We start from the raw sequence: 71,104 nt of genomic DNA, 5'->3' as shown, positions 1-71,104 counted from the left end.
TCCTAGAACATCAGATTTGGTCTTCGATGTCGCTTGAGGTTCGATGACAGATCTCCATCGCGCCTTCTTGGTGAGCTCGCCATCCACGTCACAAAAGAAACTCTAAGTTAGTCAAAATGTTTTTCTGTATTGTGTTACAAATGAACTTTTCATGCATAAGCTTATGCATATTTTTTGTTAGTTAAAATGACAGCAAGATAATGTAATCTTATTGTGGTTTTTGATTGCTCAGGTAAGATGACATGGCAAATAGGTGCTGCAGCTTATATCAAGTGTAGCTCAAAGGCCAAGATGACAACTTAGAAGAATATAAGATCCATTTGACCAAGATGACTTAGAACACTACTCCAAGATGACAGCTGAATGTGGAGAACAAGTACAAATTGTGGAAGATACAACAACCATAGGTTAATGCTTTGGATATGGTATTTTGTAATTATAGGTTATAATGTTATAAATATGGTATTTTGTATGGATATAGTAGGAATCAAGATTGGTAAACAATGTAATTACAATTGAATCTTCAAGTTTTATGAAAGAAATAATTTTTTAGGATATCTAAAATGAAATTAGTACATCATTTTTACAGATAATAAACGGCGATTTTTTGGAACAAAACCGTCTTTTTTAGATTTAATAGACATCTTTGGATATAATAAACGACGGTTTTTTCAGAAAAAGTGTCATCTTTACATTTAAATAGACGACGGTTTTTTCAGAAAAAGTGTCGTCTTTACATTTAAATAGACGACGGTTTTTTCAGAAAAAGTGTTGTCTTTACATGAAATAAACGACGGTTTTTTTAGAAAAAGTGTCGTCTTTACATTTAAATAGACGACGGTTTTTTCAGAAAAAGTGTCGTCTTTACATTAAATAGACGACGGTTTTTTCAGAAAAAGTGTCGTCTTTATATTTAATAGACGACGGTTCTATAAAAAAAAGTGTCGTCTTTACATTCAATAACGACGGTTTTTTCAGAAAAAGTGTCGTCTTTACATGTAATAGACGACGGTTCTTTTAAAAACCGTCGTTTTTACATATAATAGACGACGGTGAATTACCGTCGTAGTTTGACTTTCAAAAAGACGACTGTCGATTTAACGACGGTTTGAAAAAGAAAAAGACGACGGCATTTCCCCGTTGTCTATTTCAATTTTTGTAGTAGTGCGAGTTAGCATCCGGTGCTTTGACATCTTTAAATGTTCAAGCTCCATGGTCCGGCCGCTTTTGGGGCCGCACCCAGTGCTCCACAGACTCCTCAGGAAAGTTCAGTTGCGCCACGGGCGATCAGTGGCGGAGCCAATGCATGCCCAGGGTGGGCACTGGCCCCCTCTCAAATATTGTTATACATACAATTTTATATTAGTATATTGTACAAATATTATAAAATTCCTCACAAATTCTTTAATGGCCACTATTTTCTTTGTTTCTCTTTCATTTTCATGTCTAAATTTCTTTTGAATTGCATGTATTTTGTTATCATAAAAGAGTGATAGATTGTTCATACAAAAAGTAAAGAAAAAAAAATTAGAGAAAAGTGATAAAATTAGGGATTTCTTAAAAACTAGGTTGATTTGTCATAAAAGAGAGTGTTTGAATTTTTAAGGGTGCCCCCTCTTACTTAAATTCCTGGCTCCGCCATTGCGGGCGATTGTGGCTCTGGCAAGATCACATGCAACGATTCTGGTGCAATTCCACCAGCATTACTGGTGGAATTGACCCTAGCAATCAATGGAGGACAAGATTTCTATGATGTAAGCCTTGTTGATGGCTTCAACTTGCCCATTATGCTAGCCCCCCAAGGGGGCTCTGGGGACTGCAACTCCACAAGTTGTGCAGGCAATGTCAATACTGTTTGTCCTCCTGAGTTGTCAGTGAAAGGATCAGATGGGAGTGTGATTGGTTGCAAAAGTGTATGCATGGCTTTAAATCAGCCCCAATATTGTTGCACTGGTGCTTATGGTTCCCCAGATACATGCCCTCCTACTAACTATTCAAAGATCTTCAAGAACCAGTGTCCTCTCAGGCTTATAGTTATGCTTATGATGACAAAACTAGCACTTTCACATGCTTTGGTGGCCCTAATTATGCAATTACTTTCTGCCCTTGATAAGGGCTTTTACATGTATTTAAGGATAGAATAATATTTTGTCATGACTCTTATATAAAATAATCGCATGATATATGTATGATTGATGTCTTAAAGCTATTAATTTTTAATCTTACTTATTGTCAATTTTAATTACATTCATTTTTTATAAACGGGAGAGGCAGGGGGATAAGAACGCTTCACAAAGCAATAAAAATAGCATTTAAATTAACTGAACACGGATCATTGAACCTCTTCTTCGGACACTAGAAAATCATCACTTGGTCCGTCAAAGTTTAACATATCTTCAACGTCACAGTTTTGTGTACGGAGTTAACGACAATGGTAAAGTGACATGAAGTAAACTAATGGGGTATTAGTTAGATTGGCCATGCATCATCGATCCAACTCACATTGCTACTGGCATCACTTAAGCAAATGGCCTCGCAAATCAAGGTTGAAATTATCGAGAGGCAAACCGTTAAACCCCCCTCCCCAACACCTCATCACCTTAGAAATTATAAGCTTTCTCATCACGATGAGATGGCTCCTGCAATCTACATCCCACTCCTTCTCTTCTATCCCAATGCTGCTGATGCTAATACTAACAATGTCATTGCCACCAACGAAAGATGTCAGCATCTAATGCAATCTTTAACTACAACTCTCACCCACTTCTACCCTTTAGCAGGAAGAATCAAAGGTCACGCCGTAATTGAATGTAACGATGATGGAGCTGAATTTGTGAAAGCCGGAGTCACGTGCTCCTTATCAGAGATTTTGGAACACCCAGATGCCGAGATGTTAAGACGATTCCTTGCTATTGATCAATCCGACTCCAGAGAATCAGCCACAAGCCCATTGCTTCTTGTTCAAATCAACTTGTTTGAGTGCGGTGGAATGGCAATTGGGTTTAGCATTTCGCATAAGTTTGCTGATACCTCAACACTGAGCTTATTCATCAATTGTTGGACTGCAACCTGCCATAATCAGTCAAATAAGTTAATGGTTCCAAAATTTGGTGCAGCGTCTCTGTTTTCACCACTAAATTTGTCTAACTTAGAGCCACCGGCATTCCCACCCGCGGAAGGCGCTAAAGAAAAATGCATGACAAGGAGGTTTGTGCTTGATGCCACAAAAATTGCTGCTCTCCAGTCAAAAGTAGCCAGCTCAGCTGTGCCAAAACCAACAAGAGTACAAGCAGTATCAGCACTCATTTGGAAATGCAAAATTCAAGCATCATCCATATCATCATCATCAAACATGTTGGGGACTAGTCTAATAAGGCCATCAGTCGTCTCTCAGCCTACGAACATGCGTAAAAACACAGTGCCGCCATTGGCAGAAAACAAGGTAGGGAATCTAGTGGATTTTTCAACAGCACACTACTCTCACTCTGGAGAGAGTACTAGTGGCATAGATTTGGAAGACTTGGTAGCAAAAATCGGGGAAGCGCTTGAAGAGATGAAAGAGCATTGTGCTATGAAAGTAGTATTCGATACTGGCGAAGCATGGAAAAAAAAGAAAGAGTACATAAACCTGGTAAAAAATGATGACATAGACAAATATGTGTGCACAAGTTGGTGTCGATTTCCATTTTATGAAGCCAATTTCGGATGGGGAAAGCCATCATGGGTGAGTTTTGTTCCTGTTCCAGTTGACAATATAACTAATTTGATGGACAAAAGAGATGGCAATGGAATAGAAGCGTGGGTGAATCTGAGACAAAAAAAGATGGCCTTATTTGAAAGCAACGAGGAGCTGCTTGCATATGCTTCTCTCAATCCTAAGGTCACCTACTGAGTACTGATAACAGAGCTAGCCAGCCATTAGTGCTGTTCTCTGCCCTGGACTTCAATTTGTTTTATCAATAAAATTTTAGGCTAGCTTATTTTCTAGCTCAATAAAACAGTTGTACTGTTGGAAACTTCGAATAAAGTAAATGTCAGAGTTGACCAAGTTTGAATGATTAGTTATGTTTAGCATTAATGGAATGTATTGTGAAATCTATGACAATACCAGAAGTTCAAATTTCTACTCTACAATCTCATGTAGCCAGTTCAGGTCTTCCCAATTCCTACAAGCGTGGATGCTGAGCACTCATAATAAATTATTAGTAACTAATATGAATGGTAAACACTAATGCTACGGACACCAAATTTGAATCTAAAATAATGCGTCCACTGATTTCACACCACCACCATCGTATAAAACCACCCGAACACCGCCATGCTGCACCACCACAGCTGAAAATATTCCCGCTGAATGCTCCACGATTGAAAACGAGTCGTAGTTTCATGTGCTTTTGGTAGGATATTCATGCCTTTATTTTTTGACCTAAGAAACAACACCCTGGTTTTCTCTAAAACCCATACCACAATGACATGAATCATACCAAAGGACATGAAACTATGAATCGTTCAGAAGAAATAAAAATAAAGTAATGATATTAAAAATGTGAGATTGATGGTGATGTTCAAATCGTCAGGTTCCAATATGTCGATCTTGAACACCAAGAAGAACTTCTTGTTTTGATCGCTTCCAATTTACAATCAATAGTTTGAGAAGAATGAAGAATTGGAAATCTTAGAATTAGGGAGATTAAGTTGTTGGGGGGATGGACTATTATAAATGCTACTCTTACCACATTTGTATACCACATTTCCATACCACCTTATGTGGCAGATGAAGTAAACAACCACATCAATTAATTGAAAAGAAAATAAAAGTGTCAATAAATCATACAAGAAAAGAAAATATTAAATTAATTTTAATTGATGTAGCTGTCCACCTCATTTGCCACATAAGGTGGTATGAGAATATGGTATACAAATGTGGTAAGAGTAGCATTATTCGTAGTTTATATATTAGAATATTAAATTTCCAACATGGATTGCTACAACTACCTCCCACAGAAGTAGGTAGTTGTTCAATGTAAAATGATGGCCTCTTCAATGTGGTTGTAAGGCAGCCCATGCATGATATTGTTTTCCACCGTTACAGAATTTACGATCAAGTTATGGCCACATAATTCATCAAGGTTTAAATCTTTGAGAGGCAGACAGCACCGGGGCTTGTGCCTACATAGTATTAGTTATATTCAATTCACTGCAGAACCATCGATCCAACTCACATTCTACTTGCATCACTTGAGCAAAATGGCATCACAAATCAAGGTTGAAATTTTGGCGAGGCAAACAGTTAGACCCTCCTCCCCACCTCTTCATCACCTTAGAAACTATGAGCTCTCTCATTATGATCAGAGCGATCTTCAAATCTACGTCCCACTCCTTCTCGTCTATCCAAATGCTGATGCTACTACTAACAATGAAAGATTTCAGCATCTACTGCAATCCTTAAGTAAAACACTCACTCACTTCTACCCTTTAGCAGGAAGAATCAAAGGTGATGCTGTGATTGAATGTAACGATGATGGAGCTGAATTTGTGAGAGCCCGAGTCAAGTGCTCCTTATCGGAGATTTTGGAGCACCCACAGATGCCAAGGTTTTAAGACGATTCCTTGCTATTGAACCCGAGTCCAGAGAATCTGCCACAGGCACAATGCTTCGTGTTCAAATCAACTTGTTTGAGTGTGGTGGAATGGGAATTGGGTTTAGTATTTCTAGTAAGTTTGCTGATACCTCAACACTGAGCACATTCATCAATTGTTGGAGTGCAACAACCCATGATGAGTCAAATAAGTTAATGTTTCCCAAATTTGGTGTGGCGTCTCTGCTTTCACCACTAAATTTGTCAAATTCAGAGACATCACCATTCCAACCCGATGATGCCGTTAAAGAAAAATGCATGACAAGGAGGTTTGTGTTTGATGCCTCAGAGATTGCTGCTCTCCAGTCGAAAGTAGCCAGCTCAGTTGTGCCCAAACCAACAAGAGTAGAAGCAGTTGCAGCACTCATTTGGAGATGCCAAATTGAAGCATCATCCAGATCATCATCGAACATGTTGGGGACTAGTCTAATAAGGCCATCCGTTTTCTCTCACCCACGTAAAAACGCAGTGCCGCCCTTGCCAGAAAACTTGGTTGGGAATCTAGTGGATTTTTCAATAGCACACTACTCTCACTCTGGAGAGAGTACTAGTGTGATAGATTTGAAAGACTTGGTTGCAAAAATCAAGGGAGCGCTCGAAGAAATAAAAGTGCGTTGTGATACAAAAGTAGTATTCGATTCTAACAAACAATGGCAAAAAATGAACGAGTACATGAACATGGTGAAAAATGATGACATAGTCAAGTTGGTGTCGATTTCCATTTTATGAAGCCGATTCGGATGGGGAAAGCCATCATGGGTGAGCTTCGTTCCTGTTGAAGCTAACAATGTAACTGTTTTGATGGACAAAAGAGATGGCAATGGAATAGAAGCATGGGTGAATCTGAGCCAAGAAAACACGGCCTTATTTGAAAGCAACGAGGAGCTGCTTGCATATGCTTCTCTCAATCCAAGGGTCACCTACTGAGTACTGCTAAGCTAGTCATTAGTGCTGTTCTCTGTCATGGCATTCAATTTGTATTATCGATAAAATGGTCGGCTAGCTTTTTATATAGCTAGCTTAATTTTCTAGCTCAATTGTACCGTTGAAAACTTGGAATAAAGTAAATGTCAGAGTGGACCAAGTTTGAAAGATTAATTTATTATGTATTAGCATTAATGGAATCAATTGTGAGATATTCTATGATTGTACCAAGGAATTATTAAACAGTAGCTCAAATTTCTACTTTACAATCTAACGGAGCCAGTTCACTTGTTCCCAATCCTTACAGAGTGGATGCGATTTCAGCACTCAAATGTATTAGTAACATTATGAATGCTAAAAGTAACATTATGAATGGTAAAACAGTAATGCTAAATTTGTGTTGGCGTAAGTCAAAGTCAACGTTACTATTAGGAATAGAATTTGTTCCTATTAGGAATACAATTTTTATTTATTTAATGTAATTATCTAATTTGAGCAGAATTAAGAGATTTTGTATAAATTTCTCATTCGTACCCACTCTGGTATGCAGGGGCGGATGCACAGAGGGACAAATGGGGACAGTTGATCCCATGGCAGCTGGGAATTGCAGTGGGGGAGGAATGGTATGACCCCATGGCTGGCTGGTGTGTGACCCCATGGCGCACACCAAGTGCTCGATGAAATGCCTAGCAGAGGAAGAAGAAGAAGTTTGCGCAGGCAGCGCCTGCCTTGCGCGCGCGCGTGCTTCTGTTTTTTTTTAAAGCCGCCTGGCCAAAACGACGCCGTTTTGGTCCAGGCGTGTTAATTTTTTTTTTTTTAACCTGGCTTCAAAACGACGTCGTTTTGAGCCAGGTTTTTTTTTTTTTTTTCCACAAAAAACAAAGAACCCCATCCCATCTCTACCCGATTCTTCTTCCTCCCAGCAGCATCAGTTCTTCCCAAAACCTAATTTTTTTTTCTTCAAAATTCCCTCTCCTCTAAAAACCTAACTAATCCCCAACCTCCACCCTGCCGCCGTCGCCAACCACGTCAAGAAAAAATTAATGTTGTTGATTCAATATATTAATTAATTAATTCAATATAGATTAGTCTTTATGATTTCCCTCTCTAATGTATTTAATTAATTGATTCAATATATTAATGTTGTTGTGTGGGTTTATAATTGATGGATTTAATTAATTTATGTGTAGAAAAAATTATCATGGAATGATTTTTTAAGAGAAAAGTGCCTATGAATAGTGAGTCTAATCCGGGTAGTTCTAGTGCAAGTGCCTATGGTAGTTCTGGTTCTAGTGGACAATTATAACTTGTATTTTTTAGTGTTATTTTCTTCTTGACAAAATTTCGAGACTTTACACTATGACCCCATGGCGACACAATCCTGCGTCCGCCATTGCTGGTATGTAGTATATATATCCCTCTTTGAGAGAAAAATAAACATATATGTTTAAATCCTAATTACTTTTGAGTTGGTATCAGAGCGGGTTCCGATCCGTCTCCACAACATCAAAATCCTAATCCTAAAAAATACCTATTTCCGCTGCACCTAGCCTATACACCTAAACCTGTCTGCCTATACACCTAAGCATGCGTCGTCTCATATCTCTTACTGTTGTCGTCGCCACACCTAATATTCTGCCGCCATCACCATCTATCACCATGCCGGATGTCACTGAATCTTCTTCTTCTACCTCTATTGCGACGGTTCATATTGAATTGTCCACTAATCTAACCATGGGATTCAAATTGAATGGATCCAACTATGAGACATGGGCTTCGATGATCTAACTCCATGCTACTACACAAGGCAAATTGGGTTACTTGATTGGCGACATTGATGCCCCTGATTCCCAAGACCCACTATTTGGGAAGTGGAAAATTGCTGATGCTATTGTAAAAAGTTGAATGCTGCGAACTATGGAACCCAGTTTGTTGAATATGTTTCATACTCTATCAATTGCTAAGGAAATTTGGGATGATGTTAATGAGATGTTTTATGATGGCTCTGACATATCCCAGCTCTATGAACTACGGTGCCAGGCTACCCGTATCAAGCAAGAGAGTCGTCCTGTCTCTACCTATTTTGCTGAACTTTAGACAATCTGGCTTGAATTGGACAAGAGACGTCATTTTCGGACGAAGTGTGCTGATGATATGAAGACTTTTCAACCTGCTGTTATGGCAGATTGTATGTATGATTTTATGGTCCGTCGTGAGGCTCAATGCCAAATTACTATGCTTGGATCCGGCACCAAGATTGGGGAACCTGCTGTTGTGTTTGCTTCCAAAAACAATGCTCTGGTCTCTCAACCTACAGGGTCTGGCTCTTCTGTCATTTCACCTTGTCACCTGACTTTTGCAGAAAAAGACAAACTGAAGTGTGATCGTTGCCTATGATACACGCGATACAGATTGGATTATTGATTTATGAGCTATTGACCATATGACGTATAATTCTGCTTTATTCTCTACTACTTTCCCTCCTCATCGTGATCATGTTTTGACTGCTAATAATGTTGCTGCTCCTGTCACGGGGGCGGGTTCTATACTCTTGACACCTACTTTATCATTGGACAAAGTGTTACTGGTTCCATATTTGTCTAGTAATTTATTTTCTGTGTCGCAAGTTACTGAGCAATTAAACTGCATTTTACTAATGTATCCGTCTTTTGTCTTACTACAGGATATCCAGACTCGAGAGATCTTTGATCGTGGTACTAAAAATGGGGGGCTTCATTATGTGGATGACGTGGAAACTAGTCAGGTCCTTCATGATGGTAGAGCCCAAACTTCTCAAATTCGCCGAATTTGGTTGCTACATTGCCGATTTGGTCATGCCTCCTTTGGATATTTACGTCATTTGTTTCCTGCATTATTTAGTGGTGTCAACGAGTTTGCTTTCGAATGTCAGACTTGTATTTTAGCTAAGAGTCATCAAATATCCTACCCTCCGAGTTGTAATAAACAGCTTATGCCATTTGATTTAGTTCATTCTAATGTTTAAGGACCTTCCCCTGTTTCTACAACCTTGGGAGTTTGCTGGTTTGTGTTATTTGTGGATGATTGCACTCATATGATGTGGTTATATGAGATGAGATATAAAAGTGATGTGGTCAACATCTTTCAGTGTTTCTATCAAATGATTTAGACTCAATTTATGCTCCATATCAAGATTTTTCGATTTGATAACAGTGGAGAATTTGTTAATTCGGCATTATCCCATTTTTTTCACACTAAGTGTGTACTCCATGAGACTACTTGCCCTTGAACACCACAATAGAATAGGGTCGCTGAATGTAAAAATGGGCAGATCCTTGTTGCTGCTCGTGCTCTACTGCTTGGTGCGTCAGTTCCAAAGCGGTTCTAGATGGATGTTATTACCTATGTAGTCTATCTCTTGAATCATTTACCTTCACGAGTTCTGGATTTCCGAATTCCTATGCAGGTACTGACCCATCATATCTCTGTCTCTTCTATGCTGACTCTGTCTCCAGAGGTGTTTGGTTGTGTCGTCTATGTTCACCTCCATCATAATTAAAGAAGTAAGCTGGACCTTTGTGCTCTCCGCTATGTCTTTCTAGGTTTCTCTCCTCATCAAAAAGGTTATCAGTGCTATCATCCTGCTACCCGATGTTTATAAGTTTCTATGGATGTTACCTTCATTGAGGATGATATGTTCTTCTCTCATACAACCTGAGCATGTCCTTCAAGGGGAGGCTAGAAGTGAAGGACATAGCTGGCTAGATTTACAAGGGGGAGTGGTATTGGATGGTTTGATATAAAGGGGAGAACTGGCCGAACCTGCTGAACCGGCCGAACCTGATGCACCGGCTGAACCTCTTACACCAGCTGAACCTACTGTTTTAACTAATGTCGCTGCTGTAACTGAACTGATTGCCCCCATGAAGCTTATGTAATAGTACCCGATCAAGCTCCCCTAGATATTCCTAAGGTAAGTAATTCTATTCATAGTGCTGATAATTTTTATGTTCTACCGCCTAGACGGAATTGTGGGGTTCCACCTGATCGTTACTCATCAAAAGGCAAATCAAGATATGCTATTGCCCATTATGTGTCTGATCACAGGTTATCTCCTCAGTGTAAAGAGTTTGTGACCAGAATGGATGGTATTAAAATTCCAACTCGTGTTGATGAGGCATTTAATGATCCACAGTGGGCTGAAGCCATGAATATTGAAATGGAGGCGTTGCAAAAAAATAATACATGGGACATTGTTGATCTATCAAAGGGAACAAAACTTGTAGGATGCAGATGGGTGTTTATAGTTAAATATAATGCAAATGGTACTGTGGAGAGGTATAAGGCAAGATTGGTAGCTAAAACATTCACTCAGACGCATGGAGTGATTATCATGATACTTTTGCACCTGTGGCTAAGATGAATACTATCAGAGTTTTGCTGTCCTTAGTAGTATACTTGGATTGGACCCTGAGGTAATTTGATGTAAAAAATGCATTCTTACATGGTGAACTAGAAGAAGAAGTGTACATGAGTCTTCCACCAAGGTATAGCGTTACTTGTGACACAAGGAACATGTGCATATTAAAAACGACGTTGTATGGGTTAAAATAGTCCCCTCGGGCATGGTTTGGTAGATTTACTGAAGCTATGAAAAAGTTTGGTTACCAACAGGCCAATACTAATCATACTATATTTATTAAACATAGGGCTGGTAAGGTAACTTGTTGATTATTTATGTTGATGATATGATTGTAACTGGTGATGATACTGTAGAACTTGAGGAACTGCAGAAACTTTTAGCGTCTGAGTTTGAGATGAAAGATTTGGGCAGTCTGAAATATTTTCTAGGAGTGGAAGTCACTCGATCTAAACATGGCTTATTTCTTTCACAAAGGAAGTATATCATAAACCTGCTAGCAGATACTGGAATGCTTGACTGTAAACCAACTGATACACCTATTGTTGAGAATCATAAACTTGGGGGTTTGTGGATCAAGTCCCAACTAACAAAGAAAGATACCAAAGGTTGGTTGGGAGATTGATCTATTTATCACTGACACGCCCTGATATTGCATATGCGGCAAGTGTTGCTAGCCAATTTATGCATTCACCTAGTGAGGATCATATGGCTGCTATGATACGTATTCTGAGGTACTTAAAGTCTGCTCCTAGGAGATGTATATTATTTAAGAAAAATGGCCACTTGGATCTAGAAGGTTACACTGACGCAGATTATGCAGAGAATATTATACATAGACGTTCTACATCAGGTTACTTCACCTTTCTTGGCGGTAACCTAGGTATGTGGCATAGTAAGAAGCTAAATATTGTGTCTTGGTCCTCTGCAGAATCTGAGTACAGAGGGATTGCCCAAGGGGTTTGTGAAATACGGTGGTTGAGGTGATTACTTGCTGAAATTGGGTTTAGACCGGATGTTGCTACAAAGCTCCAATATGATAGTCTGTTTGCATTTGAAATTGCTAACAATCCAGTGCACACATGATCGAACTAAGCATGTAGAAGTTGATCGACATTTCATTAAGGAGAAGCTGGAGCATAAGTTAATTTCTATACCTTTTGTACCTTCTTCGGAGCAGCTTGCAGATATGTTGACCCATGCAGTGTCAAAGCGTCGATTTGAAGACTGTAACATCCCACATCGACCAATGGAGAGGGGGTGATGTGCCTTATATGTACATGCCCACCTCCATCTAGCACGAGGCCTTTTGGGAGCTCACTGGCTTCGGATTCCATGGGAACTCCGAAATTAAGCGAGTTTAGGCTAGAGCAATCCCAGGATGGGTGACCCACTGGGAAGTTGCTCGTGAGTTTCCAGAAACAAAACCATGAGGGTAGGGGCCCAAAGTGGACAATATCGTGCTACGGCAGAGCCGATCTGGGATGTGACAGAATGGGAGCCACTCTACCATGTGGTGCGAGTGTGCCGACGAGGACCTCGGGCCCCTAAAGGTGGTGGATTGTAACATCCCACATCGACCAACGGAGAAGGGGTTATGTGCCTTACATGTACATGCCCACCTCCATCTAGCACAAGGCTTTTTGGGAGCTCATTGGCTTCAAATTTAGGGTCACTAATCTTACACCACCACCAGTGTCACGACCCGACTCCCCTAGCACGATATTGTCCGCTTTGGGCCCCCTTCTCTGCCCTCACGGTTTTGTTTTTGGGAGTTCACGAGAAACTTCCCAGTGGGTCACCCATCCTGGGATTGCTCTAGCCCCCAACTCGCTTAACTTCGGAGTTCCTAAGAATCCGAAGCCAGTGAGCTCCCAAAAGGCCTCGTGCTAGGAAGAGAAGTGCTCACACATTTAAAGCACTTCACCTTTCCCTCCCCGAGCAATGTGGGATTGCTCACCGTTCTTGTTTCCCCAAGACACGGGTCTTACAACCATCATATAATACCACCCTTTATCCTTTTAAGAGCACCACCATCCCACACCACCACGGCTGAAAATATTCTCGCTGAATGTTCTACTACTGAAAATGATTCACAGTTTCATATCCTTTTGGTATAATTCATTGGGTTAATTACAGTTCAGTACCCTATGGTTACACCCTTAAGGCATGTTAGTCCATATCTTTTCAATTTTAACAATCACATACTCCCGTCTTTTAAATTTGTTACAATGTGGTTTCGCCGTTAAGGTTTCTGTTAGTTCTCTCTGTTAGTTGTCTACATGGCACTGTGGGTCCCATATTTTTCAAAATTTTTAGTTTTAAATTGATTAAAATATGAATAAAATATTAAAAACCAAAAAAAAAATAAAAATCTCTCTCTCTCTCTCTCTGTGTGCAAACTATACCACACACCAACCTACAACCACATCCCCACGAACCCAGACCCGATTTCTTCCCCCCAACCAAAACAGATCTCTTTTATGATATCCCAAACCAAAACAATTGAAATCGCAATTCTGAGGAAGCTCAAGAATTGAGAACCCAGATTCATCCCAACTCAGAGCCCCAAGCCATCGCCCCACGCCACAGCCCAGATTCTCTCTCTCTTTCTCTCTCTCTTCTCCCCAACAACCCAGACCACCCCCAGCCTCAGTGGCAACCCACGCCCCACTCCCACCCCAAGCCAAGCAAATGAAATTTCCCCAAACAAATCAATAGAAATAGAAATTGGGTGTCTATTGTTTCTCTAGAACTTTTCCTAAGAAAATTGCAGAACTAAAAAAATAAAAAAAGGTCATTCTCTTTCTCCTTTCTCTCTAGCGAACCCATCACATAACCCACTCATACTGCCATCGTCCCCGTCCGAGGCTTCTTTGCGATTCGTGACGGAATTTAAAGAACAGCCACATGACGGTGCCATGCTAATACGCTGGCGCTTGTTGGAAGCGCTGGGCCTCAGCCGCTGCGACCTGAGAAAGGAATTCGTCGTCTTCGATCTCGATGACCAAGCTCTTCGCTTCCGTCTTCATCTCTCTTAGTCTCTCTGGGTTGTGCTGGAAAAGAATGGGGGACAAAGCCATGTCGTCGGAACAGTTGGCGAGGCGGAGGGAGAGTGGACCGGAAAAAATGGTGGTCGTGGTGGAGAGCCAATTAATGGCGTTAGGGTGGGGAGTGGGGAGAGGGTTTCCCAGAACGAAGAGAGGAAATGAAAGGGGGCAGCAAGAGAGAGAGAGAGAGAAGAGAGAGATCTATTTTTTTTAAATTTTTTTATTTTCAATATTTTAATTAATTTAAAATTTATAAAAATTAAAAAATATGGGACTCACAATGCCACGTAGGCAACTAACAGAGAGATCTGACGGAAACTCTAACGGCGGAACCACATTGTAACAAATTTAAAAGACCGGGGTATGTGATTGTTAAAATTGAAAAGATAGGAACTAACATGCCTTAAGAGTGTAACCATAGAGTACTAAACTGTAATTAACCCAAATTCATACCTTTATTTTTTGACTCAAGAAACGACACTTTGGTTTTCTCCGAAACCCATACCACAAATCGTACCAAAAGGACATGAAACTATGACTCGTTTAGGAGTAGCTCCTCCTGACATGGTATTATGGTGTGAGAGATCAGTGGGGTTAGGGTTGGGTTGGGTAAACCCTCAATTATTTTATTTTATTTTCTTAAAAAAGGGTTAATGACTTCTGAATTGATAAAAACCGCTTCCACACGTGTAGGGAACAACTGAACTGGCTACACTAGAGTGTAGAGTACAACCATAGATCTCACAATTGATTCCATTAATGCTAATACATAATCAATCATTCAAACTTGTTCAACTCTTAGATCGAACATTCACTTGACTCCAAGTTTCCAACAATTCTACTGTTTTATTGAGCTAGAAAATAAGCAAGCTATCAAAAGCTAGCCTACCATTTTATTGATATCACAACCATGGCAGAGGAGGACTGTCCTAATGGCCAGCTCTCTTATCAGTGCTCAGTTGGTGACCCTAGGGTTCAGAGAAGCATATGCAAGCAGCTCCTTGTTGCTTTCAAATAAGGCCATGTTCTCTTGGCTCAGAGTCACCCAAGCTTCTATTCCATTGCCATCTCTTTTGTCCGTCAAAACAGTTACATTTTCCAGTGCAACAGCAACGTAGCTCACCCATGATGGCTTTCCCCACCCGAAATCGGCTTCATAAAATGGAAACCTACACCAACTTGAGCAGATAAACTTGTCTATGCCATCATTTTTCAACAGGTTTATGTACCATTTCATTTTTTCCCCTGCTTCGTTAGAATCAAATACTACTACAGCAGCATAACGTTCTTTTGTTTCTTCAAGTCCTCCCCTTATTTTTGCCACCAAGCCTTTCAAATCTATCACAGTGGTATTCTCTCCAGAGTGAGAATAGTTTGTTGTCAAATAATCTACTAGATTCCCAACCAAGTTTTCTGGCAAGGGTGGCACTGTCTTTTTACGGATGTTCACAGTGTGAGAGAAGACTGATGGCCTTATTAGACTAGTCCCCAGCATGTTTGATGATGATCTGGCTGATGCTTCAATTTTGCATTTCCAAATGAGTGCTGAAGCTGCTTCTACTCTTGTTGGTTTGGGCACAACTGAGCTGGTTACCTTAGATTGGAGAGCAGCAATCTTTGAGGCATCAAACACAAACCTCCTTGTCATGAGCTTTTCCTTTTTGACTTCCACGGATGGCAGTGGCTCTGAGTTAGAGAAATTTAGTGGTGAAAACAGAGCAGCAGCACCAAATTTGGGAAGCATTAACATATTTGACTGATCATGGGCAGTTGCAGTCCAACAATTGATGAATGTGTTTAATGTTGCGGCATCACCAAACTTATGAGAAATGCTAAACCCAATTGCCATTCCACCACACTCAAACAAGTTGACTTGAACAAGAAGCAACGTGCCGGTGCCCGCTTCTCTGGACTCGGGTTCAACTGGTAGGAATCGTCTTAACATCTCGGCATCTGGGTGTTCAAAAATCTCCGATAAGGAACACTTGACTCGGGCTTCCACAAACTCAGCTCCATCATCGTTACATTCAATCACGGCGCCACCTTTGATTCTTCCTGCCAAAGGGTAGAAGTGAGTGAGAGTTTTAGCTAAGGATTGCATTAGATGCTGACATCTTTCATTGGTGGCCATGACATTGTTGCTAGTAGCATCAGCAGCATTGGGATAGAAGAGAAGGATTGGGATGTAGGTTTGAACGGCCATCTGATCCAAAATAGAGAGCTTATAATTTCTAAGGTGATGAGGAGTTGGGGAGGATGGTTTAACTGTTTGCCTCTGGATGATTTCAACCTTGATTTCTGTGGCCATTTTGCTCAACCTTGATTTCAAGTGATGCAAGCACAAACTGTGAATTGGAACAATGGGGCTGGTCTACCTTATAATGGATCGGGTTCTACATTGAATTGAATATAACTAGAACTACTTTGTAGGCAAAAGCCCCACTACTGGCTGCCTCTTAAAGATTTCAACCTTGATGCTCTGTGGCCGTATCTTGATAGTAGATTCTGTAAAGTGTGGAAAATAATGTCATGAATATTAGACCGCGGCATGGCCTGCCTTGAACATTGAAGAACTACATTGAAGAACTACCTACTTTTGTGGAATTTTGTAGTTTATTATTCAATTGTACTGGGATACAATTAAGTCAACTGGACAGTTGAGTTAATTTCTGGAGCAATTAGGCGGCTTTGCTATATAGGTAGCAGTCCCTAGCAATTGCTTGGCTATTATGGCTAATCACTACCGAAAATCCATATGCCAGCAGTTTTCTTTTAATCTCTTGAGAGGGCGGGATTCGAATATGATACCTTTTTTTGACATTGTGAAAAGGAAACTCTTGGGCTAATAGCTAGTTGGCCATTATAATTAATTGTATGTAGATACGTTTTATGCGCAATAAGATTAGGACATTGCTTGCCTCATTCATGTAAATTAATCACAGTTTGACACATGCAAAATAATTCATTAAAAACACACACACACACAAAAATAAAATTTGCATACATGTCAAACAAGAATACAAGTTCTACTTACATGGGCATGATGCAAGTATTTTCCATAACAGTATTTATAGTACGAATTAGTCAAATTGTGATTATTTACCTAACATTGCCATACTGTGGAGGACGAAGTGGAAACCTTTATACATTATTTACCTAACATTACCAACCTCTTTAAAATTTTGAGAATAGAGTTGGTCACCACCATTAATCAAAATATCTATGGATCCTATGTCAAATAATTAAGCCAATCAATTTGGGAATTATTTGATTCTTACCCTAATTAGGGATTTGATTTTAATCAAATTCCTAATTAAATCAATCTCTCCAAATCGGGGAAGAATATTTCCTTTCCATCTGTGGAATTATTCTTCCTAAACTCTAGCCTCCGAGGCTCCTATAAATACATGGATATGCACAAGGGTTGAGGTACGTCTAAACTTCTATCTAAAACTCTATAGAAATTCTCTCTCACAAACCCTAGCCGCCATACTATTTCTCTCTCTCACACAAGGCTCCGGCCACCACACACGGCTCCAGCCACCCGGTTCTCACCCTAGAGAAATCTCCATCTTTTTGTTAGCAATTGTTTTTCTACAAACACTCGAACTAACTTAGGCATTGGAGGGCCTTTGGCCAACACCCCCCATGTGTGGTCTTTTACTCCGTATTGTTTTGCAGGGAGAAAGAGAAGCGAAGAGGAAGACGGAATCTTTAGACGAATATTCTTTGGGGACGAAAATCGCTCCCACAAATTGGTGCTTTCATTGAGAGCCCGAAATAATACTCAAAGCTTGCTCCAAATCCATTTTCCACACTTTGTTTCAAACAACCATGGTTGATACAAGACGTACGAAGAGTAACACCACCACAACGGGCCCGTTGGGCCCGTCTCATGGTTTCGTGGTGGAAACCTCACTGCAATCCCATGGGATAGCGACTGCCAACGTTTTGCAGTAGCCTCCCATGGTTGCCAGTGCATTCTAGCAGCTCCCCGACGAGTTCCAGCAACCTCCCATGGCTGCCAATGCGATGCAACTGCCTCCCAAAGCTTCACAGCTAACAGCAGTCGTTGCACAACCACCAAACTACACAGTTGGAGCTTCACAGTTGCCAATAACCGTTGCCTAGCCTCTAACAGTAGCTGCACAGCCGCATTCATCAGCCGCCGCTGCTTTACCACGATCTCCTGCCACCGGAACACAGCAGCAGCCACACCACGCAGCTGCCGGATTTGCTGCACGAAGTATGCTCGAAGATGTGATCGATGCCAACACTACAAGCCAATCCCTAGCCTGCCAGCTGAGGAATATCATTCGTAGAACAGTCCATGGCCATTCATGCAGTGGGATATTGACTTGGTGGGACCTATGCCGGCGACACCTGCCAAGAAGGAGATGATGATCGCCACCACTGATTACTTCACCAAATGGATCGAGGTCGAGGCTTTATCCTCTACCAAGGAAGCTGACGTTGAACGGTTTATCTGGAAGAACATTATCTGCCAATTTAGTTGCCCGCAGTCGATAGTCATTGACAATGGTACACAATTTGTTGGCAGGCAGATCACCGCATTTTTTGCAAAGTATGACATCAAACAATACCTATCAACTCCCAAATACCCTCAAGGTAATGGCCATGCAGAGGCATCCAACAAGATCGTGCTGGACTGCCTGAAGAAAAGACTGGAAGGCACAGAAGGAAAATGGATCGATGAGTTTCCAGGAGTCCTATGGGCCCATCGCACAACCAAAAGGAGATCGACCGGCGAGACACCATTTTCCCTGGCCTATGGGACATAAGCAATCATCCCCCCACACATCATAGTCCCATCCATGAGCATTGAGATGGGAAGTCTTGACCAGAACTTCAAGCAGATGAAAGTCAACCTTGATCTACTTGAAGAAGAACGAGAGAATGCCATTGTTCGAGTTGCAGCTGACACCTTACTATAATCTTACTACAACAAGAAGGCCGTTGTTCGAGTTGCAGCATGCCAGCAGTAGCTGGCATCTTACTACAATAAGAAGGCCATTGTTCGAGTTGCAGCTTAGCAGCTCGGCTCCAAGCAGGCGACGAGCCTCCCTGACCTCCATTAAAGATAAGCTATTTCTTGAGTACAAACTCAATGAAGTCTTTTTCGAGCTCTATGTCCCCGACATACGCATGTAGACAACAAGCCTTACCTCCATTGTATGCAAGCTACTTCTCGAGTATAAACTCAATGGAGTCTTTTTCGAGCGCTATGTCCCCGATATATGCACACAGGCAACAAGCCTTACCATCATTGTAGGCAAGCTACTTCCCGAGTACAAACTCAATAGAGCCTTTTTTGAGCGCTATGTCCTCGACATATGCACGCAGGCGACAAGCCTTACCTTCATTCTAGGCAAGCTACTATGTCCCTGATATACGCACGTAGGTGACAAACCTTACCTTCATTGTAAGCATGCTACTTCCCAAATACAAACTCAATGAAGTCTTTCGAGCGCTATGTCCCCGACATACGCACTCGGGTGACAAGCCTTACCTCCATTGTAGACGAGCTACTTCCCGAGTACAAACTCAACGGAGTCTTTTTTGAGCGCTATGTCCTCGACATACGCACTCAGGCGATAAGCCTTACCTCCATTGTAGACAAGCTACTTCCCGAGTACAAACTCAACGGAGTCTTTTTTGAGTGCTATGTCCCCGACATACACACGCAAGCGACATGCCTTACCTCCATTGTAGGCAAGCTACTTCCCGAGTACAAACTCAATGGAGTCTCCGTTGAATGGTATATCTCCGGACATACACTCACAAGATACAATGCGAATTGAAGTTTGAAAAACAACTAAAAATTCCATAGCAAAGTAGAAAAGCAGCCAAGTTCAACAAGAAATAAGGTGTTCGACTGAAGACCACTTATTGAAAAAAAATTACAAGGTTAAAAAATAGCAAAAAGGGACTACATTTACTAGGGGAGTTCGGCAGATGACCCTTAGCCGATCACACCCTCAGCTACCTCCTGATCAATCGCGCTGACAATAGCATCATTCTGGTCAACAAGCACCATCTGCTCGGCCGCCTTAGTTGCCTGCTCCTCCGCATCTGCCCTAACCTCATCAGCTGCACCACCTTTGGCATTATCTTCCTCCATTGCAGCTTTGTTAGCTACTTGCTTTTCAACTGCTTCTATATCCACAACATTGATCTGCTCACTTTGAGTAGGGGCAGGTAAAGATAAAGCAGCTCACCATCTTCATGTTCGAGAGGGCAACAAGGAGGAGCACCGTTCCTGCAATACAAGTATCCCAGGTTGTACGCATTAGTAGCAATCTCAGGGTTGGACGCCTCCGTGGCTCAAACATGAGTGTCAAACTTGACCAGCAGAGCTACGACCAACTCCCGAATCGGCAGTTTGCGCAACTGAAGGACTCTTTGCTCGAGCAGATGACTCTTTAGCTCTCTTGGCCGCAACTTGCAACATTGAGTAAGCTTTGTGCTTGACTATTCGTGGCTCTGCAGACGAGTCGTAACTGCTGGATAGAGGTACAGTCCTCTTAGTTTGATCCCTGTCTGCCGCGCAAATCTCACGGCCTGGAGTTCGGGGCCGAGGGGATATGCGTTGACACGCGGCTTCCTGCTTTTGAGTGTGGTGCGGTTGTGCGCGGGCGTGCCAGCACGGTTTACCGTGCGTCGAGATATTGATGAGTGTAGGATGGATAAGTGGTGCGCCTGTTTGAACTCTTCTTCTAATCAAATGATTGTAGCCGAGAGAGGAACTAGTCTCGGCTGTTAGGTTCACGGCCTGAACTACAAGGTCGTTGAGTGATGGTGTTGGTGGTGGGTTTTGGGGGGTGCTCCGGCGCGTTGCTCAGGGAGCGACGGTCGTATGATATATGGGGTGAGTGAACGAACAACAGAGATGGTGCTCCGGCGCCTTGAAAATCAAGGGTCGTATGATATATTGATGAATGAATTTTCCTTACAGTCTAACACTACTCCTAGGAAAGCAAGTAAAGATATTGAAAGTGCTTTACAGGAAAAAATAAGTTGCTCCGTGGGAGGCTTTGGTTTGGTGTTTGAACCCTTTGAATGTAGCTTGAGCCTTGTATTTATAGGAAGAGTTCCTGGAGGAGTAATCGAGGCTGAAAATCTGCATGGTGGAGCCTGATTAGAGCAAGTGGGTAGTCCAATCGACATTTGGGATCGTGAAGTATGGTGGTGTGACCCCATAAATCCTGGTGAATCTCGGCCGCCGCCCCGATCATGGACTCTGCACTTCTGGCCGTGGAGACGCATTTATGGCCTTGATAGCTGGTGACCTAATATCTCAAGCTGCCAGAATTCTTGTGAGAATGTCTACGTCTAATCACTCTGATCCTCATCACCAAATCCTGACTTCAATCACTTCCCACCTTCCCTCGTGCATTAAATGCTTATTCGTGGTCAGTGGGTTTGCTGCAATAAACGGAGGCACTACTTCATTAAATGAAGCCTGGGACCCTGTTGTCACGTGATGATTCGCCTTTAATGCCTTTGGCCGTGATTTTGCTCGGCCTCGGCCTCGGCCTGCACTCGAGGCCGAGATGATCATGCCTTAGCATTTTTCTTTTGCCTTCAGGAAGGCAAAGCACCCTGTTGAAACGCTACGTTTCAGTTTTACGAGCAAGTGCCAAGGCCGAGAAAAGGGGCTCCTTCGGCCAGCTCATGACCGTGATTTATTAGGCACAAACAATCCCCAGATCAGCGCAGGCGACTCAAACCCTGCTTCTCAGCAGCCTCCTTAGGCCATCTGCAATCATAGGGCTAAATTTAGTCCAAGGCTAAAAATTTAGCCCTTCAAAATATTAATTTTTTAAAGAATAGTGCAGGGCTAAATTTTTTCATCTCCAGCCATGCAGGGCTATATTTTAGGGTCATTCCTATTTTATTATTTTGAGAAAAAAATATGGTACAACACTCATACATTCCACAACTATATATTGTTTAATTTAATTAAACTACTATTTAGAGACAATATTCCATATATGACACATATACGTTGATAAGAACAAGATTTTTATAATTTTTTTTAAACAACACTTGAAAACATTTAAAAAGGTAACCACATTGAAAAAAAAAAGGATGGGTTTCAATGGTCTGACCTCCAACGGTCATGACCAATAATTTTTTTATACATTTTTCTTAAACAACACGATTTGAAACATTTAAAAAGGCTTTATATATATATATATATAGAAATTCTCTTATGCGGACATCCGAACGTTATTTTCAAGCGGACGCTGTGTATTTTGTATTACCCCTCTCTGTTTTCCTACCTGTTTACAATAGGATCCGCACGATAATAATGTGCGGACATCCGGATAAGAGAATAACTGTATATATATATCTAGCTGTGATGACGTCAGCGTGCTTTATTGTTGGTTGTTGAAAAGCGCATGCATGGGGCCCACAAAAAATTTAGCCTATGCTAAAGCTGGGCTACATATGGCCCGGTTGGAGGGCTAAAGGGCCAAATGTGGCCCTCCAAATTAGGCCAAAATTTTGTTTAGCCCATGGTTGGAGATGGCCTTATAGGGTAGATCACGAGTTTTGGGCAATTCAGGTGGAGACTTGAGCATAATATCCTCGACCTCCTGCATGCTATTGACATTCTTGTTGTTCGCGTTGACGACGCGCTTAATCCCGGCATATGAAGAAGGAGCAACTCCCATGGGGATCTTCTAAGCACACGAGACCCCCCTTGTGGAAGACTTGCTCATGGCAGAAGGAGGAAGTTCGGCCGAGGACTCCTCCTGCCCAGCTAGCAGATCATCTAGGTCCAAGCCATACAGCTTTCATCTTCCAACATCTTCGGCAGGGGGCAGACCACCAACCTCATTCTGATGTTTGCTCAACAACCAGCACCATTCATGGAACCTGATAGGGATGTTCAGAGCTTGTTGAACCTTGGTCATGTCCGGGCCGAGATCGAGCTTCTTGCAGATGTCCTTTTTTGCAAGCAGAAGATGGAAGTCAGTCAGATACACAGCAAAGTTTCATAAAGGCTATAGCAGATCAAAGAGGTACAACTTACCATCACAGTAGGTGAGAGGAACGAGCGGACTGTCGCCGACCTCCCCTTCCCATCTGCCGATGACTTCTAGCACGTTCGAATGCCACACATGATCGCCTTGACTTAGACTGTCGCCGACCTCCCCTTCCCACCCGCTTCGGCAGTAGGCCCGCGCTCCTCCAGCCCAGTTACAGTTCGACAATCCAAGTCAAAGACAAATTGGCAAGTCAAAGACCTCCTCTACTCAGGAGCCCAAGTCACATAAGGAAGCCCAGTTACAGCTGGACAACCCAACAATTAATTCACATCTCCTCCATGCCACCACGTGCCATGCAGAAGCTGGGGGGAATTTGTGGAAGCAAAATATCTATGGATCCTATGTCAAATAATTAAGCCAATCAATTTGGGAATTATTTGATTCTTACCATAATTGGGGATTTGATTAATCAAATCCCTAATTAAATCAATCTCTTCAAATTGGGGAAGAATAATTCCTTTCCATTTGTGGAATTATTCTTCCGAAAACCTAGCCTCCGAGGCTCCTATAAATACATGGCTACGCACAAGGGTTGAGGTACGTCTAAACTTCTATATGAAACTCTACAGAAATTCTCTCTCACAAACCCTAGCCGCCATACTCTTTCTCACTTTCACACAAGGCTCCGACCACCACACACGGATCCGGCCACTCGGTTCTCACCCTAGAGAAATCTTCATCCTTTTGTTAGCTATTGTTTTCCTACAAACACCCGACCTAACTTAGGCATCGGAGAGCCTTTGGCCTACACCCCCCGGGTGTGATCTTGTACTCCGTATTGTATTGCAGGGAGAGGAAGACGGAATCTTTAGATGAATATTCTTTGGGGACGAAAATCGCTCCCACAATGAGCATCACGCTAGCATTGGATGAGTGTGATTTAATCTATCCACTCCTGAAATCCTAAAAGTAAAACTCATCTAATGACACATGGGTGTTGTAGTGAAACCACCGATTAATCTCAAATATATTCTCTAAATTTTTTTGTCTTCTGTTCCGGTTATACTGAGGTCAATTGATCACTAATATTCTTTGGATGTGAAAGATCCAAAGCATCTAAAACGATCATAAAGGATCACATTTTTAAACCACATTACAAAGACAAGATCATCCTATGCACCAAGATAACAATTAAGCTCTCATCAAAACTCAAAACCCAAAACACTACCATTTTATTCAAACACAGACAATAGCAGAGGTGGCTCTATGTCACCAGGTGACACTTGGATTTGCAGAAGCATATGCAAGCAGCTCCGAGTTGCTCTCAAACAAGGCCATGCATTCTTTGCTCATAGTCAACCATGTTTCAATTCCATTGCTATATCTTTTTTCCATAAAAACAATTACATTCTTAATCGGAAAACTAGCGAAGCTCACCCAAGCTTTCCCCATCCAAAATCAGTTTCATAGAAAGCAAACCTACACTAGCTTGTGCAGTTATAGTCGTCTAGGTCTTCATTATCTATCAGGTCTCTGTAGTAGTCTTTTAGCTCTTGACATGTCTCCTTAGAATCAAATCCTACTTTTGCAGCATATTTTTCTTTCACTTGTTCACTCCCTTTCCTGATTTTAGCAGCCAAGTCTTTTAGATCTATCAAACTCTCTTCAGCCCTTGATGTAAAGTAACCCACAACATTCCCAGCCAAGTTTTCTGGCAAGAGCGAAGTGACCCCTTTACGCGAGTTTACAGTGTGACGGAGCACATATGGCCTTAGAGACATACCCAAGTTTGATCTCGATGTTTCCATTGCACATTTCCAACTGAGTGCTGAAACTGCTTCCACACGTGTAGGTTTGGGAACAACTGAACTGGCCACATTAGATTGTAGAGTAGAAATTTTTGACGCATCAAACACATACCTCCTTGTTATGCACTTTTGTGCTTTGACGAATTTCTTGCTTGGTGCTGGCTGTGATGAGTTAGAGAAATCTAGTGGTGGAAAGAGAGATGCAGAGCCAAATTCTAGAAGCACTAGTACCTGATCGCTGTTGCGGGACTGAAGGACTGTTGTGGCCAAACATTTGTTGAATGTGCATACTGTGGAGCCATCAGCAATCTTATGTGAAATTCGGAACCCAATTGCAGTTCCACCACACTCAAACATGTTGACTTGCACAAGCAACAATGGGCCTGCGCCTGCAGCAGCTGCTAACTTGGATTCAGTTTCAGTTGGAAGTAATTGGTTTAACATTTGGATATCTGGGGGTTGCAAAACCTCTGATAAGGAACAGTTGACTCGGGGTTTGACAAATTCAGCTCCGTCATCGTTGCATTCCATCGTGGCATTGCCTTCAGTTAATCTCCCTGCTAAAGGGTAGAAATGAGTGAGAGCTTTGGCTAATGTATGAATGAGATGCTGACATCTTTCATTCATGGCCATGGCTTGGTCATGATGGCTAGTATTGACCTTACTAATAGTAACAGTGGTAATATTGGGATACAAGGGAAGGAGTGGGATGTGAGCTACAAGAGCCATCTGATCCAAAACAGAGGGCTTAAAATTTCTAAATTGATGAGGAGTTGGGGAGGATGGTTTTAACTGTTTGCCACTCAATGATTTCAACCTCGATCTTTGTGGCCATCTTGCTCTAGCTACCTGATGCCTTCTAGAATAATATTATGAATTGATCATAGAGCCTATCCAGCTTTATAAGGATAAAGGATTATACATTGGTAAGAGCTTCTAAGCAAAGCCCTGCCCACTTGAGTCTTGAGGTTTGAAATCATCAATAGGATATACAAGTCAACTAGACAGTTTATGCCATTATTCAATTACCAGTTTATATTTCTATAACTATCGATTTCACAATATCCTCCACAAATTGTGGTCATCCATTGGATTAAAAAATTTAGAAGCAGATTAGATCTTTTGATACTAGCCAACGCTCACCCATGATGGGTTTCCCCATCCAAAATCGACTTCAAAGAACGGAAACCTGCACCAACTTGTGCAGGCATAACTGTCTGTGCAATAATTTATCATATCTCTGTACTCTTCCATCTCTTGTCATGCCTTGTTAGAATCAAATAGAACTATTTTGCCATAATTTTCATTCATTTCCTCAGTCCCTTTCCTCAATTTAGCAACCAAGTCCTTTAGATCTATCGCGCTTTCTTCAGCTTTTGATATGGAAAATCCCACAACTTTTCCAGCCAAGTTTTTTGGCTATGTGGAAAAACCCTTTTGCGCAAGTTCACAGCTTGACGGAACAGAGATGATCTTAAAAGACTAGACCCTGTTGATGCTTGCATTGCACATTTCCAAATGAGTGCTGAAACTGCTTCTACTCATGTTGGTTTGGGTACAATTGGACTGGCTTAGATTGGAGAGCGCCAATCTTTGAGGCATCAAACACATACCTTCCTGTCGTGCACTTTTCTTTGACGGCTTCCTTGGCTGGTGGCTGTGATGAGTTAGAGAAATCTAGTGGTGGAAAAAGAGATGAAGCACCAAATTCTGGGAGCAATATTACCCGATCACTGTCAGTACTGGACTGAAGGGCTGTTGTGGCCCAACAATGGATGAATGTGCATATTGCGGATGCATCAGCAACCTTATGTGAAATGCACAACCCAATTGCCATTCCACCACTCTCAAACAAGTTGACTTGTAAAAGAAGCAATCTGCCTGTGCCTGCTTCTTTGGACTCAAGTTCAATTGGAAGTAATCGTCTTAAAATCTCGGCATCTGGTTGTTGCAAAATCTCTGATAAGTAACAGTTGACTTGCGCTTTGACAAATACAGCTCCATTGTCATTACATTCGCTTTGACACATACAACCCCTACTTTTCTTCTAAGAGCACTTCCACCCCTCCCCTGTTTGTCATGGCAAGAGGCCTAGGCTCCAAAACAATCCCTACAAAGGAAAAGTTGCCATGGCAAGAACTGGGCCCACGAAACTAGGCAAGCTCGAAGGCAAGATTTGCCTGGGCTGCTGCCTGTGCAAGCTGACGTTAGCAGCCAATTTAAATACCAAATTTTAATAAAATAAAATAAAATAATTCACATTTTTTTTCTATAAATACCTAGCCATGTTCTTCACTTCCCACACCAAAATCCATACAAATTCCTCTCCTCATATCTCATGTAAATAGTGGTTGCCCTTGGGTTACTATGACAAAAAATTGCTAGGGAAATCACTATTCACATGAATAGTATTTGCCCTTACCTTTGCCATGGCACAATGGGGTGGAAGTGCTCTAACCCAACAAATAATAGCAATGAGGTCAAAGCTTCTAGAATATCATTATCTGAAGCCCTAACTCACTTCTACCTTTTGCAGGAGAATTCCAATATAATGTTTCAATATGTTGCATTAAGAGCATGGCTTCAGAGGTAAAGGTTGAAATCATTCAGGCGGAAAAAATTAGACCATCCTCTCCAACCTCTCTGTTTTAACATTTTCAAGAACATTTTAATATTGGGTGTGTACTAGGCCTGGAAATAAAGCCCAGGCCCGATGGGCTAGCCTGAACCCGGCCCCATTTTTTGATGTGTGGGCTTACCCGGCCCGAAGTAATGGACGGGCTTAGCCCGGCCCGAAGGCTTAAATGTAGGGCTTGGGCTTCATTTCTAAGCCCTTTAAAAGCCCGGCCCGACCCGATTATAATTAATTAATTAATTTAATTATAATTATATTATATGATAGTATATTTTTATATTTCTATCCGCTAGACAAGTTTGTTTTGAACAACTTTTTTTGTTTTTGGTGAGAAGTTTGGAACAACATTGTCTGCCAACTTGTCTTAAAAGTACCAACTTTGTTTTGAACAAAAGTTGGTAAAGCAACTTTTCTTTGTTGAAAGTCGGAAGTTGAAAGAAATAAAGGCATCCAATCCAAGGCAGACAACGGGTAGTGGGAGGCCATAAAGAAGTGGAAATGAGTTGAATAAAGCATAAAATAATGGCCCATTTCATAGGGCTAAATAGGCCCGAATCGTTGGCCCGATCATAAGCCCGAAAATGTTAGGCCCATGGGTAGGGCCTGGGCTTTGTATATTTGACATAGGGCTGGCCCGGCCCGGCCCGATCACTCCTTAGGGCTGAAAAAGCCCGTTACTAATTAGGGCTTGGGCTCACACCTCTTAGGGCCGGGCTGGCCCCGCCCGGCCCATTTTCCAGGCCTAGTGTGTACTATTCTGCTGCATGATGATCTGGAAGGGGTCTCTAGAAGCCGGCACGGCGGCATGGGAGGACGCATCTCAATTTTGAATGGCATTACTTTTCTAATTGGGGTTTGAATGATGGAAGGATATAATAAATAAAAATGATAAACATGAATTCAACTCAAGGACTTGAAGAACTTTAAACACTAAAGTAGTCTTGGTCATTGACTCATTCCAATTGAAAAGGAAAGAATTGTGTGATGGGTTAGTGCAATTGGCTCCAACAAGACAGCACATGATCATGTCTTTCCAAGTCTTGCTAATTAGCATATAAATCAAAGAGATAAGCCCAGTTGAATACATAAACAAATATAAATGAACTGAACAAAGTTTGACTTTTGTTCAACAGGAGTTTTTGTTGTATGGTGAATCTGTGCCTTTATATGGGGTGATTGTGTTATGAAGCTTTAACTGCGGACAACGATCATGGCTCCAGAGGTAAAGGTTGAAGTAACTCACAAGGAAACAATTAAACCATCAGCTGCAACTCCTCACCGCCTTAAAACTATCAACCTGTCTGTTTTTGATCAGCTTGTTCCTCAAATTTATATCCCTTTACTTCTCTTCTATCCCGGCAATAACAGTGGCCAGGTCAAAAATATTGATCATCACCATTCTTTGGTTGCTGAAAGATCCAAGCTTCTAAAGAAATCGTTACGTGGAGCCCTCACTCACTTCTATCCTTTCGCAGGGGAATTCCAATATAATGTTTCAATCAGTAGCAATGACCATGGGGCTGCATTTTTTGATGCCCAAGTCAACTGTACCATATCAAATATTCTGGACAAACCAGATCTTGGGATGCTATGGAAATTGCTTCCATCTGGTCATACAAGCTATCTTCTACAAGTCCAGGCCAACTTCTTTGAGTGTGGTGGATTAGCAATCGGAGTCAACATTTCACATAAGGTCGCGGATGCTTCTACTATGAGCAAATTCATTAACAGCTGGGCTGCAATAGCACTTGGCTCAGCCAGTACTACTGATCATGTGGTGCCTCCTGCAGAATATGGTGTTGCAGCTTCTCTTTTCCCACCACTAGATTTCCTAAACAGACCTCCGACGCCTAGTGGCAACGCAAACTCTGGTATCAAAGAAAAGTGTATGACAAGGAGATTTTTGTTCGACGCCTCAAGGATTGCTGCTCTCAAGTCCAAAGCTGCCACTACCACTGTGCCAAATCCTACGCGCATTGAAGTCGTTTCGGCACTCATTTGGAAGTGTGCAGCGGAAGCATCAAGATCAAACTTGGGGTCAGTAAGGCCCTCCGCGTGGTGTCAAACGGTGAACATGAGAAACGTTCTTGTGAGCCCCTTGGCAGGTAAAGACTTACTAGGGAATGTTGTCGGGTTGGTTGCAGCAAAGACAGCAGACATTAGTGAAGCAGATGATCATGATCTTCGGAGCTTGGTTACTATATTGAGGAAGGGAATTGAGGAATTTAAAGAAAACTACAGAAATGGAGTTAGTGGGGAGAGTTTATGCCAACTTTTCATGGAGATTGTGAACCTCATCAAAAGGAATGATATAGATGTAAACTATAATGACTGCACATAAGTAGAACACATATCTTTGGTATGTCACAGAAACTGTCGAAATATCAAGAATATACACAAGAGCTCTTCTCCTCAATCCGATCCCTCATACACTCATTCTAGATGGGGTGAATTCTTTTGTGTGGGTTGGCTTGATCGGTTGAGCAGGGGCACTTGTGTTTTATATGCATCTGCCTGGGAGTCTCTCCCATCAAGAAAAACTCTCAAGCAGTCCTTATTGCATTAGGAAATAAAAACCCTAGTCCATATTAATTAGGAATCCCTGTGGCCCATGTATTTAACTTAAACACTCATACAAAGGCTACGGGCCGAGTAGTAATTGAGTCCTTGATCAATATTGAGCCCAAGACAACCCTATGATGATTAGAAGACCACTTAAGTAGGTAATTAGATTAATCCAACATCTTACATTCTCCCACTTGGTCAAATAATCATCAAGGCTTCAAAGTTGATCACTGTATGGCCATGTAGAACTCAACATCACTCTATTCCTAAATCAAGCCACTGTCAAAAATGTAAACTTACATGGAACTGTCGGAACACATTGAATTTATAACATCCAAGATTCTTACAACCACACATATAAGCTTGCAAAATCACATAAGGCTTCCATCAAGACTAGGACACAGAATGATCAGGACAAAACTTAATTTGTGTTTACAAAGGTCACTTTCATTCATAAGCCCTTCCTTAAGAGATTACTAAAATCTCTCCTTAATGACACTGGCATGAATTCATGTCTTATGCAGTGACTGTAGCTAGCTATACTGCATGACGACATGTTACTGGATTCATTTGTCAAAGAAAGGTAAACATAAAACTGAAGTCACGTAATCTAATAAAAGAACCGAACCAAACAGCAATAGACGAAATAATTGAACTGTCTCCAAGAAATCTAATGAAATTGAGTGGAATAAAACTTAGCTCCCACTAATTCTACATATCAAAACTTAACGGCATAACCATAATTGTAACAAGTATGAAACAACCTTATTCAATGAATCAATGAACCACTGGAAAAATTTCTTTCTTTTACCTTCTCCCTTACAAGCATGAACCAAAATCCAAATGCTTATTAGCAATCAAAAAATTCAATTGAAAAGGCAAAAGTCATTGATTAACTACTGAAGATTTGAACAAAACTGCATGAAATAATAAGAACATATAACATACGTAAACCAAACTTTGTTCTTATTAGCCTTAAAATCCTTAATGCAAAACTAGATTGTTAAGCGATTAATAAGAAATATCCAAATTACTGAATACATCCTCAAAGAAGATCATTAAACGCTCCCACTCATCAAAACATATATTTTGCATGTTACAAAAATGGATCAATACCATATAAAATGAATTAATACCATATAAAATGAATTAATACATTATAAAACTTTATCGCAATCCAATCCTTAGAGTTAGAACTCAAATTTAATTTATTCAATACTTTCTCAAACAACACTTTATATTTAAGTTGCACGTAGATGAGAAAAACCAAAAACTGTAATGGAAGCATTCAACTTTATTCCACTTGCATCTTAAACACCGATTCAATTTTCTTTAAGCAATACGAAACAGTCAGTCATCCAAACAGTTCCAAGTATGCTTATTAGTACTCAGAAAACTTCAATGCGTCAAAACCCAGAAAAGAATTCCAAGTATGCTCCAAAACCTATATGAGCTTTATGAAAATACAAGATAATAAGGTATTGAGTGTGAAGCCCAAAACTTTACATCACTTCTCCCACTTGGGCAAACACTCACTACTTTACTACTTCAAAATATATAGTGCACCAATAACCTTATGATTAGAAACACTGTGACAAAAAAGTATAAAAGAACTTTCAAGGCGTGCTCCTAATGTACTTCACAGTATAAGCCTAAATGCACAAAAACTGTCAAGAAATTTCCAGCAATGATATGTGATTACTTGAGAATTTACCATAATTAATTTATAAGTCGGATTAGCATCAAATTTAATGCAAACAAACTAGAGTCATTAATCTTCAAACAGAAAAATTAATGAGTCGTTTTAAAGCTAATTAAAAAGACTGAAATTGACCTACAAGGTTACTCAGAAAATCTGTCAGCACATACTTTTCCTGAACACAGATCACTAATAAAATTCTCACAAATAATCTATACATCCAATAATCACGAAACTTTGCAGAATTCACGAAGACACGTATATGCTCAACATATCAAAAATTCAGTTCATTTGAAGATCTTTAAGTGAGTCATTCAACAATCTTTATTCATAATGCAGAAACTGTCAGGAAAATTCCTGTGCATCTGTTTCAACTTTATAAATTCACCAAAAAAATTCAATTCTCAATATATTTTCATGAATTCAGCGTCTAAAGAAATCTTAGAAAATGATCCTTATCGCCTAATTTTATCACAAATTAATTCGTACTACAACATTATGTAAATAGACATCATAGCAGCATAGTTCAAAACTGAAAAATTAGTTAACTATAGAATTATGAAAGCTATCAATATGCTCCTCAAAATTTAATTATCCTTATGTGCATTCTAAACATCATAAAACAGTAAGTTCCATGTAGGTGCAAACGAAACAATTAAACTCATATCACAAAACCAAAATATATAAAATATCACTTTATTAAGTTTGAAAAACACCTTTGAGCAATCCATAGATCGTATCTTGAGTATTTTATATATGGCAATGTGCCACTTTGATTCAAAACAAGTAAGTTAGTGATCCTTAATCAAAAGTGCAATTTTATCCATGCACCTCATTCATTAAGAAATAGCAATACAACAGCAGAATATCCTTATTTCTAATGCAAGATCTAAACTTCATATAGCATGACATTTTCCTCATATTAAAACAAAAAGTTTATCCAAATAATTCGCCATGCAAAACCCAAGTTTTTCTTTAGGTTATCATTCAAAATTATCCTTTCTTGGGTGAAAAGATCATATTTCTTAATATCAAGCATGAATACTATATAACATGACATATAATTAGACGTCGATAAACTGAGAATTGAAAACTATAATGGCAATAAAATAGTGATATTCCTTAAATGCAAGTGATATAACCACAATTAATACTTGTAAATATATATTCACAAGGCAAGTTTGTCTTTATCCAATACTGAAAGCATAAAAAATAACACCAATCATGCCTCAAAAACACTTGCAGCAGTACACCATACCATTTAAAACAAGCCAACTTTATTTTATTTCATTCTATATGACGAACACAACCTTACAGATCAATCCAACTTTACGTGATTCAATCCAATTAAATATGTATCAATCCTTTTGCACGTATGAATCAATCCAGCTGTATGATATAAAACAGTCACTTGATTGCATATGAAAAATAGCCAAGTATCAAACATGTCCATACATAACCAAATAAGAAAACACAAATTTTCGATCAATCAAGTCACAAATACCAAAATTGCATACATTCTATGAATATGCATAAACCTTGATGTGAACTAATAGTGATCAGAAACTGTAGTGTAACTTGAGAGAATATTTGATATGAGAAATTAATGCAATCAATTTTTCATACTCATATCTCCTTTATGTGATCAACCAAAAATCTATTTCTTTGTCATACCAATGATACCATTAACTTTCATGACTATTCAAGATCACCAATATCAAATTATCATCAACAACTTAAACATGTTACAATCCGTATAACAAGAACAAAATTTGTATGCCAATGGAGTTAAGGTTCATTGTGACATAACTGAAATCTTCCAAAATATATCATACAATCAATCTGTCCCCATATCCTCAATCAAACATAATTAATTCACACCTTTGGGTAGAGAATTAAACATGTTTTCAACACTAGGACATGAACATACACGAATTTCCTGAACAAAGAAACTCCCACGTCTTTGGACTGAAGAAATTCCTTGCTAATTCATGCAGTTCATCTCCCATGCTGTTCCATTATAAGTGTACTCATGTTAAACCACTCACATCTTTGGACAGAGAGTTTTTAACACGCCTTCACCTACAATGCCAATTATGATCAATTCCTTAAATCCAGAAAACTATTAATGATTGAGTTGCTTTGGCTCACTCAACCATTGCTAGAATATCTGTAGACTATGATCATAAAACTTCCAAATATGATAAAGTTAAAACTTTATACTTCTATCACATTTAATAACCAATCTTATTAGAATCAAAGGTTCTTTAATCAACTAGGTTGCTTTCGCTCTTTAAATTGAAACAAGAACTCTTGAAACTTTGATCTCAACCCTTCAAGCATGAAGGAGAAAAGCTTTATATCGAAACATGCTTAACAAAGTATGTTAGTGTAACAAAAGATTAGAAAACAATACATGCTTATGTAGCTTTCAGTTTTAGGTTTTAGCTTTCTGGTTTGGTGCTTTAAAACTTTATGCATATATGTACTATCATGCTTACTTGAAAACCTAGAAAACAGCTTGATTAAAACTACCCAACATAAGCAGCGTTACTAAAAGGCCTTTGGAAAAAAAATGTAATTATTCTATCTCTCTCTAGCTAGATTGCAAGCCAAGCACAAGTACTCTTGATTACGATTCCATGTTTTTCGACATCAACCTTCTTGAAAACATGTCAACTTGAATGAGATCTAATGCATTTAGCTTAGTGCCGGAATAAAATTACTTGTATTAATTCATAAGAAAATGAGCATGCATCCAATGTGTCAATTCTTTTAATAAGATCTGATATGCCATATATGAAATTATGCATGCCAACTATATCCATGATTGATTGACTCTCCCAAAACAAGGTGCAAGCAGCCTTTATGCTAATTTGTCCCCTTATGTTTCGTTTCCTAATTTCTAGGGATATTTGGCCAAAAAGTTTAGGATCTAATAATCTTTAGAGCTGAACCAAAATAAACAATATAGGTGACTTTACCTTTTAAAGGGTCTGAATGCAGTGTTAAGCTTCATGATGTGTTGCCTATTATTCAGAACTTGAATTTCTGGATCAAACTCAATAACTCCCATGAAACCGATAACTGAATCAATGGTTTCTGCTCAACGTCTGCCGAACGCGACTTCCTCTTCCTAGGCTTGCGGCTTTTGGATATTGGGTCTGAGAGCAAGCGTCTTTTCTTTGGGAGAGGAAGCGACTTCCTCTGCCGAACGTTTGAATTACCATTATCGATTATGTCTAGTGATTTTGGGAGAGGAATGAGAATCAGAAGCTGGGGTTTTAGAGGGAGGCAGTGGAGACGGGTCCTCATAATCTAAGACTAGAGTTTCTAGAGTTCCAATGGCTTTGGAAGAAAAGATGGGAGAAAAACTTTTGGTTCTAAGACATGCAGCCTAGGCTCTGATACCACATGTAAACTATAATGACTGCACATAAGTAGAACACATATCTTTGGTATGTCACAGAAACTGTCGAAATATCAAGAATATACACAAGAGCTCTTCTCCTCAATCCGATCCCTCATACACTCATTCTAGATGGGGTGAATTCTTTTGTGTGGGTTGGCTTGATCGGTTGAGCAGGGGCACTTGTGTTTTATATGCATCTGCCTGGGAGTCTCTCCCATCAAGAAAAACTCTCAAGCAGTCCTTATTGCATTAGGAAATAAAAACCCTAGTCCATATTAATTAGGAATCCCTGTGGCCCATGTATTTAACTTAAACACTCATACAAAGGCTACGGGCCGAGTAGTAATTGAGTCCTTGATCAATATTGAGCCCAAGACAACCCTATGATGATTAGAAGACCACTTAAGTAGGTAATTAGATTAATCCAACGTCTTACAATAGACAGCTATAGTTGCACCAGTTGGTGCAGGTTTCCGTTCTACGGATCCAATTTTGGATGGGGAAAGCCATCATGGGTTTTCACCTCTACTGTAGATTCCAAGAATATAATTATATTGATGGATACAAAAGATGGTGATGGCTTAGAAGCGTCCTTAACTTTAAAGGAAGAAGACATGACCAAATTTGAAAACAATAAGGAGTTGCTTGAATATGCATCTTTGAATCCAAGTGTAATTTAGTATACCCACCCAACCCCCCCAAAATAAAATTACAGAAACCTCCTCCTCTTGTGTTTACTTAGATGAGTAGTGCTAGACCTTTAATGTTCTCTCATTGTTTTCATGCTTGTACACTGAAGTTTGAACACATATAAAATGAAAAATTTGTGCTTTCAGTTATTACATTTTCCTTTATTTTTTTTTAAATACAAGTGATAGTCTAAATTATAAAGGGGAGGGAATTCTTCACACACACTACACACCAAGATGTCATGGAGGTCTGAACCTGAGACCACTGATCTGCAAGTCAATGATATTTTCCCCTTATTCAATATAGTTCTGTTCACTATCCGGAATTGATATGTTTTCCCGTTATATGATTGAATTGGATTGGATTTCATTATGCATCACAACTAATCATTTAAACTATAATGTACATATGTACGTATTCTTTCCCTACAATTAGGATTTCCTAGGGTCAATTAAAACTGAAGTGTTTCTCTGTTTACAAACATATATGTCTAGGCTGAGGGTAAAAAACATAAAGTGTGTTGAGTCCCATATAATCAACTAGGTGATCTGGGTTTTGTAACCAGTTGAGGTATATTGTCCATGAGGACCCAAACGTCGGGCCTCCAAAGGGGGTGGACTTCCATTCTTCCTCTCTATTACAAAATGTACATGGACTTACATTGTGGCCCAAATATGAGATTGTATTTGGGTCAACCTAAAGAATTGGGTCTATCTCAACCACCACCTTGGTCAACCTATATCATAGAGGTTGCATTGATGCGCTGATGTCATAATGAGACTTGGTGCTATCTAACCATAAACCATAAAATCATAAAATTTATGTTGTTGGTGCTATGGCAATCGCATTGTTTTCTATTTGGATAGTGTCACTTCGTGCTGTTTGTGCCAATACTACTAGTCAGTATATACTAACCCAATCTGTATGTGTGTAAACTTAGTGACTCGGACATAATCAGTATATACTAAGGGCTTGTAGTATGAGTGATTTCACTGAGAACTTAGTGACTCGGACATAGGACTTGTGGGATGTATAATAAATACTCTTTAACCAATATTGAGTTGCAAAGCACTTATAGTCCGAATGATTTGACCTAAATCAAAGAACTTAGAATGATTCGAAACCTAGGACCTCGAATGCATGGTAAAAACTGTTAGCAAACTGTGCTGCAAACCCTTTGATACTTGATTGGGACTTTAAGTTTTTAATTAGTACATGATCAATTATTTCTGGGCTGCTATTTGTGTTAATACTTTAAAAAATTATACGGGTGCCGTTAATATATTGCATTTGGGGTCAACCTGCAGAAATCAGACCATTAGGGCGACAAATTCGATTCATTATGTCCATTTTTCTAATGGACATATTAAAATGATATAATTTTAAAGGATGACGGTTGGTTATTGTACATAAGGTAAGATAGATTGAGAGATGTTACACTCTCTCTAAGGACCACTGATTATAAAACTAGGGACTAGCTTTCAGTAAGGTTGAATTTTGGGACTGATGATCTTGTTTCAATAAACAGTATGAGGTTGTATGGGATAAATACCAACCTTAAACATGGCAACAAATCTCAATAATGATAGATGATCAACCATGATCTATACATAAGAAATAGAAAATGATATAATTTTAAAAGGATGACGTTTGGTTATTGTATAGATTGAGATGTTACACCCTCTCTAAGGACCACTGATTATAAAACTATCAATCAAACTAGTAGTTTTTTAGGTGTGGGCACACAACGATTTGGTTTGGTTCAGGTCTCAAACCACATAATGAACCAATGCAATATCACCGTTTGGATTGGTTGGCCTCAAACCAATCTATTCAGTGACAAAAATGATTTTACCATTTCGTTGTTTTTTTTTTTTTGGTTGAGAAATTCTATGATTGCATTCATAATTCGGCTAAAAAAGGCACTAGCCACAATGGGCTATTACAATAACAGAGCGGTCTTACATCAAAATTAAGGCAATTTAGTGCGCCTCCACTAATGATCATGCAGGATCGAAGAAACTTTGGCATAGACATCTCAACGAAGATTGCAAATTCAGAATAATCAAAAAGATATCAAACTTGAAAAAACTAAGCCATAACAATACAAATAAAATTCATTTCCTTTCCTAAACAATATATAAATAGGGATTCATACCATAGATTAACCAATATTTGAGTAACCTTCTAACCATCAAAGATTGAGAAATGTTGCGAGAGAGATATCGTCAAATTCAAATGATGGATATCATATCAATGTGTGAGATCATATATGATAGGAAATGGTGATAAGATTGGGCAGTTTCCAAATAGGCCAAACCGAACAAATTAAACCAAAATAATTGCGATTTGGTTCGATTCAGTCTGAAATTATATTGTTTTAATATAAAAATAAAACTAAACTGCTCAAATTAGTTTGGTTTTGATTGGCCGGATCGGCCCAATGTTTTGCCGGCCACTATTTGAATGTATAAAATGGATTGAACGTTACCACATAACATGATTTGATAAGACTTTTAGTACTGTAGATCTGTAAATGGACAATTAACATACAACATGAGAAGCTTAAGAAGCTTGTACAATCTATTCATAGTTTTTATTTTCACATGATCAGTAAAATGAAGGTAACATAGCAGAAACAGATTGAACAATTAAAAAACCCACAACCAAGCCTTGAAATTAACACACAGCACACGCAAGCGTAGCAAGCATTCTTATTAGCTACAAGGTTTATTTCAAACACCACAATAGGCTTTTATAGCACTGTTTGAAACATAGCCCTCATTAGTGCGAAAGAAAACTAGCAGTCCAGGATGATCAAACGACTTGTAGCGTAAGGGGTGTTGTTCATCAGCAAGCTCTTCCGGCACATGTATCTCGCCGTCACTAAATGCAAATTGCGCCAGAGAGTATCTTGCTTCATTCCCACTCATAATAACTCGATGGTTGGGAGATAATATTCTATCATTGCTCCATGCCTAAACAAACAAACCAACATTAAAAACCATATGGTCTGTAATATGCAATATTTTATATATTTAAAAAAACCGCATATTTGAACACAAATATTATTGAATGTTCAGATTTACAATCTGACAATATAACATACCGGAAAAAATATAGATGGTTGATGTAATCTTGATTAAGTACATGTATATCCAAAATAAAAAATATAATTATCGATGACCTACCATTAGTGCATCACCGGCCATGACTAGAAAGGATGAAGGTGGAAACTCAGCCCTAATCCATTCGTGGCTTTTAGTTTCAACCTCCAGACCATTGGCTTGGTTATTCTGATAAAGTAGGGTTGTGAAGCTCTTGTCAGTATGAGCCACGAAGCCAAGGCTAGGCTCATTTTCTTGGGGTGTTCTATTTTTCAAGAGTCGAAGAAGATAGGAGACGGACCCAACATAGGAGTCATAATACTTCTCCATACCATAGCTCTCAAATATCATTCTAGTCACCATTTGGTCCAACTCCTCTGCCACTTTTGCAAACGAATGTGCACTTTCGCTTAATTACCACGAAAAAACAAAAAAGAAAAAGAGTTTGCAAACAATTAGTAATGTATACGGACTTCATATGGTCACTCAAAATTACAAGGAAGTTAGAAGATATTACCAGAAATTATCATTTCCACCAGGCCACATGAGCTTTGTGAACTTTTGAGTCTCCTCCAAATTTGTTGCATTCTCAATGCCCAAGCCTTCATGGAGAGGAAGGCTGGGAATTTGTCCAAAATACCCACTTGAGGGATTTTCAGATTTGTTTGTCATTTTGGTCTGAGTAGGGAGATCAAATAATTCTTGTAGAGCACCCAAAAAACCATTTTGAAACTCCGGAGGGAGTTTGTCATACGATACGAAAAAACAGCCAAACTCTTCAAGTGCTTGTCGAACATCTTTGCATGCCGATAGCCATGAGTTGGTGCCAGGCTTCAGAGCTTCAGCTTCCTTAGAGAAATCTAAGACAGGGAGCTTTGGCTGCCCATCAGAACCCATGTTTTTACGTTTTGGTTTTTCACTTACCAGTCGAGAGATTAATATTACTTGTCGAGTAGGCAATTGTGCCAACAAGACAAACGAGGTGATGTACGTAGGGAAGACATAATAAACAAATTAATCGGTACAAAGGTTGACGGTTTCAGAATTTCATTTTAGATTCAGTATTTTTTGGAGTATAATTTCACATGATCCTTTTTTTTTTAAGTGTACTAGCTAGCCTCTCCGCATGCGCTTCCGCGCCTGCGAGAGGCTTTTTTTAAAATATTTAAATTTAAACATTCAAAATACCATAAAATACCCTTATTTAAACATTAAGAATTAAAATTATTAATTAAATGAGGATAATATGGTAAATTCACATTTGTTTTCATATTAAAAAAAATTAAAATTAAAAAAAAAATCAGATAATAGATCCTACATTTATGGAACATAACTAACCAAATTATATTTTCTTAATTCTAAAAAAATGAATAAAAAAAAAAAAACAATTGGCACAGGCTAGTATATATAGATTTCATGGATGATATCATCTATATATTATATATACATTTTTTTTATAAAAAAAAAGTGTAGTCATGGATGATATCATCTATGTAATCAACATGTATTTCTTTTCCATTTTGTCTTTTTTTTTTGGGTTAATCTTTTCCCTTTGTCTTTTCCCTTGATCCCATGATGACGAGATCAAAGCATTATTCTTGTCATCTATGCAGATGTCTCTCTTCATCAGACACAATTTAATAATTGTTTTTGTTTTGTTTTTCATGCTGCTTTTTCTAGATGAAATTAATATCGAAAAAAATATTGTTCAAACATTAAAATTAATCTGTTTTCATGAGTCAATTCCTATTGGCCATGGACAAGGATATAGTTGAAAATTTTCACAAAACAATGAATCAGATTGTACGACTTAGCAATATTTATAAATAATAATAAAAAGTACGATGCATATGTTCTGTCATCTGTGACCAATAATGCTTTCATTGATTATCAACCTGAATTTTGAATTAGTGCTAGTTTATCTCTCAACATATTCTCCAACATGTGAATAACTCCAGCAAGATAATTATCATAGAGATAATTTAGTATATTTTTTTATAAGATATAATCAAGGTACTATACTATGATTAGTAATGAATCCAGAGATAAGCTAATGTGTCCCTTTCATACATAAGAAACCCTAGGCGCGCTAGGGAAACCTAATTAGAAGCAAAAACAGAAATAACAAAAATTCCCAATAATAACACTAAAACTTTAAATGCTGAAAAGTCAAAGTAAATTATGGAAGTTGGCTAAAAATGCTCACATATCATAGCAAAGAAGTATAATGTACGACATTTTCTTCAAAACGACAGGTCATGGGCTTGATTCCGAGCTCGAAACGAGTTGGATTTTGCTTCCGTGACGACGCTTTCCTCTTTCAAGGACCTATGGTTATCCCAATCGTTGAAAAAAACAAGAAACAAAAATGGTTATCCCAGTCTTCTTTTACATCGAACATACTTAGTTTTTAGGGCTTATTAGATATATGTCCATATTCAATCAGATGTAATGGATGTAGTCCACATACTTTCCCTTTTCAATTGCAATCCACTTTCACCAAGTAAGCAATTAATAGGTCCATAATTTTGAAGGAATTTACAGTATATGCCACTATCATAAATACAATTATATGCAAACACATTCCTAAAATTCAGCATTTCATTATATATATATAATGCATTTCTTTGTATGCACAAAGTATGAAGTTTCCATGAACTCAAATTACAAATTTTGTGGTTGGTATACCTTGGGAAATTTTCAAAATTCAATAAATATATTTGCAATTAAATTCAAATCAAATCTGATAATTAATGTCCAATAAATCAATAAATTTTACAAATCCATAATTTACCTTATTTATTTAGGGGCATAATTGGAACAAATAAATAAAATGTAAACATCAATAAATCAAAAAAAGCATGTTATCTTATGTGGTGCAAAAGTCAAAGGACTTGGATTAACAACAGCATCTACGTGGATTGCACCCAATATCACTCATAACAATTGGACTTATGCCAAATTTTCTCCAAGCTCTGTCATTGTCTCTCTTTTGTATTTCTAATTTTTTTCACATTTCAATCTTTAGCTTCAACTGTTCCAAAGATTTGAACTTTCCTCAGCAACCAAACATGGTGCAAGAGGAAAATTACTAAAATGGTGAACCCTTAATTTTTCTTTAACCCGAGATTTTTTTTAATTTTTTTTGTGTGCAAAAGATCACAACTTGATGGGTTTCTTCTCTTTTATGTTAAAAGTTCATAAATTTGTTTAATTCAATTCGTTTGAATTTCAAGGCCTGGAGGGTTTGCTAGAAACAAGTTTCGGATGTCGCTCGGTCTACTGGTGCATGCCACAGTGAACACCGGTGCCAAGAATCTTTACATAATTTATGTAAAGGGAATCAAGGGTCGGCTTTGTTGGTAAATTTGTGTTTACAAAATCTGTGGGTTATGGCTTAATGGAAGTGTTTAAGATGGAATGACAATAAGAGGATGAAAGATGCTTCAAAGTGTATATGAATACACTCTGTCTTTCAAACATTATTTGTCCCCACAACTTGTGTGCAAAGGGGTTAAGCAAATAAACCATGTGGATAAAATGAAGCCTAGCTTAATAACTATATGTTGTCAATATCTTGCACAACCAAAGATAATCCCAAACACACTTAGAATTTCAAACGGGCACTCAAGATTCCTAGAGGCTAAATTTGTATAAAATAACCTCTAGAGGTTTTTACTTTTGTGAAACTAGATGGAGAAGAGTTGGGATTGAACTTAGAAATATCTTGGATCTCTCTTGGATTATTTTTCATATATTTGTTGCAGTATAATCATCTCTATTTATAGAGGAATATATGTCTTTTCTGAATTGGTTTAACTCCTTCAGAAATTATATATCTCTTGGACACCTCTTATTCAATGAGGACACTTCTCTTCACGAAAGAATGTGTCTTTATGTTTAATTCATGTATATGAAGTGTTTCTAACATTCATATACATAATTCAAACACTTAGGCATCAAGAGGCACACCACATGACTGAAGAGGTGCTTCAAAATTGCACCCAGACACAAACCGGCCGGTCATTTTTATACAGTAAGCACCGGTGGTTTTTTCCCTCAAGCGACTGGTCGCTTCTTACCAAATTGCTATATTCCTGAAAATTTCTTCAACAGGCTTAACCGCCTTCCTTCTGCTTGTGTTGGTGACATGGTGTGATGGCAACTGTCGAGAAAGGCAAGCCTAATCTCCGTAAGAATACATGATCATATACAATTTAAATAAGGCGCGCTTTATTTTTATATGAATATACCAGTGAAGCTGACCATTTTGTTTTGGACTATGTAGAGATTTTAAAATGAAGATGGTAGACATGAATCATGATGCATTGAAGTATTAAGTCTAACTTATTAATAGGGTTACAGCCATAATAATCCAAACTGATTTTTATGCCATAAAGAATACATGTGCAAAATTTGTTTTTTCCTTCCTCTGTTTTTTTTTTTTTTTGTTGCTAAAAAAGGGCCCCATTATAAATTTGAGGAAGGGGTTTGAATTATTGAAGGATATAATAATTTGAAATGATTGAATACATACAGATATAAAGAACAGAGCAAAGTTTTTTTTATTCAACAGGAGCTGTTGTTGTGTGGTGAATGTGTGTGCCTTTATATGGGGGTGATTTTTGCTTTGAAACTTTTAAGTGTGGAGAAAGATTATGGCTTCAGAGCTAAAGGTTGAAGTAACTCACAAGGAAACAATTAAACCATCCTCTGCAACTCCTCACCATCTTAAAATTGTCAACCTCTCTGTTTTTGATCAGCTTATTCCTCAAATTTATATCCCACTACTTCTCTTCTATCCCAGCACTAACAGTGATGAGGTCAACGATATTGATCATCATTATCATTCTTTGGTTGTTGAAAGATCCAAGCTTCTAAAGAAATCGTTACGCGAAGCCCTCACTCACTTCTATCCTTTTGCAGGGGAATTCCAACATAATGTTTCAATCAGTTGCAATGACCATGGGGCTGCATTTCTTGAGGCCCAAGTTAACTACCCCATCTCAATGATTTTGGACAGACCAGATCTTGGGATGCTATGGAAACTGCTTCCATCTGGTCATACAAGCTATCTTCTACAAGTCCAGGCCAACTTCTTTGAGTGTGGTGGATTAGCAATCGGAGTCAACATTTCACATAAGGTCGCGGATGCTTCTACTCTGAGCAAATTCATTAACAGCTGGGCTGCAATAGCACTTGGCTCAGTCAGTACTACTGATGATGTGGTGCCTCCTGCAGAATTTGGTGTTGCAGCTTCTCTTTTCCCACCACTAGATTTCCTAAACGCACCGCAAACGCCTGGTAGTGGCAGCGCAAACTCCAGTATCAAAGAAAAGTGCATAACAAGGAGATTTGTGTTTGATGCCTCAAAGATTGCTGCCCTCAAGTCCAAAGCTGCCACTACCACCGTTCCAAATCCTACGCGTGTTGAAGTCGTCTCTGCACTCATTTGGAAGTGTGCAGTTGAAGCATCAAGATCAAACTTGGGGTCGGTAATGCCTTCAGCGTGGTGTCAAACGGTGAACATGAGGAGAGTACTTGTTAGCGTCTTGGCAGGGAAAGACTTACTGGGGAATGTTTTTGGGTTGGTTGCAGGACAGAAGGAAGAAATTGTTGAAGTAGATTATCATGATCTTCAAAGCTTGGTTACTATATTGAGGAGGGGAATTGAGGAATTTAAAGAAAACTATGGAAACGGAGTTAGTGGGGAGGGTTTATGCCAACTTTTCAAGGAGGTTGTGAACCTCATTATAAGGGATGATATAGACAGCTACAGTTGCACCAGTTGGTGCAGGTTTCCCTTCTACACATCCAATTTCGGATGGGGAAAGCCATCATGGGTTGTCACCCCTAATGTAGATTCCAAGAATTTAATTATATTGATGGATACAAAAGATGGTGATGGCTTAGAAGCGTCCTTAACTTTGAAGGAAGAAGACATGATCAAATTTGAAAACAACAAGGAGGTGCTTGAATATGCATCTTTGAATCCAAGTGTTATTTAGTACCCCAAAAAAAATAATTAGAAACCTCCTCTTGTGTTTACTTAACTTTGGATGATCTCTCATTGTTTTGATGCTTGTACACTGAAGTTTGAACCAAATATATAATGAAAAACTCGTGCTTTCATTTATTACATTTTGATTTGCCTCTCATTATTGAATTGGATTTCATTATGCAGCTTCACTAATAATTTAAACTAGGGTTTTTAAATGTATGCCCATGAACTAGGGTTTTTCACTAATATTTTCTATTTGATTCTTGGCCAAGATTTTTTGACATGAAAACAAACCATGCATCATGAGTCATGCATGACATGAGGGAAGTTCGCAGTCAAGACAAGTATTAGTAGGACCCGAAACAAAAGAATCAATAAGAACTAAACTGCTGCCACGCCATTGACTATACGGCATAGATGGATGTTGGCAAAATTACCTTTTCAAATCATAAGAGCCGCCATAGAGAACTTTCATGATTTTGAAGGACATGACTTTTCTAGCTTCGAATGTGATGGATTAATTTACTGTACCCAGCAAAGAGAAGAAAATAAATTGTACACAGAGCGGACTCACCGCCCTGACCGGTTGGCTTAACCCACGTTTGCCTGAGTTTTGATAATTAGTATATACGTTTATAAGAATGTTGACTAATAAGCTGACTTGAATTGCACATGAGCTGTTGTTGTAGGTGAATCTGTGTATTTTATGGAAGATTTGTTGTGTTGTTATGATACACAACACAAGTGTGGAGCAAAAATCATGGCTTCCGAGTTGAAAGTTGAAGTCTTTGGGGAAGAAAAAATTAGACCATCCTCTCCAACTCCTCACCACCTTCAAACTACCAAGCTTTCTGTTTTTGATCAGATTATTCCTGATGCTTATGTCCCGCAACTTTTCTTCTATCCCAGCAACAATATTACTGATGTTGTGCTCAATAATAAGATTGATCTTCATTCTTTAATTTCTAAGAGAGATCCAAGCTTCTAAAAACATCTTTATCTGAAGTCCTCACTCAGTTCTATCCCTTAGCGGGAAGGTTCCAAAATATATAATATTTCAATCTCTCTTGCAATGACCAAGGTGCTACATATCTTGAAGCCCAAGTAAACTGTCCCATATCAAAGATTTTGGTCAAACCAGATCTTGGGTTGCTGTGGCAATTGCTTCCAAGTCCAACTCGTTATGTAAGCTATCTTCTACTAGTTCAGGCAAGTTTTTTTGAATGCGATTGGCAATTGGAGTCCACTTTCCGCATTAGGTCAGGGATGCTTCCACAATCGCCAAATTCATCAATAGCTGGGCTACAATTGCTCTTGGCTCGGCCAGTACTTGTACTGATCATGTGGTGCTTCTTGGAGAATTTGGTGCTGGATTTTCTGAACTCACCGCAAACACCAACACCAAGAAGTGACGCGAGATTCGGTGTCACATTCCAGGATCGGCTCTGCCATAGCATGATATTGTCCTCTTTGGGCCCCCCTCTCTGCCTTCACGGTTTTTTTTTTGGGAGCTCACGAGCAACTTCCTAGTAGGTCACCCATCCTAGGATTGCTCTGGCCCCAACTCACTTAACTTCGGAGTTCCCATGAATCCGAAGATAGTGAGCTCCCAAAAGGCTTCGTGCTAGATTGATGCAGGCATGTACATATAAGGCACATCACCCCCTCTCCGTTGGTCGATGTGGGATCTTACAATCCACCCCCCCTTAGGGGCCCGACATTCTCGTCGGCACACTTGCATCACACGGCAGAGTGGCTCTGATACCAAATTGTCACATCTCGGGATCGGCTCCGCCGTAGCACGATATTATCTGCTTTGGGCCCCCCTCTCTGCCCTTACAGTTTTGTTATTGGGAGCTCACGAGCAACTTCCCAGTGGGTCACCCATCCTAGGATTGCTCTGGCCCTAACTCACTTAACTTCAAAGTTCCCATGAATCCGAAGACAGTGAGCTCCCAAAAGGCCTCGTGCTAGATGGATACGGGCATGTACATATAAGGCACATCACCCCCCTCTCCGTTGGTCGATGTGGGATCTTACATTCGGTATTAAGGAAGAGCTTATAACAAGAAGATTTGTGTTTAATGCGTTGAAGATTGCAGCTCTCAAGTCCCGCTACCAGTACCACTGTGCCAAATCCTACACGTGTTGAAGTTGTATCAGCAATCATTTGGAAATGTGCAAGGGATGCATCAAGGCTAAACTTGGGGTCAGTGAGGCCCTCTTCGTGGTGTCAAACGGTGAACATGAGGAAAATACTTTTGTCAGGACCCTTGGGAGATGAAGACTTGTTGGGAAATTTTGTAGGGTTGGTTGCAGCACAGACAAAAGAAAGTGAAGCAGATCATGATGATCTTCAAAGCTTGGTTACTAAATTGAGGAAGGGACTTGAGGAGTTCAAAGAAAGGTATAGTAATGGATCTAATGGGGCGGATTTTGTCAAGACTTCATGGAGAATGTGAACCTTATGAAGAGAGACAATATTGACAGCTGTACTTGCAGCAGTTGGTGCAGATTTCCGTTATAAGAATCGAATTTTGGATGGGGAAGCCAGCATGGGTCTTCATCCCTAGTATAGATCAAAAGAACCTAACTGTATTGCTGGATGCAAGAGATGGCCATGGAATTGAAGCCTCCTTAACTTTCAAGGAAGAAGACCTGGCCATATTTGCAAGCAATGAGTAGCTGCTTCAATATGCAACTTTGAATCCGACTGTATTTTAGTAGCCCCATAATTTTTATTTTTAAAAGGTCCTCTTGAGCTTACACTACAAGAAAAACAGGTATTAGTGGCCACCCACTTGGTCACAGAAACTACCCTTTTTGGTCACTGAATGCAATCAGTGTCCAAATATTGGTGGTCACTGGGTGGTCACTAGAAGCTCGTCACAAATTCTACTTAGTGGCCAATATCAACTATTGGTCACTACAACACAAAGAATTAGTGGCTATCCCTGTCTGGTCACTAATAAAAACGCTATTAGGGACCACAACTTTGGTCACTAAAGGGCTTACAATTTGGTCACCAAAACATGCAATTTGGTCACTGAAACTGAGTCACGTGCCCACATTAGTGACCTGCTTGCTTGGTCACTAATGTATTTCAAAAAATTGGTAACTAATTAGGTTTACCTCTCCATGTTCTTTATTTATTGTATTACAATATGAAATCACTATTAATTTCTTTTAAACAGTGCTGTAGATAAAATTTATAGCATCAAATAATTCATTGCGTTCAAAAGCAATCCATATATCTAACATTCTTCCAACAAATTCACAAGATGTCTCAAAAACAAAATACTAGATATTTAAGTTCAACATAAATGTCAAGTGATTCCCAAAAACAAATAACATATAAGATTCATCACTAGTAGATTGTCTTCTACCCTTTATCCATCAGATCTGCATCAAACAAAGAATAATATCAGTTCTTACTTGGGATGCACTAAACTGGGAATTAAGTATATTGTGCAGTTTGCAAAATTATATTGTAGTAAGATGAGAGTTATAAGCTAACCTCATTGATGACGAAGTCGAGGATAACTGCTGCAGCAATCTTTTTACTAGTTCATCCGTCTCATTTTGCCTTGCCTGTAAACCTGCTAACTGATACTTTTGTGCAGCAGAATTCTCCTTCATTTCTGTTAACTCATTTGCTAGAAGCATACATTGTTTCTCTGCATCATCAGCCCTTTTAGTTGCCTCATCTGCCCTTCTTTTAGCCTCCTCAACTGTTGCATGACTGCATTGTCCAGCTTTAAATGTTTTGGGTTTCGGACCTGCTCCTAAGCCACGTATATAACCCGACTTAGGTGGACCAACAACTTTAGAAAGAACTGAGTCATATATTTCATCATCAGACATCAATTCAACAGATTCCTCATCTGTTTGTGGCAGGTTCTTCAGCTTTTTCATCTCATCCTACATAGTACATTTACATCATGTTTATGTACAATAAAGCTCAAAGGATCTGAAAAAGCTCAAAAGCAATAAAGACTTACAAAAGCATTCTTGGCATCTTCGCCAACCCATGTTGTTTTCTTTGTGCTAAATCTGGTGAGCTGAAACAAGTCTATGCGGCTAGGTTCTTCTCCAGTTTCAGAATTTCTCTATTTCATGTAGTCATAGACCACCATCATGTTATTTAGAAGTTCCATAAATTATAACTTCAAAAAATTTCAATGTAAGAAGATTGGAAGGGTCAAATGAAGCTTACATTTTCATATCTAATACGACTAAAGGCCTTTGTCCCAGCACAATGTGTGATCTTCAATTTCTTTCTATTTTCCTTATTTTTTGCACTACTTTTCTGCAAAAATAAGTATTAAAAGTAATGAGGAGCATTAGATGTATAACTAAACTAAAAGTAATGAACACCAATAGGAGGAACTAGATACCTTCCACTCATCTTTTTGCCATAATTGAACTAGATAGTTCCAATCATCCTCTCCCACTGTTTGAGGTCGATTTTCAAGTGCCTCCTCGGATCCATATGCTAGAAATTTCTGATGCAAATTGTAACGCCAAGTGTAGTATCTTCTCTTCATGTGATCCTTAATAGCCATATTCACATGAGGTTCATTGCTCAAATTGAATTTCTCCTAAAATTTTAAAGTTAACCATAAAAAAAATTAAACATGATTTAGGAGCCAAATACCTCACAGAAAACATAAGCAATGGAATGGAATTTAATGTACTTACACGGACCCGACGTATCATCAATGTAACATCTTTCCTTTCGATTTTTTTCCAACTATCAACTTGTAACGGAGCATTCCTTCGAACTATGCACCCTAAATTAGTGATGTAGCTTTGACAATTGTTTCCTACAGCTCTCCTGATATGCTCAGGAATGTCAATTTCAACTAAATCACCAGAACGTCTCTTCTTTGATAGCTCAATACCTAGTGTCTGTCCACGCCTTTTCTTGCTGCTTCTTGAACCTACATCAATACACAATATTTTCAATGTAAGAAGATTGACGAATTAATTAAAGACACTACTCTTTTGGTGAGTTTGATTTTCTATGTTATTATGCCAACAACAAACAGAAACTAAAAATTCATGCCAACAACAAACAAACAAACAAAGTTATTATGACACCCACCAGCAAGTTTAAACAGGCAAGTTAGCTTAAAAAATAGAGAATGTATAAATAGCAATTGCATACTTGTAGTGTTGATGTCCTCTTCCAAAGTAGGAAAGTGAGCTACTTGAGAAGACTCTGATAGTTCAGTATCCCGTGGAATCACTAATTTATCACGGTGGGAGGAAGATGACCCATACTGACTTGAAGTTGATGGCCTGGGGCGTTTGCATAGAGGTGTAGGTGAAGATGGAGGCGTTGATCGACATGTATTTTGGTTAGGATTGATGTTTGCAAGTCGGGGAGACTTTCGCAATTGATGCAATACCTTCGTAGCTCGTCCTCTACCAGCCATAGCAATTTAAAACCACTAATTTATCAGGTCCACTAGCCAAATTTAATAAGGATTCGATATCTTCTGCTTGCATACGACGAAGAAACCATTTTGGAAATTCTTTTTCTTGCTTCTTTTCTACATCCGTAATATTTTGGTTTTCCAGTTCAGCTTTATGTTCCCTACATAAAAAGATAGGCTAATATAAAATAAGTTGTAGACTGTTTTCTTCCCATTTGGCAACCACTTATTACATGTATCTTTATTACATGAAGGGCAAGCCAATTTTCCCTTTGTACTCCAACCAGACAAATCTGCGTATGCAGGAAGATCACTAATTGTCCATAATAATGCTGCATATAAACGGAAATTTTTTCCAGATTCAACATCATATGTAGCAATACCAACTTCCCACAATTCTTTCAACTCTTTGATTAAAGGTTGAAGAAATACATCAATGTCTTTCCCAGGAGCAAAGACATCATAAAAAAAGGATCTTTCATACATTTCCACGGGGGTAGATTGTATGGAACAAGAAAAACCGGCCACATGCTATAATTTGTACTCATGTTCCCAAATGGGTTGAATCCATCACTCGATAACCCCAGTCTAACATTGCGCGAATCCAATGCAAATGATTCGTGCTCTCGATCAAAGTCTTTCCATGCTTCAGAATCAGCTGGATGTCTCAACACCCCATCATCAATTCTTCTATCCTTATGCCACCTCATATCTAGAGCAGTTTTTTGGGATATAAAAAGCCTTTGCAACCTCGGAATTAAAGGCAAGTGTCTTAAGATTTTTTGGGGAACCTTTTTCCTCTTGTCATTGCCTATAACATACCTAGGGGTATGACATTTTGGACACTCTTGTTCATCTTCATATTCCTCCCAAAAAAGCACACAATTATTTTCACATACATGAATCTTATCATAACCAAGACCCAACTCTCGAATAATTTTTTTTGCGTCATGATAAGATCTTGGTATCGTGTTACCATCAGGAAATGCCTCTTTTAACAGCTGAAGCAAAGCTGTAAAAAATTTATTGGTGCATCGGTTAATTATCTTCAAGTGAAGCAACTTCACCATGAAAGACAACTTAGAGAAATTCCTACATCCAGGATACAATTCTTGCTCTGCATCACTCACCAATTTTGTAAAACTCTTTGCTTCTTCACTAGGAACATGATCTTGTGATTCCCCATCATCCCCAAACCTATTTTCTTGCAAGTCATGTAGCATTTCAAATACCTCATCACCTTCCTCTTCACTTTCCTCTTCCTCTAAATCATCATCACTCTCTTCTTCTCCATGAAATATCCATTTAGTGTAGTCCATAATCATTCCATTTGCGTATAAATGGTCCTCAACTTGATGTGGAGATCTATAAAGTAGGTTGTTGCATCTATTACATGGACATAACATTTCAGTGATCCCTGGTTTCATGTGCCCAATTGCGAAATTAATGAACTCTTTCACCCCATGAATATACTGTGTTTTTCCCCTAGTGTGCATATGAATCCAACCCTTATCCATCTCTAATCAAACCCAAAAAAGAAAGAAAAAAAGAAAGTAGTGGTGATTAGTATAAATCTGGGTTTTATGGTCTTACATGTACGTGTATGAAACTAGCCTAAAGCAAACAAAATTGGTAAGACAATAATGTGCATTACCCCTTTTTTTTAAAAACAATACAGGTCATGCTTACCAGAGAAGCAGAGCATGTTTTGAATGCTCTGTATCTCTGGTTTTTTATTTTGGATCATTAATTGGTAAGACATCAAAGTGAAGGCTAATAAAAGCCAACTACATGCTACCAAATGCATCTCTTTTTTCCCCCCTCTAAGACAAGGCACTACTAACGGTAATGTATAATATTCCAAGACCCAAAATCCTTCTTTGATACTTAATCTCAGAATCCTCAGAAACAAACATGAACACACCAAGAAGAAACTAACAGAACCCACTTTGACTCATATCTCCGTTTTGATTGATGCCAAAAGAATGTTTCAATGAACTAGATCTAATTCCCTACATAAACTATGAAAACATTACTGAATTTCTGAAAGCATACAAGAGTAATGCAATAATATTTTCATCAAGTAAACCCAAAACAAAATCATAGTTAGGAAAATTGATATCACAGTGGAACTCAAAATCACAGTGAATAGAGAATTAGGGAATAGAGAATAGAGAATCATAATCAGTCACAATCGTACTCAAATCAAACTCAAATGAATTCAAAACTTACATTGAAACCAAAGAGAAATAGAAAGCTCACTTGATATTGGGAGAAAACCTGGAAATCGAAACCACGGAGACGAAAAGGACGACGAAGAGACGCTCGCTCGACGAAGAAGATGGTCTTGCTCGCTCTGGTCTCTCGATCTTGTCTCGCTCGCTCTGAGCTCGCGCTGGTCTCCTTCGGATTTCGCTCATCTCGCTCTGAGCCAGCCAGCGCGTTTTGAAAAATATAAATAAAGTTTTAAAAAAGTTAATCGGTCACTGATGTATTAAATGAGAGAAGTAAGGCTGCCTTGGCATATGTGTTCGTCACTAACTATATAATTTCAGTTGTTTTCAGTGACTAATTTAAATAATGGTCAGAAAATTTGGTCATTGAAAATTAAAAAATAGGGGTAAATTATTTTAGTGACCACGTAGTATTATTAGTCATTAAATTCACTGTATTTGTGACCATTATTCATGTGGTCACAAGGAAATTGGTCACTACTGACCTTTTTTCTTGTAGTGTTACTTAGATGAATGTTGCTGGGCCATTGATGATCTCTCATTCTTTTGATGCTTGTTTACTGACTTTCTACTTAAATTAAAATTAAAAAAACTTGTGCTTTGCTCACTATCATTTTTGTCCCCTTATATGATTGTTGTTGAATATATGGCTTTAAAACATTGCATATAGGTTTAGTAAGTCAGAGTGCTTCAACTTTTCTAAGTAATTGCACCTCTTGCTCAACTAAAAAGAGACTCTTTAATTGGATTGCTGACTTTTCTTAGTCTCAATTGCCGGCCTCAAATTTCCATAAATATGTTGCTTTGCTTGCAATGCTTGCTTCTTTGAATCTGAATGTTGGTTTTGAACTAAAATTAGTGTGTGGAGTGTTTGTCCCAGATTGAAAAATTAAGGGACCTAGCCTGGATTTATAAGGAGTTGGGCTACTCCTCCCATAGCCAATCGGTTTTGAGGTTGACCCTCAACTTCCTTCATGGTATCATAGCAAGGCTTCAACATATGTGAAAACTTGACGCAACTTTATCCTGCGTAACTCAATTTAAGGTGAATCATATGAATACTTCGTGTGTTGTGTATGTGATTTTGATATTATATTTTCTTGTTTGACTATATTGGCACGGTTTTGACATAAACTCACAAACGAAGGTGTGAGGAAAGTAGCAGGAGACGAAACAAAATAACCAATGCGAGCTAAATTACTTTGTCACGCCATTGAAATGTAGCATAGTTCGATATGTCAAATTAACCTTTTCAAAAGCATTGAATATCCAAAATGATTTTGAATGGGATATGACTTTTCTATTTTGAAATATGGCATGTGGTGCCTCTTGTATAATTTGGTGTTGCAGCTTCTCCTTTCCCTCCAGTAGATTTCCTAAACACACCGCCAACGAACTCTGGTATCAAAGAAAACTGTTAGGCCCCGTTTGGTTCACGGAATAGATTTGAGGGGAAATCAATTCCCATGTCATTTCCCAAGGAATGGGAATGAAAGATTCATTTCCCACGTTTGGTAATGTTGGGAAAGTAACCGGGAGATTTCACTTTGTTTCCTTTCCCATGTTTGTTTTGAGTAGGAATGGAAAACAAAGTTTGTATAATTTTCCAATTATATCCATATTAAATCAAATAAAAAAAAGAATGCATTTAGTGATACGTTGTAATTATAAATTGTTCATAGGGACAAAATAGTCATGAAAATTGTGCATTGAATGTTGGTTCATTTTCCCAAACTTTCCTATGAGGAGGGAAACCAAAACCCAAGTTAAGAGAAGGGCATCACTTTCCCCCCTACTTTCCCATGTGCAAGGCATTCATTTCCCATGCCGGACTTACCAAACATGGGAAAGGAATTGAATTCCCATTCCCAAGTCTCCTTTCCCATGAACCAAACGGGGAACGCATCAGGATTTGTGTTTGATTGATGCTCCAAAGATTGTAGAGAGCCTCATTTGTGAACAATCATTTTCTTGGTCATGACATGATAATGGCACATCAAACGCATCAGGATCAAGCAGGACAGAGTTGCGTAGGGCGCCAAGAATAAAGGGCCTATGAGTAAGCCCAAAAAATAAGAGAACGAAAAGGGCCTTTTTGTAAGTGTTCGACTGGATTTTTTTAGATTTCTGCCTATTTTCCATTACAATAGGCCAATTTATATTCTAATTAATAATATAAAAAAAAAGTAAACGAATAATTACCCTTTAGAGATATTTAGTTATATACCAATTTTTAGCACTAGTGTTATACATAAACTATACACCATTTAATTTCTATAAACACAAAACAAACAAAAAAACAAAAAAACCCAAAAAATGATAGTTGGCCGTATTGAATTTAATTTTGATTATTAAATTACTAGTGATTATTGATTATTAATATATCAATAAACATATATTAATAATTAGCTTTTCCTAGTTTAGCTAATTATTAATATATCAATAAACATATAAATTAATGACAAGTTGACTTGATTTCACAGGAGTTGTCCTTATATTAAGCTTTTGTGGCTTTCAAAGTTGACTAATTAGTATTATATATCCTTGAAGATTTCTACAGGAAGTTTCTTTAATGTCGGATGGACATGCAATTTAGATAATATAATAAACAGAATAATTCAATACTTTGAATTTCGAACTGCACAGGCTGTGTCTTTCTGGGATTATATGAAGGTGAGGTGTTCGTTAAGAAACTCAAGCCTGGAACAACATCATGGTTTCAGAGATGAAGGTTGAAGTCACTCACAAGGAAACAATTAAACCATCCTCTCCAACTCCTTCACATCTTCAAACTACCGACCTCTCTGTTTTTGATCAGCTTTCTCCTGATGTTTATATACCACTACTTCTCTTCTACCCCAACAATAGTAGAGATGATGAGGCCAATAATATTGATCACCATTCTTCCGTTGCGGAAAGATCCAAGATTCTGAAGACATCATTATCTGAAACCCTAACTCACTTCTACCCCTTTGCAGGTGAATTCGAATATAATGTTTCAATTTCTTGCAATGATCATGGGGCTGCATTTTTTGAAGCTCGAGTGAACTGTCCCATATCGACGATTTTAGACGAACCTGATTTTGGGATCCTTAAAAAATTGCTTCCAACTGGTATAGGATCTACACAAGCAGACACAGGCTATCTTCTACTAGTCCAGGCCAACTTCTTTGAATGCGGTGGGTTGGCAATTGCAATTGGTGTCAGCAGTTCACATATCATCACCGATGCCTACACACTCAGCACATTCATTAAAAGCTGGGCTGATATTGCCCTAATGGGCTCCACTACTACTGATCATCATGCCCTGCTTCCCAAGAAATTTGGTGCTGCAGCTACTCTTTTCCCACAACTGGATTTCCTGAACTCACCTCAATCTGCGTTGGAGTTTGCTGTAGAAAAGTGCATAACAAAGATTTGTGTTTCATGCCTCAAAGATTGCTGCTCTAAAGTCCAGAGCTGCCAGTGCCACCGTGCCAAATCCAACACGTGTTGAAGCAGTGTCAGTGCTCATTTGGAAGTGTGCCACGGAAACATCTCGATTATCAAACTCGGGTGTTGTAAGGGCTTCCGAGTGGGCTTCCGTGGTGAACATACGGAAAATATTGGTGCAGCAGCCATTGGCATATGACTTAATGGGAAATCTTGTGGGGCTCTTTTCAGTGAGAACCGAGGCAAGTGAAGTAGTAGACATTGATGTTCAAAGCTTGGTTGCCAAATTGAGGAAAGGGGTTGAGGAATTTAAAATAAACTATGGAAATGGAGTTAGTGGGGAGGAAGCATGTCAATTCTTCAGAGTTTTTGGGAACCTCATGACAAGGGATGTAGACAACTATAACTGCAGCAGTTGGTGCAGGTTTCCTTTCTATGTGTTGTGAATTAATGACTAACTCACTGCCCTTTTAAGATCTTGTTGTTGATGGACTTTAGACAAAGAACTCAATGATGGATGAGTCTTACACACACACACATAAATTAACCAAGCACAAATGACACAAGTGTTTATAGAGGTTCAGCAAATTGCCTACATCCTCTTTGGTGATCACCTTGAGAAATTTCACTAATGAAGATATGTTACAACTTTTGTTTACAAAGGAAACCCCCTTAGAACACTACCCTCACAATCTGTTTCTCTCACACCCTTGCTCAACACCTTGATACACTTAGAGAACTCTCTTGCTCTCACACTTGGCTTTTCTGAAACTCTCACAGAAAAACTCTAACTTCTGCTCCAGCCACTTCCTAATTATCCAACTTGTTTTCTCCTCTTGTGTTATCTTACTTCATCCCATTACCTACACAAGCCAATGGACAAGAGATAGGATATCTGATTGTCCTCCACGTTCTTTCCTTTTAGTCACCACTTAGACTAAGGGTCAGATCAGGTAGGTAAAGTAATCTCACTCAGCCACCTCCATTAAACCAGAAAATGGAGTGGAGATTATTCAAAACAAGATAACCAATTAGCCATGAGTGCTCTCCCAACTTATCCAGCACGTAGTCAACATTCATTTAACTCAGAAGTGACCCACAAAGCTTCTGAAATCATGTGGAAAGCGATAACCATCGAAAACACAGTTGAAAACACGTAAGGAAACGTCACAGCACGACTGGAGCGACCGGTCGTCAGGAATGGGCGACCGGTCGCCAGAAATTTTTCCTCCAGACTTTGAATCTGCTTCTAAGCGACTGGTCGCAAATGTCAAGCGACCGGTCGCTCGTGTTCCTGCGACCGGTCGCAAATAACTAGCGACCGGTCGCTCGTCGATTTCTTACGAGACTTCGAATCTGCTTCAAAACGACCGGTCGCAAATGTCCAGCGACCGGTCGCTTTTAGGCAGATTCAAAACCATCCTTTGAGCGCCAAAAAACTTTGTATCCTTTTAGGTGAGCCATTTTTCCAACAATCTCCACCATGGCGAGCCTAATACTCCTTGTGGACATCATTGCCTTCCAGGACATCTGTAATGTCTTGAGAATCGCCCTGATAACTCTCAAGAACTCCACCTCAATCTTTAGCATGTAACAAGATTGAGCAAGCTCAAACAATGCTTGAACTTTGCTGTTTTGACTGGCTTTGTTAGGCAATCTGAAGCGTTCTCATTTGTATGAACCTTCATTATTGTGATGTCTCCATCATTCACCCAATCCCTTATCCGGTGGTATCTCACATCAATGTGTTTGGACCTCCCATGGAACACTTGATTCTTCACTAAGCAAATAGCACTTTGACTGTCACTTAGAATCACCACCAAGTCTTGAGCTATCCCGAATTCCTTTGCCAATCTCTTCAGCCATACCGCTTCTTTTGAAGCTTCCGTTAACGCCATATACTCCGCTTCCGTAGTAGACAAGGCACTAACCGATTGTAACACTGCTCTCCAACTAATCGGTCCTCCACCACAAGTGAAGACATATCCTGTGGTGGATCTCCTCTTGTCTAAATCTCCTGCATAATCAGAATCTACATACCCCGACACACATGCCTTTCCTTGTTGTCTTTCAAACAATATCCCAAGCCTTTTGGTGCCCTTCAAGTACCTGAGAATCCATTTTGCTGCTGTCCAATGTTGCCTTCCAGGATTCGCCATATACCTTGACACCACACTAACGGCTTGGGCTAAGTTGGGGCGTGTGCACACCATTGCATACATGAGACACCCTACCAAGCTTGCATATGGAACTTTACTCATTTCCTCCTTCTCCACATTCGTAGAAGGACATTCTTTTGCACTTAACTTAAAATGCTCCGCCAAAGGAGTAGACACCGGTTTGCAATCCATCATATTAAACCTTTCAAGTACCTTGGAAATGTACTTGCTTTGTGACAGCCACAACTTGCCTTCCTTTCTGTCTCTCCTTATCTCCATTCCTAGGATCTTTTGTGCAGCACCAAGATCCTTCATGTCAAACTCCCTTCCAAGCAATGTCTTCAAATTCTGGATTTTTGACATGTCCTTACATGCAATTAGCATGTCATCAACATAAAGAAGCAAAAGGATGAAGTTACCATCCTTGAATGCATGAGAGTAAACACAACAATCAGATTCACATCTTCTATACCCAATCTTCATCATGTAAGAATCAAAGCACTTGTTCCACTGCCTTGGAGATTGCTTCAGCCCATATAAAGACTTCTTCAACCTGCAAACCAGATTTTCCTTCCCTGCTTCAATGAACCCTTGAGGTTGGCTCATGTAGATGTCTTCCTCCAATTCACCATGAAGGAAAGCAGTCTTCACATCCATTTGCTCCACCTCCATGTCCTCTTGTGCTACTATGGAGAGTAGTAGTCGTATAGAAGTATGTTTCACCACCGGAGAGAAGATTTCATCATAATCAACTCCCTCCTTTTGCAAGAATCCTTTTGCCACCAACCGAGCTTTGAATAAGGTGGCACCCTTCTCATGCATTTCTTCTTTCTTCCTAAACACCCATTTGCAGCCAATAACCTTGCGACCTTTGGGTTTAGGAACTAACTCCCAAACTGAGTTTTGGTGTAGAGATTCCATCTCTTGCATCATAGCTTCCATCCAACTTTCCCGTTCCTTGTTCTCAACAGCTTCTTGGAACGTGGTTGGTTCTTCTTCACTAGCATTTAGGGCATAGTGAACTGCATCCGTCTCCCATCCAAACCTTTGAGGTGGTTTGATGGTTCTCTTGGGCCTGGACCGAGCTATAGATGATGGCTCCACCTGTTCTTGAGCCTCTTCTTCTTCTTGAGTGTGTTGTTGAAGCTGCCCAGCTTCTTCCTCTTCAATGTCAGACTCCACCTCCTCCTGAACGTCTTCAGTTGGCTGTTTCCGTGAAGTCTTTCTTGACACCTTCTTGAGTGGAACTTCAATGGTTGTTTCTTTCTCAACAACATCCTCCTTTGCCTCTGAATTCTTGACTTTGTTCATAGGTATGGTCTTCTCATCAAACACAACATTTCTGCTGAGTATCTTCTTGTGGTTCACTGGATCCCACAGCTTGTAGCCCTTCACACCACTCTCAAATCCGATGAAAATACATTCAAGAGACTTTGGCTTCAACTTGGATCTTTCATCACTAGGAATAAGTGCATATGCACTGCACCCAAACACCTTAAGATTCGAATAATCGATTGACCTTTTAGACCATACCTCCTCTGCACACTTGAACTCAAGATTTCTTGAAGGCGATCGGTTAACCAAATAGGCAGCGTGGTTAACCGTTTCTGCCCAAAAAGATTCGGGCAACCCTGCATGAATTCTCATACATCTCTCACGCTCCATGAGAGTTCGGTTCATCCTCTCTGCAGCTCCATTTTGTTGGGGTGTCTTCTTCACGGTAAAGTGCCTCTTAATGCCTTCACTTTTGCAAAACTCAAGGAACTTGCTGTCCTTATATTCACCACCATTGTCACTCTTTAGGATCTTGATCTTTCTTCCGGTTAGGTTCTCTACTTCCGCCTTCCACTCTTTGAATTTGGTGAAGACCTCAGATTTCTCCTTCATGAAGTAGACCCAAACCTTCCTGGAAAAATCATCCAAGAAAGTCACAAAATAGCGAGCTCCACCCTTCGATTTAACCGGTGATGGCCCCCATACATCCGTGTGAATATAATCTAGCACACCCGTGCTTTCTTCCTCTTTGTTTCGCTGCTTGAAAGCTATTTTTGATTGCTTTCCCATGGTACAAAATCTGCAGAACTCAAGCTTGCAACTTTGAACACCTTTCAACAACTTTCTGTTGTGTAGTTCCTGCATGCCCCTCTCACTCATGTGCCCTAGCCTCAAATGCCAAAGCTGAGTTTCATCTTCCGAGTCCTTGCTTGTAGATACAGCTGCTCCACCTATGATTGTTGTACCACACAACCTATATAGACAGTTAGGTTGTATCTCTCCCTTCATAATCACAAGTGAACCTTTTGAGACTATGAGTTTCCCTCCATTTGCTTTGAATGAATAACCATTCTTATCAAGAGTTCCAAGGGAAATGAGATTCTTACGCAACTTTGGAATGTGCCTTACCATTCCAAGCGTCCTAACAGCCCCATCACGCATCTTTACCTTGATTGTACCGGTTCCTTTGACTCTACACATTGAGCCATCCCCCATCATCACTTCACTGCTATCTTCTTTCTCATACGTGTCAAACCACTCCTTGTTTGAGCACATATGATATGAGCATCCGGAATCCAAAATCCAATCGGAAGAGGAACACCTTGAAGAATTAGCCAATGCATTTGTTTTAACATTGCTATTAACACACAAAAGCTCACCATCACTTTCCGTGACATCCTCCGCTGTGTTCGCTGCATTCTTCCCTTTGTTCTTCTTCTCCTTCCATATGGGGCAATTCTTTTTCCAATGCTCCTTTGACCCACACTCGAAACAACCATCTTTCGCCTTGGATTTGGACCTTCCTCTATTGCCTTTCTTGCCTTCACGCTTCTTTGAACGGCCTCTCTCTCCGGTCTTTGCAACTAGACCTTCACCTTGAGAGTTTTCTCCCGAACGTTGAGTCATCCTATGGTGTGTCATGATGTCTTGCACCACAGGCTCAAAATCAAGAGTAACCTTTCCGAACATAAGAGTGGTTCGGAAGTGTTTATAGGACGAAGGTAAGGATGTCAACAACATGAGAGCCTTATCCTCCGGACTATAATTCACATCCATTCTCTGCAAGTCAGCAACACATCTATTGAAACTACTTAGATGTTCCATTAGATTTCCTCCCTCCTCCATCCGAAGATTTAGGAGTTCTTCCTTGAGGAAAAGTTTGTTGGACAACGATTTCCCTGCAAACATCTCTTCGAGCTTCTCCCATGTTTGCTTCGCTGTGTCCTTTATCACGTTGATGAGCACCTCATCGGAGAGATAGTTTTCGATAGCTCCTCTGGCTAACTCGTCAAGAACTCCCCACTCATCATCCGTCATGCTTGCTGGCTTCTTCTCCTTGCCAACCAACACAACATGGAGTTGTTGTTGTGTAAGAGCTAACTTCATCCTTCGTTGCCAAAGAGTGAAGTTCTCCTTCCCTGTGAAAGGCTTTAACTCCACCTTCATGCTTGCTACTTGTGGTTGCTTCATATGCTGTGAACTGCTACCACTCTCAGCTTCCATGTCACTTGCCATCTTCAACACACTAGCACTCCAAGAGAAGAACTAGCTCCAGCTGCCAAACACAGCTCTGATACCACTTGTTGTGAATTAATGACTAACTCACTGCCCTTTTAAGATCTTGTTGTTGATGGACTTTAGACAAAGAACTCAATGATGGATGAGTCTTACACACACACACAGAAATTAACCAAGCACAAATGACACAAGTGTTTATAGAGGTTCAGCAAATTGCCTACATCCTCTTTGGTGATCACCTTGAGAAATTTCACTAATGAAGATATGTTACAACTTTGGTTTACAAAGGAAACCCCCTTAGAACACTACCCTCACAATCTGTTTCTCTCACACCCTTGCTCAACACCTTGATACACTTAGAGAACTCTCTTGCTCTCACACTTGGCTTTTCTGAAACTCTCACAGAAAAACTCTAACTTCTGCTCCAGCCACTTCCTAATTATCCAACTTGTTTTCTCCTCTTGTGTTATCTTACTTCATCCCATTACCTACACAAGCCAATGGACAAGAGATAGGATATCTGATTGTCCTCCACGTTCTTTCCTTTTAGTCACCACTTAGACTAAGGGTCAGATCAGGTAGGTAAAGTAATCTCACTCAGCCACCTCCATTAAACCAGAAAATGGAGTGGAGATTATTCAAAACAAGATAACCAATTAGCCATGAGTGCTCTCCCAACTTATCCAGCACGTAGTCAACATTCATTTAACTCAGAAGTGACCCACAAAGCTTCTGAAATCATGTGGAAAGCAATAGCCATCGAAAACACAGTTGAAAACACGTAAGGAAACGTCACAGCACGACTGGAGCGACCGGTCGTCAGGAATGGGCGACCAGTCGCCAGAAATTTTTCCTCCAGACTTTGAATCTGCTTCTAAGCGACCGGTCGCAAATGTCAAGCGACCGGTCGCTCGTGTTCCTGCGACCGGTCGCAAATAACTAGCGACCGGTCGCTCGTCGATTTCTTACGAGACTTCGAATCTGCTTCAAAACGACCGGTCGCAAATGTCCAGCGACCGGTCGCTTTTAGGCAGATTCAAAACCATCCTTTGAGCGCCAAAAAACTTTGTATCCATTTAGGTGAGCCATTTTTCCAACACTATGAAACCAACTTCGGATGGGGAAAGCCCCACTGTGGGTGTGCCAGAGTACAGGAATGAAGAATCTAATTGTATTGATGGATACAAGGGATGGGGTTGGGATCGAAGTGTCCTTGACTTTCAAGGAAGAAACCATGGCCGTATTTGAAACCAATAAGGAGCTGCTTGCGTATGCTTCTGTGAATCCGACTGTCATTTAATTGCTACATACAAAAGAAAAAGACGGTGTATATTTGAAGGTATAGTATTAATAAATAAAACACTTGTTATAACATGGGTGTATTGATAACACCATGTAGCAGAGTTACGGTCATACTGAAAAAATTTGTCTTTCTTAATAATGGATCTTCGATGATCTCATTGTACCAAAAATAAAATTGAAAACGAGTGCCTTTCATTACGTTATATGTTTTTTTTTCCCCTTATTTGGTCCCGTGCTCAACCGCTGTGTCGCCAAGCTTAAGTTGTAGCTAGCTAGTGCCAAACTGATTGTTATCATGGTATTTGATTAATGCTCGAGACCCTGAATGAGGTTGAAAACTGTTGATGCTCTTTTTGGGGAGTGTCAACTTAGGTAAAGGAGTGCTAGACCTTCAGCAGGGGGAGAAGGTTGTGAATCCTCGATATGGACAGATCCTGTAGAAGGAAACAGAGAATAAGCAGTCGTCAAGCTTCGGACACCAGTGTGGTGCCTGCCGAAGGCTCTTCGATGCTTAAGTCATCTATATGTGGTAATTTTGGCAGAGTAACAGTAAATGTGAGAAAATAGTTACTCTTTTACTCGGGCACTGTTCTCTATTTATAGGGAAGTGAAAATGAGAGTTTTGCACAAAGTTTCGATGTGGGACTTTGTGCAAACTATTGTGGAGGTGACACGTGTCTGTGGCTCTAGGTTCTGTAGCCAGGAGCTTCGGCAGGTGGTTACCGCTTCGGAAGGGGGCCTTCCTTCGGTAAGCTAAGAAGGAGGTGATGTCACTCGTCTTCTAAGGGCTTGTCCGTGTGTCTTGTTTTCTTTCCTTTGGTAGCTGGCGTGTCTGCCTAGGTATCAGTTGTCTAATGCTGAATACACTTAGTTGATTATGGTGTAAACAAAAACGATGCAGAAATAGTTAGACAAACACATATATAAGTAAAACCCTTTTTTACTAAGCAAAAGGCAAATCCCAATGTAGGAGAATTCTGGGTACAAATGCAACGTTTTCTACTAAAAAAGTAGAGCCCACGCCAGCATCAAATACTTGCATGCAACGCTATCTGCTTTGAGAGAAGAAGACATAATGGCCATAATTGAAAGCAATATGGAGCTGCTTGCAGTCTCAGATAACCACAACCTCAAACTTGATTGACGAATTAGTTAATAACCAAGAACTTGATTGATGACAAAAGCTAATTATAAGATATGGGGATGGCATAGAAGCGTCCTTGACTCGATTGATGACAAAAGTCATGGCCGTATTTGAATGGACCCAAGTAGAGACTAACCTGGGCTATAGCACAGGTAAGGTTGATTTTCGGATGGATCAGATTGGAATCATGAGATTCCAATTCAAAAAGATTCGGAATGGAAATTCTATTCCAATTTCGTTTCAAAAAATTTCGGAATTTCAATTTCCATTCCAATACAGAAAACTTTGAATTTTTGGAAATTTTCAGAACTTACATTTTTTGGATTGTTTTTGAAAATTTCCGAAAGTAGTTCAAAATTCTAAACATGCCCAACCATTTGAAGGATTAAATTTGACTCAAAATTGAAAACTCATACGTACCATAAGCTTGGAAAACTATTATATATCTATTTGGTCATCATTAGTAATTGTGTGTAGTGTAAGCTTTTTTTTTTTGTTCAACTTGAAATTCATTAGATAAGGAAATTATGGTAAAAAGCCCAATAAAAAAGGATCACAAACGTAACCGTTTGCAAAGAGCCCATCCACACATAATATACACGATCCAACAAATAAGAGAAGAACATCAAAACCCAAAAGCCTAACAAAAACAACAAACAATAAAACAAAGACCAGGAAACCCTAGCCACCACAAGGAAGGATAAGCACCCAGCCACACTAGCATTGGAGAAACCCAGCATCCCAAGCATGAAGACAACACCAAGAACAAAGAACAGAGGAACTTGAAGAGTAGTCTGTAGGGGAAGAAGACGATGTCCTCCAACAATTAATAAGCGACAACTATGCTTTAGGGAGATCCCAAAGTCAAGCTGCATCAGTAGCCAACATGGAGCCATGGATCAGAAAAGGTTGACACAGTAGAGTTGAGGAGTTTGTAGGAAGTCGAGCCGAGCAGGGAGAGATCCAAAAACAAAATTGTGTAACATGGAAAGGAAGAGGATATGGGGCAAAAAGAGGAAAACAATAGTGGGTAGGTACAAAGGAGAATAAGAACCTCCACAAATGGGCATAAAGCCCAAGCAAAATCACCAACAAAGGGTGAGGACACTCAAACAGAGAGGGAGCAAACCTAATAAGATGAGAGAGAACAGAGAGAAAAATTGAGAAATTTGACTCCTATTCGTTTTGTGTGTAGTCTAAGCTTGAAACTCCAATATATTTCAAAATTTGGAATTTTTCGGCATCTCGAGATACATTCAATTCCAATCCAATTTTTATCGGAATTGATTTGGACTTGCCAAAATCGAAATTTTTTTGGATCAGAATCAGTTGGAATCAAATTTTCCAATCCAACTTGCACCCCTAAGCCCAGGTGGTTTTTTTAGCCCAAAGTCACATGTAGCCCACCTTAGGCCAACCCTATAGCCTACCCTGTAAGAACCGTGTCATGGGGAAACAAGAACGGTGAGCAATCCAACATCGCTCGGGGAGGGAAAGGTGAAGTGCTTTATATGTATGGGCATTTCTCTTCCTCGCAAGAGGCCTTTTGGGCAAGATAGCATTAGCTTGAGCCTAAGAACAAAACCGTGAGGGGGGAGGCCCAAAGCGGACAATATCTTACTAGGAGAGTTAAGTCATGACAAATGGTATCAGAGCTGGACCCTGACCGGAAGTGTGCCGGCGAGGACACTGGGCCCCAAGGGGGGTGGATTGTAAGACTCGTGTCTTGGGGAAAAAAGAACCGTGAGCAATCCACTACTACATTTAACCATTTGCGCGACGGGGAATAATTCGTCGCGCAAAGAACAATCGAGTCGCGCCAGATTCAGAGCGACAAATACAATCCCCGTCACGCAAAGTTCGTAAAGAAAGACTTTGCGCGACGAATATATGTTTTAGTCGCGCGATCTGCGACAAAGAACAATATTAGTCGCGCAAATCGAGCGACGGTTCATATTAGTCGCGCAAACATTCGTCTCACAAAAATAAGTGCGACGACAACTTAATCGTCGCAAAGTAGTTTGCGCGACGACTAACATTCGTCTCACAAAAATAAGTGCGACGACTAATATTCGTCTCACAAAAATCAGTGCGAAGACAACTTAATCGTCGCATAGTATGTTGCGCGACGACTAATATTCGTCTCACAAAAATAAGTGCGACGACAACGTAATCGTCGCATATTAGTTTGCGCGACGACCAACATTCGTCTCACAAAAATAGATGCGACAATAAAATAATCGTCGCATCTTATTTTGCGCGACGAATATTTGTACTCGCACGAAATTTAGTCGCATTGTCTTTTCTGCGACGAATCGTTTTCGTCGCGTAAAAATAAATATAGAGTTTTCAAATTTAATTTAAATTTATACTATTGTGTTAGCGCGACGGAAATTACTTTCGTCGCGCAAAATTAAATATATTTTATTTATTTTAATTTTACGTGTTTTTTATAATAAAATCTATTTGATTTAATTTTAATTGTATACGGTTTTTTTTTTTTGCAATATATAAAATCTTTTTGTAATAGAATAAAATTACAATAAAAAACCATAATGAAGTGGAAAAGATAATATAAATTTATATAATACAAGACAAAATGTTTAAAATGTAATTAAGAAAGTTAAAAACTAATTAAAAAATGTAGCAACATCTATGTTGTCGTCTTGCAAATGCGGCTCAGAAGTCTGGGCATGATCGACAGGGGCAGAAGTGTGGTGGCCATGCTCTGGTTGAGGGGGCTCGGAAGTCGACGAGGAACCAAAATGTGACGGGAGTGGAATGCCGGACCGAGAGAGGGACTCTATAAGCTGTGACATCTGGGTATTATATGAGGCCATTTGGCTAGCCATTTGGTTCTTAAGCTCGGCCACCTCCGCTTTCTAAGCAATCACTTCAGTTTCTGATTGGGACGATGGAGGAGCTCTAGGTTCCCGCCGTCTGGCATTCCCCATCCCTCGACAATATGACCCTGGCCTCCTCCCGAGACTCTGATCTAAGGTCTCTGTCAGTATTTGAAACCCCGCATCCGGTGGAGGATCCACAACATCGAGCGGAGTATCGGGAGGAAGCTGGGAGGCGGACTCTTGAAGAACCAACTGGCTCTTCTCTATCATGGTCGTCTATTTAACATAACATAAAATATGAATTAAAAACACACATACTATGAACTTGAATGCGTAAAACAATAATTAAAATGAAAGAATACTTACATGAAGGGACTCCGCCAACTCATTCCCGGGTCTAACATAAACGTCGCCAAACACGTCGATCTCCGGGAATTTGGACCCCCCCTTGATTGAACAAGAAAAGAAAATTGTTAGTACAAAAAAAACAAATTCATATTAATGACATATTAGAATTTTTATAAAAAAGATGATTTAATTATTACCCGCCGCCGCGCCTCCATCCTATATGAGAAGGGCCTGGAACCGGAATGATGGAGAAGAGTCTTCTTGTCCCTATTGCCCTTATTTGCTTTCGCCTTCTTCTGTTATACCAAAAATAAACGTATTAGTTAAAAATGAAATGAAATTAAAACAAAATAAATAAACATTAGTAAGAAACATATAATAAATTTCAACTTAATATAAAAAAATTACCACATAATCAGAGTCTTGAAAATGACTGCAGAGCCACGCCCAACTATCTTGGCGCCCCTCAAGCTCCTTCGGGCAACCCTGCTGAAGAGCGACCTGCGGATCATCATATGCCATAAAATGGTGGTGCAGATCGCTCTTCCACTGCTTGTACCTGTCACCAAAGAGTCTGTTGACATACCCCAACGACTCATCAGGGAGGTTCTCTAAATTGTAGTTCGCCTGCAATACATTAATTATATTCATTAAGTATTATAAATATATAAAATTTGAAAGCAAAACAATTAAAAAGCATACATACCGACAGCTGTCCGCGCACCACCGTCCGTATCTCGTCAGGTATGACCTTCCAAGATTTCCATTTCATCGGACAATGGGTCCGAACGACGTGACCAATGTCGTGTGCCAATGAGCTATGTTGGTCCGCCGTTGGTGCAGCTTGATGTCGCTCGTCGTATCCGATGTTGACACGAGTGTTGGTCACCCGGGTGGCCTTCGCCGTCTTCAACTGGCGACAACGTCCCCAGGTGTTCCTCTTCGCTGCAAACACATATAACATTAACATTAAATATATAATCCTACCAAAATATTGGTCTGAAACTGCTGGAGTTGAAGGAAATCTTTACCTGGTGGTTGTGAATCTGACGCACCAGCAGCAAGGGGCGAAGTGTCCATCATATGGGGGGGGCGATGACGCAGCCTGGCGCTAACAGGTTGCGCCACTGATGACTCAGATGACACCGCCACATGGGAGACGTGAGGAGAAACCGGCATAACGTCCACCTGTGGTGGGGCAGTGGCAGCCGACGTCGAAGTCAGGGGAGGCAAAGGCTGTGCAGTCGTCATCGCCTTACGAGTTCTGATAAGCTCCGACATCTGCACGAAACAAACATTTATAATAAAAATAACCCCAACAACTAATCAAGAACAAATTCAATATTAAACATATTCATTCACCAAATACGAACAAATCAAATTGCAAAAACTCATGGAATCAATCCTTGATATACTAGAATAATTTCTACCTAAATAAAAAAGAAAAACACATCATTCCATTATGTGAAGCAAACCGAAGAACCTCAATTCCAAACAAATTCAAATTTACAAAATGAAATGGATAAATGCAATATGAACAATAAAACAAACCCAAGAACAACAATTCCAAAAAATTTCAGATTTACATAATTAGAAACCTACGGGATTTTGACATATACAATCGTTGTTTTGCTATCAAATAATACAATTTCAACACAATGCAGTCACCCTAACATGAATGCGTACGTATCCTAACAGATTTTGTATTTTGTAATTTTCAAAGTTCAATCAAACTGTAGTTTCCCAAAAAAAAAATGCAGAGAAACTTGTTTGAAACTTAGCACAAAACAAAAAGGAAACAGACTAAGCAATTTCAACACTGACAAAATCCTAACATAAAATCTGAAATCATATCTGAAACATAAAATCCTAACCAACCATCAGACTAAGGACACAGAAATCACAAACATAAATTATAAAATTTAAAGAAAATCAGAAATAGACTAAGCAATTTCACTGCCCACAAAATCCTAACATAAAATCTGAAATCAATTCTGAAACATAAAATCCTAACCAACCATCAGACTAAGGAAACAGAAATCACAAACAGAAATTATAAAATTTAAACAAAATCAGCAATGGATTAACAAAATTTAAAGAAAAATAAAACAGAAATTATACCAGAGAATGTGAGAGGCAGTGGATGCGAGAGGCAGCGTGAGAGGAACAAGGAGATGGCGACAGAGACACGCAGAGGGAGGAAACCGTGTGTTTTCACCAATGGGGGGTTCGGGTTGGACAGAGAGGGAGAGAATTTGAGGTCAGTGAGGGGGAAAGGGAGAGAGGGTTTGTGGTTTGGTTAGGCGGCGTTGACGGTGCGGCGGAGGCTAGGTTGGAGAGAGAGAGAGGGAGAGAATTTGAGGTCAGTGAGGGAAAGGGAGAGAGGGTTTCTGAACTTAGGGGGCGTCGACGGTGGGCGGGGGAGTTTGGGTTGCAGAGAGAGGGAGAGAATTTGAGGTCAGTGAGGAGGAAAGGGAGACGGCTGGAGGAATGTGACGGCGTAGGTGGGCACGGCTGGTGGTGGTCTGGACGGAAGGGCACGGCTGGAGGAAGAGATGGGGATTTTCGCGGAGGAAGACAGAGTGAAACAGAGAGTCGCGTTCTGATGAAAAATATACAGGACCTTGCGCGACGTAACCTTATCCGTCGCCCAAATTCAATTTTTAACCTTGCGCGACCAACAAGTCTAATAACGTCGCGCAAAACGATAATTTAATCTTGCGCGACAAAACAATTTACGTCGCTCAACGTCGATATTTCAATCTTGCGCGACACAAAAGGAGAAACGCGTCGCGCAAATTCGATATTTGCGTCTTGCGCGACCAAACAACCATTAGTCGCGCATATATTTTTTAATGCGCGGCAAAATGAAGCGCCACAATTTCGCGGCATTGCGCGACGTAAATATCTCTGCGTCGCGCAAATCCTGAACCCTGGAACCCTAAACCCTGAACCATAAACCCTAAACCCTAAATGCTGAAAACTATAACATTGCGCGACGATAATGTCCGTCTCCCGAAACTATTTTGCGCGACATATTATACAGCAGCGTCGCGCAATGATATTTGCGCGACGAAACAATGCGTCTCGCAAACAGTTTCATTTATAACCGTTAAATATATTGTCCCATTTCTGGATCTCTGAATATTTTTTATTTGCTATTTTTGGGGTATCCAGTCTCACAGTATATACAAACACGTTTGACGGTTGGATCGTTGAAACGAGTTTCGTATAATGCGTATGCCATCAAAACCCAATTCATTCTCTATAACAATAGAAAGTTTGCTTATACTTTTGTTATATATACCTTTAGATTTTGTGGTATCCACTACTGTACATCATTTTAATTGAAGATCAAATTCAATCATTGTATTTATATAGGGTCAATGAGTCTAGTTGTAAAAAATTATGAAAATCGGAATTAAAATAACCGTTAAATCGTGATTTTTCATTTATAACCGTTGAAGTACCTTGGTTCGTTACAAGATTTCTGAATATTTGTTTTTTGTGATTTTTGGGGTATACGATCTTGCAGTATATACAAACATGTTTGATGGTTGGATCGTTGAAACTAGTTTTGTAGAGTTGAAAGAACACTTTTTAGTTTCAAAATATATTTCGCACATTTGTCTTCCTTGTTCTCTCCCAGCTATAAAACAGGCGTTCCCGCACAACGAAGGTCGTGACCAATTTACTGAGATTTAAAGTGTAATTATTTGAGATGCAAATGAAATTT

General features: G+C 39.6%; 7 protein-coding genes and 6 pseudogenes across 7 annotated transcripts; 7 read left to right on the top strand and 6 right to left on the bottom strand.

Moving 5' to 3' along the window:
- LOC110744629 (thaumatin-like protein 1) overlaps window positions 1–2,110 on the top strand; it is a 4,713-nt pseudogene extending 2,603 nt beyond the window's left edge.
- Window positions 2,111–2,527: 417 nt separating this feature from the next.
- Window positions 2,528–3,892, top strand: LOC110744625 (akuammiline synthase 1-like). The gene has a single exon (XM_021944611.2). The coding sequence runs from the start codon at window positions 2,528–2,530 to the stop codon at window positions 3,890–3,892; it is 1,365 nt and encodes a 454-aa protein (XP_021800303.1).
- A 1,355-nt stretch (window positions 3,893–5,247) lies between these two features.
- LOC110746012 (akuammiline synthase 1-like) lies at window positions 5,248–6,566 on the top strand (annotated as a pseudogene).
- An 8,183-nt stretch (window positions 6,567–14,749) lies between these two features.
- On the bottom strand, window positions 14,750–16,406 carry LOC110768025 (cocaine synthase pseudogene; annotated as a pseudogene).
- Window positions 16,407–24,301: 7,895 nt separating this feature from the next.
- Window positions 24,302–25,675, bottom strand: LOC110768027 (cocaine synthase-like; annotated as a pseudogene).
- A 3,010-nt stretch (window positions 25,676–28,685) lies between these two features.
- Window positions 28,686–35,831, top strand: LOC110768031 (akuammiline synthase 1-like). Its single transcript, XM_088251404.1, has 2 exons — window positions 28,686–29,762; window positions 35,562–35,831. The coding sequence occupies exons 1-2, from the start codon at window positions 28,686–28,688 to the stop codon at window positions 35,829–35,831; spliced, it is 1,347 nt and encodes a 448-aa protein (XP_088107530.1).
- Window positions 35,832–38,391: 2,560 nt separating this feature from the next.
- On the bottom strand, window positions 38,392–39,910 carry LOC110768032 (deoxypodophyllotoxin synthase-like). The gene is made up of 3 exons (XM_021971715.2): window positions 39,466–39,910; window positions 39,033–39,357; window positions 38,392–38,819 (listed from the first exon to the last, which is right to left on the bottom strand). Exons 1-3 carry the CDS (start codon window positions 39,843–39,845, stop codon window positions 38,577–38,579), a joined length of 948 nt encoding a protein of 315 aa, XP_021827407.1. The 5' UTR covers window positions 39,846–39,910; the 3' UTR covers window positions 38,392–38,576.
- A 3,634-nt stretch (window positions 39,911–43,544) lies between these two features.
- On the top strand, window positions 43,545–45,078 carry LOC110768033 (akuammiline synthase 1 pseudogene; annotated as a pseudogene).
- Window positions 45,079–45,703: 625 nt separating this feature from the next.
- On the top strand, window positions 45,704–47,673 carry LOC110768029 (BAHD acyltransferase At5g47980-like; annotated as a pseudogene).
- A 630-nt stretch (window positions 47,674–48,303) lies between these two features.
- LOC110768036 (uncharacterized) lies at window positions 48,304–50,397 on the bottom strand. The gene is made up of 7 exons (XM_088252752.1): window positions 50,120–50,397; window positions 49,651–49,892; window positions 49,347–49,550; window positions 49,166–49,258; window positions 48,951–49,058; window positions 48,467–48,675; window positions 48,304–48,351 (listed from the first exon to the last, which is right to left on the bottom strand). The coding sequence occupies exons 1-7, from the start codon at window positions 50,388–50,390 to the stop codon at window positions 48,339–48,341; spliced, it is 1,140 nt and encodes a 379-aa protein (XP_088108878.1). The 5' UTR covers window positions 50,391–50,397; the 3' UTR covers window positions 48,304–48,338.
- Window positions 50,398–50,803: 406 nt separating this feature from the next.
- Window positions 50,804–51,907, bottom strand: LOC148295155 (uncharacterized). The gene has a single exon (XM_088252407.1). It carries the CDS (start codon window positions 51,905–51,907, stop codon window positions 50,804–50,806), a length of 1,104 nt encoding a protein of 367 aa, XP_088108533.1.
- Window positions 51,908–55,344: 3,437 nt separating this feature from the next.
- LOC110768035 (akuammiline synthase 1-like) lies at window positions 55,345–56,502 on the top strand. The gene is made up of 2 exons (XM_088252405.1): window positions 55,345–56,018; window positions 56,062–56,502. Exons 1-2 carry the CDS (start codon window positions 55,350–55,352, stop codon window positions 56,500–56,502), a joined length of 1,110 nt encoding a protein of 369 aa, XP_088108531.1. The 5' UTR covers window positions 55,345–55,349.
- A 10,554-nt stretch (window positions 56,503–67,056) lies between these two features.
- Window positions 67,057–68,140, bottom strand: LOC148295154 (uncharacterized). The gene is made up of 5 exons (XM_088252404.1): window positions 68,075–68,140; window positions 67,777–67,995; window positions 67,566–67,664; window positions 67,387–67,467; window positions 67,057–67,296 (listed from the first exon to the last, which is right to left on the bottom strand). Exons 1-5 carry the CDS (start codon window positions 68,138–68,140, stop codon window positions 67,057–67,059), a joined length of 705 nt encoding a protein of 234 aa, XP_088108530.1.
- Between the last annotated feature and the right edge of the window lie 2,964 nt (window positions 68,141–71,104).

This window comes from Prunus avium, chromosome 4 (assembly GCF_965620075.1).
Source record: "Prunus avium chromosome 4, drPruAviu1.hap1.1, whole genome shotgun sequence".
In the NCBI taxonomy this organism is placed as follows: domain Eukaryota; kingdom Viridiplantae; phylum Streptophyta; class Magnoliopsida; order Rosales; family Rosaceae; genus Prunus; species Prunus avium.
Note: the sequence above shows the minus strand (reverse complement) of the source record. Positions and strands in the feature narration are given on the sequence as shown.

Coding starts and splice junctions, on each gene's coding strand:
- LOC110768036 (XM_088252752.1), bottom strand. CDS start 50,390: ATGGCTGGTAGAGGACGAGCTACGAAGGTATTGCATCAATTGCGAAAG. Junction 49,893..50,119: donor AGAGGACATCAACACTACAA/GTATGCAATTGC, acceptor GTATTGATGTAG/GTTCAAGAAGCAGCAAGAAA. Junction 49,059..49,165: donor GTCGTATTAGATATGAAAAT/GTAAGCTTCATT, acceptor TACATGAAATAG/AGAAATTCTGAAACTGGAGA.
- LOC148295155 (XM_088252407.1), bottom strand. CDS start 51,907: ATGGATAAGGGTTGGATTCATATGCACACTAGGGGAAAAACACAGTAT.
- LOC110744625 (XM_021944611.2), top strand. CDS start 2,528: ATGGCCTCGCAAATCAAGGTTGAAATTATCGAGAGGCAAACCGTTAAA.
- LOC110768035 (XM_088252405.1), top strand. CDS start 55,350: ATGAAGGTTGAAGTCACTCACAAGGAAACAATTAAACCATCCTCTCCA. Junction 56,019..56,061: donor AATCTGCGTTGGAGTTTGCT/GTAGAAAAGTGC, acceptor CATGCCTCAAAG/ATTGCTGCTCTAAAGTCCAG.
- LOC110768032 (XM_021971715.2), bottom strand. CDS start 39,845: ATGGGTTCTGATGGGCAGCCAAAGCTCCCTGTCTTAGATTTCTCTAAG. Junction 39,358..39,465: donor GGTGGAAATGATAATTTCTG/GTAATATCTTCT, acceptor GTGGTAATTAAG/CGAAAGTGCACATTCGTTTG. Junction 38,820..39,032: donor TGGCCGGTGATGCACTAATG/GTAGGTCATCGA, acceptor TTGTTTGTTTAG/GCATGGAGCAATGATAGAAT.
- LOC148295154 (XM_088252404.1), bottom strand. CDS start 68,140: ATGAAATGGAAATCTTGGAAGGTCATACCTGACGAGATACGGACGGTG. Junction 67,665..67,776: donor TTCAAGACTCTGATTATGTG/GTAATTTTTTTA, acceptor TTGGTATAACAG/AAGAAGGCGAAAGCAAATAA. Junction 67,468..67,565: donor GGATGGAGGCGCGGCGGCGG/GTAATAATTAAA, acceptor TGTTCAATCAAG/GGGGGGTCCAAATTCCCGGA.
- LOC110768031 (XM_088251404.1), top strand. CDS start 28,686: ATGGCTCCAGAGGTAAAGGTTGAAGTAACTCACAAGGAAACAATTAAA. Junction 29,763..35,561: donor GCCAACTTTTCATGGAGATT/GTGAACCTCATC, acceptor CCACTTAAGTAG/GTAATTAGATTAATCCAACG.